The sequence below is a fragment of the Rana temporaria genome, chromosome 2 (assembly GCF_905171775.1).
Source record: "Rana temporaria chromosome 2, aRanTem1.1, whole genome shotgun sequence".
NCBI lineage: Eukaryota > Metazoa > Chordata > Amphibia > Anura > Ranidae > Rana > Rana temporaria.
In genome coordinates this window covers 348,466,602-348,538,690 of record NC_053490.1, presented here as the reverse complement: position 1 = coordinate 348,538,690, position 72,089 = coordinate 348,466,602, and the positions used below count along the sequence as shown (strand labels likewise).

Genomic DNA, 72,089 nt, shown 5'->3' with positions numbered 1-72,089 from the left:
GTGCAGCTCATTGACGTGTTACCCAGTACTCGGATGCCTGCGTGGGCATCCCCTGACATAATACTGAAGCCCTATAAACAGGTCGGCTGCACTTGGGAAATTGGCTCTGGGCATTTTCTATTATAAAAATGCATCTGGAAGAGATTTTGTACCTGTCACTCCTGGCAACAGATGACAGAGATTTCTGCTATCAGGAATTAAGTGAATACACTAGTGAGCAGTTATTGGAATGTATCCGTATGGCTCATGTTTTTGTTGATCATGGCAGTTTTTTGTTTGAGGATGTGCAGCCATTGATTCGGATCTGCACAGAGTTAGCTCAGTCTGATGCTGCTAGTGGACGTGATGATTATACACCTCCTTTTAGTGCAGCTCAGGTAGAGTCTTTGGTGTGGCTGTTGGAAGATGATTCAGTCTTTTTTCATGAGCAGTACTCAGCTTGTCCTCAACAGGTGCTTGCAGCATGCATTAATTCTGTGCAGTCTCTGGTCAGACTAGCCGTGTGCAAATCTGATTTTGTGCAACCATTATTACACGCTTGGTCCAGTTTGTTGTACTCAGCCCCTGTCAGCTTCAGTGGCGTCACTAGGGTTGGTGTCACCTGGTGTGGTAAAATATGGTGTCACCCCCCCCCCCAATAACATTTTTCAAATATTTTTTACCCTACTGTTTACTCTCAGTTCTCCTTTCTTCCCCTTTTCTCTCTCTCCCTATCCATCTTTCTTGTTCGTTTTTTTTCTCCAGAACCGGAATTCACATCTCAGGAGCCAATAGGCCAGGGGCGTACCTAGAGCATTTGGCACCCGGAGTGGATCCAATATCTGGCACACCCCCCCACGTTAAAATTTAAAAACACCCCACTGTGCCCCCTGCATACCTCTGCATCCTTCAATATCGTTTTGTTACTACTGTGTACCCCTCTCCACAACTGCACCTCTGGACCACTTTATATTGCACAGCACCCTGCACCTCTGGACCACTTTACATTGCACAGCACCCTGCACCTCTGGACCCCTTTACATTGCACAGCACCCTGCATCACTGGACCCCTTTACATTACACAGCCCCCTGCATCACTGGACCCCTTTAAAATGACACAGCACCCTGTATCACTGGACCCCTTTACATCTCACAGCCCCCTTCACCTCTGGACCCTTTTACATTACACAGCACCCTGCACCTCTGGGCCCCTTTACATTACACAGCACCCTGCACCTCTGGACCTCTTTACATTACACAGCCCCCTGCACCACTGGACCCCTTTACATCACATAGCCCCCTGCACCTCTGGACCCCTTTACATTACACAGCCCCATGCACCTCTGGACCTCTTTACATTACACAGCCCCCTGCATCACTGGACCCCTTTAAAATTACACAGTATCCTGCATCACTGCACCCCTTTACATTACACAGCACCCTGCATCACTGGACCCCTTTACATCTCATAGCCCCCTGCACCTCTGGACCCTTTTACATTACACAGCCCCCTGCACCACTGGACCCCTTTACATCACATAGCCCCCTGCACCTCTTGACCCCTTTACATTACACAGCACCCTGCATCACTGGACCCCTTTATATTACACAGCACCCTGCATCACTGGACCCCTTTACATTACACAGCACCCTGCACCTTTGGACCTCTTTACATTACACAGCCCCCTGCATCACTGGACCCCTTTAAAATTACACAGTACCCTGCATCACTGGACCCCTTTAAAATCACACAGCACCCTGCATTACTTGACCCCTTTACATCTCACAGCCCCCTTCATCTCTGGATCCTTTTACATTACACAGCACCCTGCACCTCCGGGCCCCTTTACATTACACAGCACCCTGCACCTCTTTACATTAGACAGCCCCTGCACCACTGGACCCCTTTACATCACATAGCCCCCTGCACCTCTGGACCCCTTTACATTACACAGCACCCTGCACCTCTGGACCCCTTTACATTACACAGCACCCTGCATCACTGGACCCATTTACATCTCATAGCACCCTGCATCTCTGGACCCTTCTACATTACACAGCACCCTGCATCACTGCACCCCTTTTACATTATACAGCCGCCTGCACCTCTGCACCCCTTTACATCACATAGCCCCCTGCACCTCTGGACCCTTTTACACTACACAGCCCTCTGCACCCCTTTACATTACATAGCCCCCTGCACCCCTTTACATCACATAGCCCCCTGCACCTCTGGACCCCTTTACATTAACGGCACTCTGCACCTCTTTACATTACACAGCCCCCTGCATCACTGGACCCCTTTACATTACACAGCACCCTGCATCACTGGACCCCTTTACATCTCATAGCACCCTGCATCTCTGGACCCTTTTACATTACACAGCACCCTGCATCACTGCACCCCTTTTACATTACACAGCCGCCTGCACCTCTGCACCCCTTTACATCACATAGCCCCCTGCACCTCTGGACCATTTTGGACTACACAGCCCTCTGCGCCCCTTAACATTACACAGCACCCTGCATCACTGGATCCCTTTACATTACACAGCACCCTGCATCACTGGCCCCCTTTACATCTCATAGCCCCCTGCACCTCTGGACCCTTTTACATTACACAGCACCCTGCATCACTGCACCCCTTTTACATTACACAGCCACCTGCACCTCTGGACCCCTGCATGTTACACAGAACCCCTTCAGTGCAGACACCCCCCCTCAGTGCAAACGCCCTCGGTGCAACCCCCAGTGCAAACCCCCCCCTTAGTACAAACCCCCCCCTCAGTGCAAACCCCCCTTAGTGAAAACCCCCTCAGTGCAAACACCCCCTTAGTACAACCCCCCCTCAGTGAAAACACCCCCCCTTCAGTGAAATCCCCCCAGGTGCAAACACCCCCCCTCCCCATTCAGTACCTCAGATCATCGCAGGCAGCACCACGGCACATGGACAGAAGGTCCCCTCGGCCCCTCCCCCTCTGTACACACAAACAGAGAGGAGGGGGCTGTGCCTGTGTGCCGAGCACTGCTAACAGCCTGTGGCTGTGAGAGGAGGGGATGGATGGTGCTGCGGTGTCACCCCGCAACCCCCCCTCCTCTTGTACCTCGGCGCTCCGATTCCACGGCGCTCATCGCTGCAATCGCGGAGGGGAGCCGGCCCCCCCCCACATGTCAGCTTTTTTTTTAAATCGGGATGGTGTCACCCCTCTAGCGGGTGTCACCGGACCGCACCCCCGCGCAACGCCTCTGCCGCCTCTGCTACAGGCTCTGCAGGAGGTAATTGAAACAGGCACCTTACCAGATAGTATGCAGGAAGCGATAATTATAGTATTGTTAAAGCCGGGGAAGGATAAACTTTTGCTGGACTCTTATCGCCCGATCTCTTTGCTAAATGCAGACGTTAAGCTTCTGGCCAGAATCCTGGCCACGAGGTTATCACGGGTGATAGGTAAGTTGGTCCATAGGGACCAGTCTGGTTTCATACCATCTCGCTCTACGGCAGATAATATCCGGCGACTCTATATGAATCTACAGATACCAGTGGATAATCCGGATAATCCGGAATGTAGGGCCATTCTGTCACTGGACGCCGCAAAGGCGTTTGATAGTGTGGAGTGGCCCTACCTCCTGGAGATTTTGGCAAGATTTGGACTGGGGAATACGTTTATAGCATGGGTGAAGGTGCTTTATTCTAAACTCAGAGCTAGACTTTGTATTGATAATAATCTCTCCCATACGTTTGAGCTATACAGAGGTACCCGGCAGGGGTGCCCTTCGTCCCCACTGCTGTTTGCATTAGTGGTTGAGCCCCTGGCCATTCTGATTCGCAATGCCACAGAGGTGGTGGGTTTCGTAGGGGCAAGAGGGAAGATAAAATATCATTGTATGCGGACGATGCGCTTATTTATCTAGGTGACTCGTCCGCTTCGCTGCAGGCAGTGATGGGGATAATAGGGAATTTTGGAAGCCTCTTGGGTTTTGCCATTATTGGTGTAAGTCAATTCTGATGCCCATCAAACTGGAGGAACCACTGCCACCTGGGGCAGAGCAGATTGTTATAAGTAATAGCTTTAAATATCTAGGAGTGGTGGTATCTCCAGACCCGGCTGAGTATCTTCGAATGAATCTAGGCCCGTTACTGGCCAGACAGAAAGAGAAATGTAATAGCTGGTGTAAGCTTCCATTGTCGGTGGTAGGACGGGCAAACCTAATAAAAATGGTATGGGCACCACAGCTCCTATATGTTTTTCACAATTCCCCCATGTGGATTACGAATAACTGGTTCAAACAAATTGACACACTAATGAGGAACCTGATATGGAAGAAGGCAGCCAGGATTAGTTTAGTTACCCTTCAGTGTAGAAAGGATAGAGCACCCTAAAATGTATTTTCTGGCCTCTCAGCTTCAGCAGCTAGCGGGATGGGGCGGGAAATGAGTGAGGACCCTGTATGTAACCTGGTGACTATATGTGCCCCTACACTGGAGGCGGCATCCCATTTGGAAATGGATCTCCCTAGTATACCATACTCTGCGCCGACACGTACCCTTCTTAAAAGGGTATGGGGGAAACCCGGAATGCTTTGGGAAAAATAGGCCCGATGCCCTTTACGCCAATATGGCATAACCCAAGATACCCGGAAAGAGAAAGGGATACATTTCTTTGCGCAGTTGTATGAGGGGGAGGTATTAAAAACGTATGAACAGTTGTGTCGGCAATTTCAGTTAAATCCAAGGGGGTTCTCCCAATACCTCCAACTTCGACATGCGTTGCAGGTACAACAAAAAACACATTCTCTAGTAATAACGGTTGTTATAATATTAATATATATGTAGGTATGTATGGCACAATATATTGTATTGCATTACCATATTGACCAGGAATTCTAACATATCAAAGGGACAGCTGAAGACCCTTTGATGTGTTAATTTTATGCAAGACTACCTAGGAATAGGGATGAGCTGAACACCCCCCTGTTCGGTTCGCACCAGAACTTGCAAACACACCAAATGTTCGTGTGAACTTTAGAACCCCGTTAAAGTCTATGGGACTCGAACATTTGAAATCTAAAGTGCTAATTTTAAAGGCTAATATGCAAGTTATTGTCCTAAAAAGTGTTTGGGGACCTGGGTCCTGCCCCAGGGGACATGTATCAATGCAAAAAAAAGTTTTAAAAACGGAAGTTTTTCCGGGAGCAGTGAATTTAATAATGCTAAAAGTGAAACAATAAAAGTGAAATATTCCTTTAAATTTCGTACCTGGGGAGGGGGGGGGGTGTAAAGTTAGCATGTGAAATAGCGCATGTTTCCAGTATTTATGCCGCGTACATGCGGTCGTTTTTTGTGATGGAAAAAACCTTTTTTTATCATGAAAAAAAACGAAGTTTTTCAAACTTAATTTAAAAAAACGACGTTGCCTACACACTATCATTTTTTCAAAATGCTCTAGCAAAGCGTGGTTACGTCCAGCACGTACGACGGAACTATGAAGGGCCATTTCCATGCGGAAGACGGCCTCTTTTGCTGATATCGTGTTGCTGCGTGTTAGTAAAAGTTTGGTGAGAGACGATTTGCGCTTTTCAGTCTTCGTGCTTTAAATTTCGTTTTCTGTTGCACAGTTTGTGCTTTTGGGTTCGTATCTGTCTTACAGTGCTTGTATTCAGGTCATATTTGTTTTGGCAGTGCGTTCTTGTCTGCACGTTCCTGTTTTGCAGGTCGTTCTTCAGAGGCCTTTCTGTTCTTCAGGGCGTTTTTTTTAGTCCGATCTGATTTGACGAACGTTTTCTAGCCATGTTGCGGGTACGTTCTCGTCGCCGAGATCGTGCTGTGCTTGCTGTTGGGATTTGTGCTGTATCCCGGCTCCGGTCCATGAACAGGGTGAGGAGGAGTTTGTGGGCCAATAACTGGTTTCTTCGCAGGGACCAGTTCTCTCATATGCCTCTGCTGCGGGAGATCCAAGAAAACAACCCTGATGATTTCAGGAATTTTCTGAGGATGTTTGACCCCGTATTTCAGCAGCTTTTGGCTTCGGTGTCGCCATATATCACCAGGCAGGACACTGTTATGCGGGAAGCCATCACTGCTGAGCAGCGGCTAGTTGCTACGTTGCGCTACCTTGCAACAGGGAGAAGTCTGCAGGACTTGAAGTTCTCGACGGGCATCTCCCCCCAGGCTCTGGGCGTCATAATCCCGGATACCTGTTCTGCCATAATTTGGGTTCTGCAGGAGGACTATGTTAAGGTAAGTGGTGTCCTTAAATTTCTCAAACTATGTATTGATTGCATGCTTTAATATTTTTTTGCTTCCAACAGTCCCTAATTAACCTGTTTGTAATATGCTGTGAATGTTCCCTTTGTCCCCATGCATGCTGTATTTTTTTTTTTGGGGCCTACATGCATATTTGCAATAGCCAACCTCTCCAGCATTCTATTTTGTGGCCAAACACACCTAGCCTAGTCCCTATATCCCCCAAAAAATGGTATCCACTGAAATATGTGATTGGGAGAATTCTCTCTTTCTACAATCAGCTGTAGAAAATAAATTGGCTTTGAGTACAATCAGAGGTCAAGTTTCAGCCCCATCAGTATTCTTCTAAAGGCCTTTAGCCTCCCATCAAGGCTATTGCTCGGGTACATCCCAGGCGGTAATGAATATTAGCCTGACTCCGTGTCCCATGATGTACTCAAAGAAAAGGATTTTACAGGCAACCACAACTATGTACAAAAAAAATACCTGCTGGATCTGGCCAGAAATCCAGTGTCCTTTTACTGTCCTGTGCACTTAACTAAAATATCCAGCAATGTTACCAGCTCTGCCAGCTACAGACCCCTCACCCTATATGTAGAAAATGGGAAAAAAACTGCCCTAAAAACGAACTGCAAAACCAAGTCACAGCTATTCAATTGGGAGCTGCGATTATCATGCAAATTAAAAAGGTACAAGAGAAAACGTGGAAAGAAAAGTAAATCGCCCTAACCATGTGGTATAAAATGATGAAAATTTTAGCAAAACAAACCACCAAAAAAAATATATATATACCCAAAACAGGCTAGTGATAAATACAATAAATAACATCAACTCATATCAATAATATGTAGCGAGTTATTTATCTTAATTCAAACGTGAATGATCCCGTGAGAAAAAAAAAGGTTATAAATAATAAAAAAAATAGAATTTTTGTATGCACCGTAAAATCCATTTCTCTGAGTTCATGGACGGACACAGCAGCATTGACCTTAGGTTATATATCATTCCTTTCAGGAGAGACTTAGGCAGAAAAAACAGCACTTCAAGTGTTAAACTTCTCAGTACAGCACCTCCCAGGGGGCGGGTCCCCCGGGTACATCCCACTCTCTGCATCATGCAGCCCCAGTTCGTATACAAACAAGCAGTACAAACAAAAGAGGGGTGGGTGCTGTGTCCATCCATGAAGTCCAAAAATCCTATTTTCTCTTCCGTTCATGGACGGACACAGAGGCATTGACCTTAGGGACGTCCCCAAGCAGTGTCAATTTTTTCGAAGGGTGGGAAAAACCAAGCTTCACCCCAAACAAACCACAGTTCCTCAACGGAGGAAGTTCAACCTTAAACTGCCGTCTGTAAAACCTTGCGGCCAAAGGAGGCATCCGAAGATGCACCCACATCCACCTTGTAAAACTTTAAAAAGGTGTGGATTGGCGACCAGGTTGCTGCCTTACACACCTGTAAAACAAACGCTTGATGGTGGAAAGCCCAAGAGGCACCAATCGCCCTTGTCGAATGCGCCGTAACCTGAAAGGGAGGCGCCCGCCCCTTTAGGGCATAAGCCTGGAGCACAACCTGTCTGATCCACCTAGAAATAGTGGCTGACGAGACCGCCAGACCTTTCTTAGGATCAGTCACCGACACAAACAGTGAGTCCGACTTCCGAAATGGAGCCGTAGAAGACAAGTACACCCGTAGGGCCCGAACCACGTCCAAGGAATGCAAAGTGGCCTCCTTCGGGTTTTTCGGCCGAGGACATAAGGATGGCAAAATGTCCTCATTAATGTGAAAAGCCGAAACTTCCTTTGGAAGGAATGACGGCTGCGGCCGCAGCACCACCTTATCCTTATAGATGACCAAGTAAGGAGCCTTGCAAGACAAGGCCGCCAGTTCAGATACCCGTCTGACCGAGGTAATTGCTACCAGAAAGACCACCTTCTGGGACAGAGTCAACAAGGGAATCTTCCAAATGTCCTCAAACGGAGCCTCTTGAAGCAACGAAAGGACTAAATTCAAGTCCCATGCAGGCAGTGGAGGGCGCACAGGAGGGGCTACATGCCGAACCCCCTGCACAAAAGTACGCACTAGGGAGTGCGCCGCCAAGGGTCGCTGGAAGTAGACAGCCAGAGCCGAAATCTGACTCTTAACCGTACTTAAGGCGAGATCCTGATCCACTCTACGCTGTAAGAACAGCAGAATCCGGGACATTACGTATGTACGGGGGTGCCATTTCATCTCTTCACACATGGAATAGTACCACTGGATTGGCGCAGGGCCAATGTGGTGCCCATATTTAAAAAGGGAACAAAGTCTTTACCAAGTAACTATAGACCTGTTAGTTTAACTTCTATAGTTGGGAAGATACTGGAACGTTTAATAAAAGACCACATGGATGAGTTCTTGCTGGAAAAAAACTATTTAAGCAGCAGTCAACATGGATTCATGAAAGACAGAAGTTGTCAGACAAACCTGATTTCCTTTTATGAAGAGGTAAGTAAAACCCTGGACAGAGGCGTGGCTGTGGACGTGATATATTTGGATTTTGCAAAAGCGTTCGATACAGTTCCGCACACACAGCTCATGTGTAAGGTAAGGTCTACAGGATTGGATATATCAGTTTGTAAATGGATAGAAAACTGGCTGAAAGCCAGAATTCAGAGAGTCGTGGTTAATGATTCTTACTCTGAATGGTCCAATGTTATCAGTGGTGTACCCCAAGGTTCAGTGCTGGGACCCTTACTTTTCAATATATTTATAAATGATATTGGGTCTGAGATCAAAAGTAACATTTCTGTCTTTGCAGATGACACCAAGCTATGCAGTGGAATAACGTCCTTACAGGATGTCTCCAATTTACAAGCCGACCTCAATGCTCTGTCTGATTGGGCGACTAAGTGGCAGATGAGGTTTAATGTAGATAAATGTAAAGTTATGCACTTGGGGGCTAAGAATATGCATGCATCATACATACTAGGGGGAGTACAACTGGGGGGGTCTGTAGTGGAGAAAGATCTGGGGGTTTTAGTTGATCATAAGCTCAATAATGGCATGCAATGCCAAGCTGCGGTTTCCAAAGCGAGCAAAGTCCTTTCTTGTATTAAGAGAGGTATGGACTCCAGAGACAGAGATATAATTTTGCCCCTGTACAAATCATTAGTAAGACCTCATCTGGAATATGCAGTTCAGTTTTGGGCACCAGTTCTCAAAAAGGATATAGGAGAACTGGAGAAGAGCAACCAAACTGATAAGAGGCATGGAGGAGCTCAGCTATGAGGAAAGATTAGAAGAACTAAATCTATTCACTCTTGAGAAGAGGAGAATTAGGGGGGATATGATCAACATGTACAAATATATAGGAGGTCCATACAGTGAACTTGGTGTTGAGTTATTCACTTTACGGTCATCACTGAGGACAAGGGGGCACTCTTTACGTCTAGAGGAAAAGAGATTTCACCTCCAAATACGGAAAGGTTTTTTCACAGTAAGAGCTGTGAAAATGTGGAACAGACTCCCTCCAGAGGTGGTTCTGGCCAGATCAGTAGATTGCTTTAAGAAAGGTCTGGATTCTTTCCTAAAGGTACAGAATATAGCTGAGTACTAAGATTTGTAGGTAAAGTTGATCCAGGGTAAATCCGATTGCCTCTCGGGGGATCAGGAAGGAATTTTTTCCCCTGCTGTAGCAAATTGGATCATGCTCCGCTGGGGTTTTTTGCCTTCCTCTGGATCAACTGTGGGTATGAAGTTGGGTGTATAGGATTTTACTGTGTTTTTTTATTTTGTTTTTTGTGGTTGAACTGGATGGACTTGTGTCTTTTTTCAACCTGACTAACTATGTAACTATGTAACATGGAGATGTAGGCCTTCCATGTACGATGGTAAATCTTCCGTGAAGTAGACTTCTGTGCCCGTAGCATGGTAGAGACCACCAAGCCCGACAGGCCTCGATCCTTCAGCACCTGGCTTTCAACAGCCACGCCGTTAAAGCCAGCGACTGTAAAGCAGGGTGAAAGATAGCACCCTGCGACAGAAGATCTTCTCTTAGGGATAGACGCCCAGGGACGTCTGCCACCAGACGCACCAGGTCCGCGTATCAGGGACGGCGCGGCCAATCCGGAGCAATCAGGATTGTTGGTATCCCCTCAAGTTCCACTCTGCGCAGCAGGCGAGGAAGAAGCTTCAGAGGAGGGAAGGCGTAGATTAGGCGATAGTGACCCCATGGTGCTACCAACGCGTCCGCCCACAAATCCCTTGACCTGGCCACGAACCGTTACACCTTCCAATTGAGACGGGACGCCAGAAGGTCCACGTCTGGAGTGCCCCATCTTTGGCACAGACTCTGAAACACCTCCGGGTGTATCAACCATTCTCCTTGGTCTAGCGTTTGGCGACTTAGGTAGTCGGCTTGCCAGTTCAGCAGCCCCGGAATGTACACGGCCAACAGAGCCGGAACGTACCTTTCGGCCCACCGGAGGATGTGCGCGACTTCTGTCGCTGCAGCCAAGCTCCGTGTGCCCCCCTGATGATTGACGTACGCCACGGCCGTGGCGTTGTCGGACTGGGTCCTGTAGACCCAGAGACCACTTGGAGAGACACAACCTGATCGCTCGGAGCTTCAGTACATTGGTAGGCGGGACTCCTCCTGAGTGCAGCGCCCCTGGGCTGACTGGACACCCCAGACACCCCCCCCCAGCCGGAGAGGCTGGCATCCGTCGTGACCACTGTCCAATGGCACGGCAGAAACGATTTTCCGGCCCAAAGTACTGGAGCTGTCAGCCACCACACTAGGGAGGACTTGACCAGTCGACTTACCCGAATCTGGTAATCCAGAGACGAAAGAAGCTTGTCCCAACGTGACAGGATCTCTTTTTGCAACACTAGAGTGTGAAATTGGGCATACGGCACTGCCTCGAAAGAGGCCACCATCAGACCCAGCACTCTCATGAAAAAGCAAAGCGACGCCCATTTCTGGGTTATCAACCGCTGCACCGCAGAGTCTGTAGTTTTTCCGTTGGGAGGAAAACTCTCGCCTCTGAGGAGTCCAGGACTAACCCCAGGTATTCCAGCCGCTGAGACGGTACCAGTACTGACTTCTGGGTATTCAATAGCCAACCGAATTCTCAGAGGGCCTGGCAGGTGATAGACACGTCCTCTTATAATTCTGAGCTCTCAGAAGAAGGTTGTCCAGGTATCCTATGATAGCGATCCCACGCTGCCTCAGCAGGGCCAGAATCGGAGCGAACACCTTGGTGAAAACCCGTGGCGCCGAGGCCAGGCCGAATGGGAGGGCCAAAAATTGAAAATGGTCCTCTCCGACCACAAAACGCAGAAATCTCTGGTGTTTTACGCATATGGGGACATGCAGGTACGCGTCCTTGATATCCAAGGATGCTAGGAAGTCCCCCTGATGGAGCGCTGCTACTACTGAGCGAATCGATTCCATCCTGAATTTTTGCACCTTGACAAAACAATTGAGGGGCTTGAGGTCCAGAATTGGATGGACCCCTTCTTTCTTGGGGACTACAAACAGATTGGAGTAAAACCCCTGAAACCGTTCCGTTGAGGGAACTGGTACAACCACTCCCCTGACCAGCAGATCCTGGACAGCCCCTGACAGATCCTTCCGGCAATCCGGAGGAAGCCGTAGGTTGGAGGGGAAAAATCTGTTTGGTGGGCAAGAGAGAAAATCTATCTTGTACCCCGAGGAAACTACTTCGCAGACCCAACGGTCGGAAAGAAGAGACCTCCTACGAGCCGCAAATTCAGCCCCTCACCCGAGATGCGGGCGGGGGTAGGCCTTCATGCAGAGGCAGGCTTGTTGGGCTTGCGGTACCAGAGGCGCTTTTGCCCTTCAGCGGGGCGCCTTAGCACCCTGAAAGCGTTTTCCTGCCGCATTTGGCATGCAGAAAAAAAAACGCTTGGGGGTAGTAAAGGAGGGCCCTTGCTTACGGCGAGGCTCCTTACCCTTTCCAGATTGTGGGAGCCTGTGGCATCCTTTATGATGTCATCCAGGGACGCCCCAAAAAGTCGTTCACCCTTAAAGGGTAAATCCACCAAGGCCTTCTTAGAAGACTGGTCCGCAGACCAACACTTCAGCCACATAAGGCGGCATAGTTACATAGTTACATAGTTAGTCAGGTTGAAAAAAGACACAAGTCCATCCAGTTCAACCACAAAAAACAAAATAAAAAAACACAGTAAAATCCTATACACCCAACTTCATACCCACAGTTGATCCATAGTATAGCATAGTACCACCGTGTAGGCGGAGACCCTGGAGAGCAAGGGAAGCGTATCCAGGGCCGACTCACAGACAAACTTTAGGCCCTGCACCAACTGGTCGGCCAGGTCCACACAGGTCTCAGAAGCATTCTGCGCCTCCAGCTCCTGCAGCAAAGATTTTGCCCGTTCGGTAAGTGTCTGCGACACCAGTGCCCCGGCGAAAACCGGTCACACCACTGTGAACATGGAGCGGGCCACAGCCTCAGCTGTCCTATTTGCAGGGTCCTTAAATGCGGGAGCCCCTTTCACAGGTAACGTAGTAGCCTTGTTCAGTCTGGACACAGGGGGGTCCACTGACGGAGGAGAAACCCACTTTTTTAGGAAATCTCCTCAAAAGGATAACGGACCGCAAAGTATTTTGGAACAGCAAAAACTTTCTGCTGCCGATCCCATTCCTTGTACAACAATTTGTCCAGATATGGAACACAAGGAACCACTTTCGCGGTGCAGAGTGTCTTGCGGAACCCAAAAGGGACCGGCATGTCCGATGCCTCCCCCCAAATCCTCAAGTTTCTGAGTATCCCACACCGCAGTGATAACAGCTCCAACAAATTCCTTATCATGCGCTGACCCTGAAGCAGTGTCATCCTCACTGTCCGTGTGGTCTAAGCCTGCATCATCTGACATGACAGAACCAGGGCCAGACGCAGAAGCGGGCCTGATTCCGTGTCAGAGACATTCCCAGAAGGCAGAGGGAGGGGGCGCTTTTTACCCCCCTTCTGGCCACTCGCCGATTCAATCCTGGCAACAAACGCCTCAAGGACTGACGTCATAGCATCCACTGAGGCCGCAGGAACAGGGGCACTAAGGGTTAACTCTGGCATGCTTGGGGTAGAAGCCTCCGGTTCGGACGCCATGCTGACCCACCGTATATGTCACCCTTGTACTGCAAGGCAGGACCCACAGGTCACCCTCCTGGCCGCAACAGAGAGCAGGGGACCCCCCCAGAGGACTCACCACCCGACCAGGTTGTAGTGCTGCTGAGAACGCTGCCCGTGCTGTGCCGTCCCTCAGGAAGTGTGCTGAGAGCGTTTGGCGCCGTTATTCTGGTCACTAGAGGCAAAAACATTTCCAAGATGGCCGCCGACATGCAGAAAAAACAGCATGTGGGCTACAAGAAAATGGCCACCGAGTCAATAGAGGCGCGTCACCGGCAAAATGGCGGCCATACACGGGTTTTAAAAACACAGCAAAGCACTGCAGGCCCCCCCCCCCCAGCACACACGGCATCATACAGGACAGAAAAAAAACAGCACCCCACAGCAGTGCAGCCCCCCGGTAGTAACGGAGCCCCCAAGGGACCCCCCACCTCATGGCCGCCACCCAGAAAGCGTGGAAGGAGGGAGAGAGGAAAGCAGGGCGGACCCTCGATCGACCTCCCAGGAATGCACCAGCCGAACCACCGTGCCAAGGCAAGGGTACCCGTCCTGCGACCACCGGCTGGAGGCATTCCAGACAGAACCAACGTCCGCTAACGGCATGGCTGTCGGCCCAACACACTGTGACTGAGTCATAGAGACCAGTCATATGTGTGCCCTGTAGCATATAGCTCACCGGCCACCCCTGGAGCAATGGGGAATGTCGTGGATGGCCCAGCGCGTAGCTAAAGGCCGGCACACGCTCGATGGCCAAACATGGGGGGACTACAAGGATCGCAGATCCAGCCTGCCACCCAGTTGGCAGTTGATTGTAGATTCCAGGATCCAAAATTGCAGGAAAAAATCGCCTAAAAACCTCCAGAGCACATGGGCCCAGGAGGAGCCATGTCTTCTCCTAACGTTAGGCAGAAAAAAACTGGGGCTGCATGATGCAGAGTGGGATGTACCCGGGGGACCCGCCCCCTGGGAGGTGCTGTACTGAAAGAAGTGTTTTAACACTTGAAGTGCTGTTTTTTCTGACTAAGTATATAGGATATATAACCTAAGGTCAATGCTGCTGTGCCCGTCCATGAACGGAAGAGAAATATATATATTTTTTTTATTATTTAGAACCTGTTTATTCCTCATAGGATCATTCACGTTTGCATTAAGATAATTAACTCACTACATATTATTGATATGAGTTGATGTTATTTATTGTAGTTATCACTAGCCTATTTTTTTATTTATTTTTTTGATTGGTGATTTATTTTGCTAAATTTTTCATCATTTTATACCACATGGTTAGGGGGTCAGCGCAATTTACTTTTCTTTCCCCTCACTCTATATAACAAAGATGAGGCAAGGAAATGTGTTTGTAGTTGAAATCAGAAGAGCAGCCTAGGATGACAATGCTACTCCTCCATACATACAGTACCGTGTTGTCACCCTAGGACAGAAAGTGGGTTACTGGCAGGATTATCAGGTAACTTATGTAGCTTAGGTAATTTATAGATGTGAGGCTGCAATATGTTTTCCATATGTATCATAGACTAGTAAGCTTCAATGTTACATTTTTAGGTTTAGATGCACTTCAACACAAATATGGCTCTGATAAGCTTTTGTTAAGAATTTATATTACTTTTAGTAGACATCATTATGAAAAATGAGTAGCAACTACAGATTTTCATCGCTTTCGTATAGCCACAGGTATTTGCATTGCAAACAACTTAAATACGTTTTAACTCTTTCTTTTGGACAGTAGTAGTCAAAGTGCAGGAATTAGTCATACACAAATTTGTACTGCCTAAGAGAAAAGTCTTTCACAACCAAAAATGTGTCCAAATACTAAATGACAATAAATAACATTAAATCTAAATGAAGCAAATATAATTTATACATTTATTAAAGTTCAAGGTTAAAAGGAAAATCTTTGTGGTGAGACCATTACTCAGCAAACTAAAAGGCAGGCATGGCATCTGTATTAGAAATACTCGCAGAACTTTGCATACTGCAATTATGTAACTCTAACTCTGCGGCAATTCTATAGCAAAATCAAAAAATTTCAGGGGAGTATCCAAAACCCTTCCAGGCATCAGTATCTACACCCTGTAACTACATTATCAGTGTTTTTTAACAAAGAAAATTCTTCTAAGAATTGAGGCATGCGTTACGTTGCATGTTAATGTGCTTTGTACATACATAATAGGGCTGCCTTACACACCAAAAAAGGTGAATGTACTATATACAGTAATACCTCGGATTGCGAGTGACGCAGTTAATGAGTTATACTTTTTAAATCCTGACTCTGTTTGCGAGAAATGTCTTGCAAAATGAGCAGGATTCAAGCCTCTGCGCATTTGGCCAGAGGCGGTGATATTCGGAGCCACTCAGAAACACTCCGCTCCTGTTTCCAAGTGCATCCAAATATTTTCCCTCACCCCCTACCTATGGCCACACGCGGTACTGCATTGCAAAGAAGTCACTGTGGAACAAATTATCTGAGTTTCCATTGACTTCTAGAGGGAAACTTGTTTTGATATACCAGTGCTTTGGGTTACATGCATTTTTCTGGAACAAATTATGCTCGTAATCCAAGGTTTCACTGTATTTGTAACACAGCATGCCACAATGCATGGTAATGTGCTACCATGCATTGTGATGCAATGCATGACTTTGGCATGGCGCTTTGGGTTGCTATCAATTTAAATTTGCATTGCGGTGCAACAATGTGCAAATGTGCATGAACCAAACCCAAAAGCAAACCTTTATTATATTGCAGCTTACCAATTCTTAAATGTGATAACTGCATTTGATTTCTCTTTCAGGCTTTCTTTCTTCTATTTTTATCTGGCCATCCAACCAGTAAGTCTGTTTTAAAAAAAAAAAAAAAACAAGCTCTCTTCCAGATGTCAGACAGGGGTACTTACAATGAGCTTTTATGTTATTGTAAAACCTTTATCTCAAAAAAGAAAAACAGTTTGCTGTACCTGCTTATAAAGTGTTGGCTTCAATCTGCTAGTACAGCTAACACTCCCCCTAGACCAGTGTTTCAACTCCAGTCCTCAAGGCACCCCAACAGGTCATGTTTTCAGGCTTACCATTATTTTGCACAGGTGATTTGATTATTTTTACTACCTTAGTAATTACCACAGCCTTTTCCTCGGAGGGGAAAATCCTGAAAACCTGACCTGTTGGGGCGCCTTGAGGGCTGGAGTTTAGAAACACTACCCTAGACTGACAATGCTGCTATTGAAATGTGCCCTCTGTGTTTCTTTACCCAAAGTGGGAGCACTCTCATACAGGACACGTGTTCCTGGCCAAAGCACCAGGTAAAAAACAGAGGGAGAAAAAGTAAAAAAAAAAAGTGCAACAAAATGCAGCCATCTAATGATCGATAAGCTGTAAAATTTAATTTTTGGTTTTGTTAGTTAACACGACTGCCTAATAAGCCTACGATGCAGCAGCTTTTAGTGACAATTTCTTGCAAATCTGTTGCAACACACTGATGCCTGAAGACTCTCAATCTAACAAATCTGTAAGTACCCAGTTAATTTTTTTTGTATTAATGTGCATAACGAAGCCAAGGAAAGATGGAAAAAATCTCCAAAAATGCATCAAATTACAGATTAGAAATTCTTATATGTCAAAAAAAGTTAGATTTTATTTCCATCATTTACACTTTTAAAATTACAGAAAACAAAAAAATGGTGTCTGCAAAAGTTTGGGCACCCTGCAGAATTAATATCTTGTACTGTCCCCTTTGACAAGTAGCACAGCTTGTAAACGCTTTTTGTAGCCAGCCAAGAGTCTTTCAATTCTTGTTTGAGGTATCTTTGCCCATTCTTCCTTACAAAAGTCTTCCAGTTCTTTAAATTTCTGGGCTGTCTGTCACGCACTGCTCTTTTAAGGTCTATCCATAGATTTTCAATTATGTTGAGGTAAGGAGATTGTGAAGGCCATGGCAAAACCTTCAGTTTACGCATCTTGATGTAATCCCCCGTGGATTTTGAGGTGTGTTTAGGATCATTATCCATTTGTAGAAGCCATCCTCTTTAACTTCAGCTTTTTCACAGATGGCATCAAGTTACCATCCAAAATTTGCTGAAATTTTATTGAATCCATTTTTCCTTCTACTCGTGAAATGTTCCCTATGCCACTGGCTGCAATACAACCCCAAAGCATGATTGATCGATCCACCCCCATGCTTAACAGTTGGACAGAGGTTCTTTTCATTAAATTCTGTGCCCTTTCTTCTCCAAACGTACCTTTGCTCATTCCGGCCAAAAAGTTATATTTTAAACTCATCGGTCCACAGAACTTGTTTCCAAAATGCATCAGGCTTGTCTATATGTTCATTTGCAAAGTTCAAACGCTGATTTTTGTGGTGAGGACGTAGAAGAGGTTTTCTTCTGATGACTCTTCCATGAAGACCATATTTGTACAAGTATCTCTTTATAGTGGAATAGTGTACCACAACTCCAATATCTGCCAGATCTTTCTGGAGGGATCGTGCAGTGAAACGTGGGTTTTGAATTGCTTTTCTTACAATCCTGCGACCTGTTCTGGCTGATATTTTTCTTGGTCTTCCAGATCTTGCTTTAACTTCCACTGTTCCTGATGACTGCCATTTCTTAATTACATTCCGAACAGAGGATATTGACATCTGAAAATGCTTTGCTATCTTCTTATAGCCTTCTCCAGCTTTGTGAAAGTCAACTATTTTCAGTTTTCTAGACAACTGCTTAGAACAGTGGTCTCAAAGTACCGGCCCGCGGGCCATTTGCGGCCCGCGGACCAGTTACAAATGGCCCGCAGGCAGGGCAGAAGTGGCGCTATTTGGTGGTGAGCCGTTTGTATTACAAGTTATTACCACCAGATGTGAGCTGGCGCCATCTGGTGGTGGACGTTGGTATTACAAGTTAAACAGCAATTCTAATGTCATTTTACACTATTTTCACTGCCATCTTCTTCCCTCTAATTAGAACCCCCAAACATTATATATATTTTTTATCCTAACACCTTAGAGAATAAAATGGTGATTGCTGTAATACTTTCTGTTATGCCGTATTTGCGCAGCGGTCTTACAAGCGTACTTTTTTTGGAAAAAATTACACTTTTTTTAATTAAAAAAATAAGACAACAGTAAAGTTATCCCCATTTTTTTAAATATTATGAAAGATAATGTTACGCCGAGTAAATTGATACCCAACATGTCACGCTTCAAAATTGCGTCCGCTCGTGGAATGCCGACAAACTTTTTTACCCTTTAAAATCTTCATAGGCGACGTTTTAAAAAATCTACAGGTTGCATGTTTTAAGTTACAAAGGAGGTCTAGTGCTAGAGAATTATTGCTCTCGCTCTACCAATCGCGGCGATACCTCACATGTGTGGTTTGAACACCGTTTACATATGCGGGCGCTGCTCGCGTATGTGTTCGCTTCTGCGCGCAAGCACGTCGGAACGGGGTGCGTTTTCTGGCTCCTAACTTGTTTAGCTGGCTCCTAGATTCCAAGCAAATTTGTCAAACCCTGACTTACACCAGTGCTGGTGGTAATAATGCGCTCGCTGACACCAGTGCTGGGGGTTAATAATGTGTTCGCTGACACCAGTACTGTTGTTTTTGAAGTTTGAAAGTTTGCATGCGGCCCCCCATGGCATATGAAAACTTGTCTTGTGGCCCTCAGGTAATTTGAGTTCGAGACCCCTCGGCTTAGAAGAACCCATGGTGCTGATTGTTGGGGCAAGGTCAGGTAAGTCTGGGCATTTAAAACCTTTGAGATTAACATCACCTGGTCTTCCCAAACGATGATTGAGAACAATTCATGACACTGACAGGTCTCAGCTTTGCGAAGGGGGCAGTGCATGCTATAAATTCTGCAGGGTGCACAAACTTTTGCAGACGCCATTTTTTTGATTTCTGTAATTTTGAAAGTGTAAATGATGGAAATAAAATCTAACTTTTTTGACATATTATAAGAATGTCTAATCTGTAATTTGAAGCCAGCAGGGATTTTGCAAGTACCAAATAACTTCCTGCCTTTAGTGAGCTGAATATCAGATGGGGGCAGGGTCCCTTTAACTTTAAACGCTAAAGGGCTTACAGGAACATATAAGATGTTCTGTTCCTGGTAATTTTAATAAAGCCTGCAATGTACAGAAATTTAACAGTTTGGTCCTTTTCTCACAGGCAGATCCGCTTGCTCAGCAGGGGGATCTGTCCACTTATTCCTGCTCAACAGGCAGATGACCTGTCCAACTGAAAAACGGACAAGTAGACCGGATCAGTCTGCCCGAGTAAAAGGGGCCTTAAAGTGTACGTCCAGTCAAAACAGTTGTTTTACTTTACGATAAGTTAGAACCCATGTCAGCGTTCTGTGTCCAAATTGAAATTTTCTCACTGTCTGATGATTTTCACACCGAGGCAGTTTTCAGGCGTTTTAGCTCTAGAAATGGTGCCGGTAAAAGTGCCTGAAAACCGCCTCCCATTCATTTAATTGTGACTTTGCACCCTCGGGCGGTGCACTTGCAGGACGTTATGAAAAGTCCTGCAAGCAGCATCTTTGGGAGCGATGTATACAGCGCTCCCAAACCACCCTGCCCAGTGAAATGAATGAGCAGCACTTCAGAAGAACCGCAACATGGGCACTTTTAACCCCTTCTTCTGCCACTAGCAGGGGTTAAATGCACCCCACTAGCGGCCAAAACTAGCAGCGCTTTACCATCAGCGCTCAGTGTGAAAGGGGTCTTAGACAGGAAGGTAGAGTGATAGATGGGAGCAGTTTGTGAGAAAAACAATGCAGATGAACCAATTAAAAAAAATATACTATATGGCCAAACAATTTGTAGACTATGTTAGCAACTGGTACACAAATTAAAGTCAGGTAAGTGAACAGCATTACCCAATATGCTACTTTTTAGTGCAATAAGAAAAGGTTAAAACCAGTCAGAATTTTTTATTTTACTCCCCTCACTTCTTTTGTCTAGTGAAACCATTGTCAGTTCAGATGGTGAAGGTAAATCCACACTGTGCCCTGTATAGAGATGTAAAAACCTTTCAAATGTTATCTAAAAACAAAAGGTTTTGGCTTGAACTATACTTTAAGGTTAGCATGTTCTAGTTTGGAGGGCCACTCAGCCTTTTGCATTGGGCTTCAAGTTTATTGCATCTACTAAGCTAAGGCAAACCATAGATGAATCAGATTTTCAGTCCTTCGCAGCTGGGAGAATAAAATTACTGCTAGTGGCTATAGCATGCAGAAAAATGCGACAAGTTGGTAGTAGCCTAGTCAAATTGACTTGGGTGCTGGCATCCTGCCCATTAATGGATCGAATTTTAATCATGTATGGCAGGCATAAATGCTTCAAAAGGCATTCTCTGTGAGTGTTACATTACAGACAACATGAAGGGTTCATTATGGATAAAAAGTAATATCAAACAAAATCCAATTCAAGGTAAATTGACAATTAGCAAATATAATGCTCCACTTTCTGGACATCGGATGACCACTTCCATAAAATACATAAGTAGATAATTTTGTAAAAAAATTAAGGAAATTCTGCAGTCTGAGGCTTAAAACTCTGGTGGGACTAGCTCCCCCACTGTCCTTGTATTCTCTCCCATGCCCTTTGTCTGTGATCAGGTGTCAAGCAATGTCCAATAACAAATTCTGTTTCCTTTATACGACGCTGAAAACGGCAGCGGTCCCGGGCTAGCTCCTCCCAATGACCTTTGCGTTCTTCATTGCACACATAGTAGATCGTGACTTTTTCATGGAAAGTAACCTATTAAAAAGGAAAACACAAAACATACATGATTGATGAAAGGCATGTAGAGCAAAGTAACCTATACAGTAAGAGCCAAGACTACCGTTGCAGTACTTCCCACCCTTAACCTGTGGATTAAAGGTCCCCTGCACAGAGGCTTGTGCCGAGGATGCTTTAATTTACATCATCTCTGACAGCTACCAGCCATCACTTTGTATGGTTGCTATCCTTTACATCTGGCTATCACTTACAGCTTCAGTCCCACTTAAGCTCCATTCACACTTGGGTGTTGATCTACAAAAGTCAAATTCACTTTGCACTACAAGTGCACTTAGAGGTGCAGTCGCTGTAGATCTGAGGGGAAGCTCTGCTGATTTCTATCATCCAATCATGTACAAGCAAAAATGCTGTTTTATTTTCCCTAGCATGTCCCCCTCAGATCTACAGCGACTGAACTTTCAAGTGCACTTGTAGTGCAAAGTGGATTTTCCTTTAGTAAATCAACTCATTGGTGTTTTGGAATCGTGGCAGAATTGCTGCTATTCTCCCTGCGATCTCAAAAAGCACTACAATAACACGACAAAAGGTTCAGGTGCCATTACTTTCAATGGCACCTAAAATGCAGTGCGGTTTTGCTGCAATTGTCCTGCGGCAAATTGCATTGTGTGAAGTTGCTTTTTTCTTTTTTTTAACAAAAAATATTTATTAGAAGTTGTCAGATACATAAACAAGGTACATAAGCTTTCATTTATCCAAAGAAGAGGTACAGAATTGACATGTTCAATAGCAATAAATATGAGACCTGGAGATAAATTAGGACTCTATACATGGCTGCCATAAAACATAGGAAGAGAGAGAGTTGGGAAACATTCAGGTAGGCACAACAAAAAAAAAAAAAGGGAGGAGGGAAGAGGGCACATTCCACACCAAGCAAGAGTGCTTAAGATAAGGAACAAACACAAACGCAGCACCGCATCAAGGCTGCAGCTGGAGGTCCACTGTCATACCCCATGAGTCTATCCATGCAGCCCAAATTTTGTCAAAATATCTTAGGATGGTTAATGTAAGCAAGCTTATATAGGGACAGAACTCTATCCAGAGTAGAGCACCAGTAAGTAACAGTAGGGGGCTAAGCAGATTTCCAACATAAACTTTGTTATACATCCTATGAATGTAGTCAGATACTTTTAACATATCTACTCATATGGGGTAGAACTGCATGACTCTGGCCAAAATGAGTCACAATTTTTTTGTTCTTAAAAAGAAGATCACGATTCTCGTGGCATATCATCGTTTACATAATACAAAAAACTGGGCTAACTTTATGGTTTAGTTTATCAATTCATTAAAGTGTTTTTTCAATAACAATTGCACTTGAAAGATTGCTGTGCAAATACAGTGCGACATAAAATATTGCAACAGCCATTTTAGACCCCTTTCACACTGAGGCGATGCACTTACAGGAGAGAAAAAAAAATCTCCTGCCAGCAGTATCTTTAGAGCGGCGTGTACAGGTGGTTCTCAAAAAATTAGCATATTGTGCTAAAGTTCATTATTTTCTGTAATGTACTGATAAACATTAGACTTTCATATATTTTAGATTCATTACACACAACTGAAGTAGTTCAAGCCTTTTTATTGTTTTAATATTGATGATTTTGGCATACAGCTCATGAAAACCCAAAATTCCTATCTCAAAAAATTAGCATATTTCATCCGACCAATAAAAGAAAAGTGTTAATAAAAAAAAAAAAAGTCAACCTTCAAATAATTATGTTCAGTTATGCACTCAATACTTGGTCGGGAATCCTTTTGCAGAAATGACTGCTTCAATGCGGCGTGGCATGGAGGCAATCAGCCTGTGAGGTGTTATGGAGGCCCAGGATGCTTTGGTAGCGGCCTTAAGCTCATCCAGAGTGTTGGGTCTTGCTTCTCTCAACTTTCTCCTCCCAATATCCCACATATTCTCTATGGGGTTCATCTCAGGAGGGTTGGCAGGCCAATTGAGCACAGTAATACCATGGTCAGTAAACCATTAACCAGAGGTTTTGGCACTGTGAGCAGGTGCCAGGTCGTGATGAAAAATGAAATCTTTATCTCCATAAAGCTTTTCAGCAGATGGAAGCATGAAGTGCTCCAAAATCTCCTGATAGCTAGCTGCATTCACCCTGTGCTTGATAAAACACAGTGGACCAACACCAGCAGCTGACATGGCACCCCAGACCATCACTGACTGTGGGTACTTGACACTGGACTTCAGGCATTTTGGCATTTCCCTCTCCCCAGTCTTCCTCCAGACTCTGGCACCTTGATTACCGAATGACATGCAAAATTTGCTTTCATCCAAAAAAAAAGTACTTTGGACCACTGAGCAACAGTCCAGTGTTGCTTCTCTGTAGCCCAGGTCAGGCGCTTCTGCCGCTGTTTCTGGTTCAAAAGTGGCTTGACCTGGGGAATGCGGCACCTGTAGCCCATTTCCTGCACACGCCTGTACATGGTGGCTCTGGATGTTTCTACTCCAAACTCAGTCCACTGCTTCCGCAGGTCCCCCAAGGTCTGGAATCTGTCCTTCTCCACAATCTTCCTCAGGGTCCGGTCACCTCTTCTCGTTGTGCAGCGTTTTCTGCCACACTTTTTCCTTCCCACAGAGGTGCCTTGATACAGCACTCTGGGAACAGCCTATTCGTTCAGAAATTTATTTCTGTCTTACCCTCTTGCTTGAGGGTGTCAATGATGGCCTTCTGGACAGCAGTCAGGTCGGCAGTCTTACCCATGATTGCGGTTTGGAGTAATGAACCAGGCTGGGAGTTTTTAAAAGCCTCAGGAATCTTTTGCAGGTGTTTAGAGTTATTTAGTTGATTCAGATGATTAGGTTAAGAGCTCGTTTAGAGAACCTTTTCATGATATGCTAATTTTTTGAGATAGGAATTTTGGGTTTTCATGAGCTGTATGCCAAAATCATCAATATTAAAACAATACAAAGGCTTGAACTACTTCAGTTGTGTGTAATGAATCTAAAATATATGAAAGTCTAATGTTTATCAGTACATTACAGAAAATAATGAACTTTATCACAATATGCTAATTTTTTGAGAACCACCTGTATACGGCTCTTTCCCATTTAAAACAATGGGAAACCACGGTAATACCTTTATCGGGCCGCTAGTGGGGGGTTAATACCACACCGCTAGCGGCCGAATCCTGTAGCAATTCCGACGGTATACGGCCACCGCGCCTCCCGCCCCAGTGTTAAAGGGGCCTTACCGGTAACTCCTTTTCTGAGAGTCTTCCAGGAAAGCCAATGAGACCTAGGGCTCCTCCTAGCAAAACAGGACACACGTTACCCCCACCAGATAAAAGGGCGGTCCTCCAGGCCCCACGTCAGTCTTCTCATGAGCCATAGGACATCCCTGAAAAACATATGCACAATACACAACTGGGTGGGAATCCGGCTGTCCTGGAAGACTCAGAAAAAAGAGTTACTGGTAAGTCTAACTCAGATTTTCTCTTACGCGTCTTCCAGGACAGCCCATGAGCCAGAACTTACCAGTCTAGGGAGGGACAACTGCCTGAAGGACCTTTACGACCAAATGCTTGTCCCTGTACAGATAGGCGATGTTTAATGAAGGTCGAATAACTGGACCATGTGGCAGCCCTGCAAAATTTGTTACCAAATAGAAGAACGAAAACTGGATAGCCGCACTCCAAAATCACTTAAAAATAAGTTGTCTTTATTTTTCAACCGTACACACAGTCACTGTAACCAACAAAAACAGTATGGCCGACGCGTTTCGCACTTACATTTAGTGCTTAGTCATGACTAAGCACTAAATGTAAGTGCGAAACGCGTCGGCCATACTGTTTTTTGTTGGTTACAGTGACTGTGTGTACGGTTGAAAAATAAAGACAACTTATTTTTAAGTGATTTTGGAGTGCGGCTATCCAGTTTTCGTTCTATTTGCTTTCATCAGCATTGCCAGCACCTTGGTGGTTCAACAGCCCTTGATTGCCTACGGGGCTCACCTGGAGCGGTGAGAAATTTGTCTGTTTGCAAAATTTGTTACGGTGAGGCACCAGCCCTCTCAGCCTAAGACGCAGACAAGGCTCTTGTTGAATGCGCAGTGACAAAAGGTGGAGGAACTTCCCTAATTTTGTAAGTTTCAGAGATGGCTTGCTTTATCCATCCAGCCAATTTGGCTTTAGGATGCACTCTTACCCCTGTGCGTTCCAAAAAAAAAAAAGGCATCTGTCTTCCTAAAAGTCTTGGTGACTTCAAGATAAACAAGGAGAATTCTTCTCGCATAAAAAACAAAAAAAACTTTCTTTCGTGGTCGCCTTGTGGTAAACTACAAAAGATTGGCAGTACAATTTCCTTAGATCTGTGGAATGCACTGGCCACCTTAGGCAAAAACCCTGGATTAGTTCTCAAAACAACTCGATCCTCAAAAATAAAAGGAAAAGGATGAAATGAAAGGCTCCCTCGCTGATAGGGCCTGTAACTCGCTTACCCTACGAGTTGAGGTAATTGCTACAAGAATATTTTTTTTTACAAGTAAGTAACTTAACAGAAAAACATCCTCTAGGGGCTCAAATGGAAATTCTGATTGGCGGGAAGGCGTAACAGAGGCCGAATGGCCACAGATTCGCCAGAGCATTGATCGCCAATGATCGATCTGCTGGGTTCAGAGAAAAGAACTCCTCTGTCTTGCGGTTGTCCTAGTTTGCGAACAGATCGGCGTCGGGACAATCCAATTTGTCCGCAAAAATTGTCTCGATCCACCCTGTGGCGACTGAGGTAGTCTGCCAGTTTTGCGTCCCCTTCAGGTGCACTGCTGTGATTGAGGCTAGATACCTTTCTGCCCATAAGATCTCCTGTGCAATGGATTGAAGAATCTGACTCCTCGTACCTCCCTGCTTGTTGAGGTACGCAACCGTTGCGATATAGTCAGAGAGAATCTGGAGATTGTGACCCCTGATTTCCGACTGAAAAAAACTTACAAGGCTCTCTGAACAGCTAGAATCTCTCTGGTTTGATGAAGCTCTTGCCTCCTTCAAGGACCATTCTCCCTGTGTGACTTTTTTGCTGAGGTGGGCTCCCCATCCCCAGGAACTCGCTTCTGTAGTGATCCTCTGGATAGGAATGGACCATGGTAGACCTCTTGTTAGGTGAAGGTCTGTCATCCACCACCGCAAGCTTCTTTTCACCCTGGCAGGTAACGAAACTCTTGACTCCAGAGACGTTGTGTCTCCATCCCAGTTCCTCAAAAGAAATATCTGCAACGGTCTTTGATGGAATCTTGCCCATGGTACTGCAGGAAAGCATGAGGTCATCATACCTACTGTCCTTGAAACTTCTCTCAGCGAGGCCGACTTATTAGTCTGTAAGCCTGAAACTGCTTGCACCATCTTCGAGACCTTCTCCTGTGGGAGAAAAACAGTTTGGTCTACTGAGCAAAAATCGTACCTCAGATACTTCACCTTCTGGGCTGGATTTAAGGAAGACTTCTGTTTATCAACCAACCTAGGGATTGAAGAAAGTCTTGTACAGTCTGGAGATCTGATAATTTTTGTTAAGAGTCTGCCACTACTAAGAGGTCGTCCAGGTAAGGGATGATAGTTATCGCCTTCAATCTTAGCGGAGCCAGCGCCTCCAACACTTTTGTGAAAATGCGTGGGGCTGAGGACAGACCGAAGGGGAGGGCTTGAAATTGAAAGTGCTGAATCTCTGTTCCCATTTTGACTGCTATTCCCAAGAATCTTTGGAATGCTGGATGGATAGGGATGTGTAGATAAGCATCCCTTAAATCAAAAGTGGCCATTAAGCAGTTTGGGTAAAGCAGGTTTTTGATTGTGAACACCGTATCCATACGAAAGTGCTTGTTACCAGATCGATCGGGTTAGAGACCGAAGGTTCAGAATAAGCCGATACATTTTTGACAGCTTTCTGATGACACATATATGGGAATAAAACCCCTTGCCCTGATCTGAGCGGGGAACAGGGATTAGGACTTTTTTGATCTAACAAGTCTCCGATTTGGAGACCCAGAGCCCTCGCTTTTTCCCAATTTTGGGGAGGTGACCAATAGTCGCTCTGGTGGTTGGCAAGAAAATTTCAGCCTGTACCCATTGGTCACTAGGTCCAGGATGAACGACTTGAGGTGACTGCTGCCCACTGTGGGAGAAAAGCCCTCAATCTTCCTCCCACTGGGAGACCAGAGTCACTGTGGCCTGGCAGGTTGCTGAGGAGGGTTAAATAAGATGCCCCCCTCTACCTTTATGCCCTGTCCAATGTTTCTTGGGCCTATTGTCCCTTTCTCCAGTACCTTGCTGCCTACTTTGGCCATGAAAAAAAAATCTTTCTGGCTTCTTTTTCTCTGGAAACTCATTTTTTTTTCTATCGGCTGAGGGTTCCAGTGCCTCCTGCAGCCCTGGGCCAAACAGGTGATCACCTGTTAAGGGAAGCCCACATAAAACACAACTTTGAGGCACCTGACCAGATTTTCAGCCATTGGCTTCTTCTGGCCAAATTAACTAAGGTCGAAGTCCTGGATGACATTCTTACCGTCGCTGTGGAAGAATCAGCTATATAAAAAAAAAAAAAAACACCCTACCGCATGGAAGAGGAGAGGGAAAGATTTCAGGTTCTGCTCTCGAGGTACCTGTCAACAAATGTGTTTGTATCTGTGTCAGCCATACTTTCAAATTTCTGGCTACACAAGTGGAGGCAAAAGCTGGTTTAAGATTCCCAACAGCTGAATCCCAAGCTCTGTGAAGGAGGATATCCCCTCTTTTGTCCATCGGGTCCCTGAGCGTGCCCATATCATCAAACGCCAGGTCCGAGTTCTTTGAAACTTTTGAAAGGTGTGCGTCTAACTTAGGACTATTCCACAGCTGAGCTGTCTCTCATCAAACGGAAACCTTTTTAAGTTACCAGAAAATAAAGGTTTTCTCTCTGGATTTTCCCACTCCAGTTTGATAGTATCAAGGAGGGAACTATGCACTGGAAAAAAACCTCTAGATTTCTTCTTATGTAACCCCCCGTTGTGTCCTGGGAAACACTCGGCTCCCAGAACACAGCATGGCGACTTGCGCATGCCCCGTAGGGAACCGGGCAGTGAAGCCGGAGCGCTTCACTTCCTGGTTCTCTCACCGAGGATGGCGGGGGGGGGGGGCAGCAGAGTGATGAGCGATCGCTCGTCCTCTGCTGCGGACGGCACTGGACTCCAGGGCAAGTGTGCCGATATTAAAAAAGTCAGCAGCTGCTGGCTTTTAATATTTTTTTTTCAGCGGACATCTGCTTTAACATGCACTGCTAAACTGAATCAAATTGTCCTCCTCCTCCTGCAAGTAGAATAGATCCAAAGAACGCTCTCCTAATGTCCTCAGGTTGAAAGGAAAAAGAGACTGGAGATAATGTAATCTCTAATCCTTTTATTCGGCAATCCTTGGTAACAATCGATTAATCCATTCACATAAACGCATAGTAAAATCAGCATTCACTTTCTTTCAAAAGACGCTCTCAAACGTCCATGGCTCTCAAAGGAAGTGTATGTGTGTGCTGGTCTCGTCCACTATAACAAGCAACACACTACTTGCTCACACTGGAGCGCAACTGAAACGCACAACGCCGCTTCCTACTGCCTTAAAGGGCAAGCCCCAACGTTTTGTCCTTTCGACTTCCTGAGGGCGCCGCCTCACAGCACGGCATCGTAGAATATATAGCAGTCTAGGTGGCCAGCGCATTAACCCCTCATGTACCTGCCCTCACTTCCAAGACACCCTGGAGCCTATATGCAGTTACTTCACTGGGGACACGCTATCGCCTATCACCGCTGCTTAAATTGTACATTGTATACACTCCCTAATTACTATATGTAACATTTAGTTGTATAGATAGCCTTTAGCAAATCTACATCCTCTAAAGACAACTTGAATCGAGATCCTAGGGGACTCTCTATCCCTGGGCTCTATATCCAACCCCAATTCTTCCCGAGAACGGGTAGATCTGCCCTCCATCTCTTCACTCTCAACCCTGCTGTGGAGCGCTACCGACTAAAGTCCTAATAGGAGATGGATTCTCTGCGGGGACCTGAAGTTTGTCAATTAGAGTTCTAAATGAGCTAAAGGTGGATGTAAGCACATCTCTAACTTAAGTCAGCATTTTCTGACAAAAGGCTACCGGGTCATCTTTAACTAGGCTTTCTATATAGGTGCAGCTAACAGCTTTGCTCGACGAGGAGTTCAATTGGTTTCTGCAGACCACACATTTCCTTTTAGGTGGCTGTGTTTGGGCCTTGTCCCGAGTCTTGGCCTGTGAGGTGCTGGTGTTAGGGCCTGCTTCTGCAGGTGTTGCAGAGGAGTCCATCCTGCCCCTTTAGTGGTCCACAGCCTCTGCTAAGTTTCATCGTTTTAAACACCAGCTTCCCAGCGACCCTGTTCACGTCGTTTCTAGAGACAGGAACTTGTGTTTCCGGCGCACGCTAATGTCACGCACCCCGGAAGTGACTCCGCCGGGTACTTCCTGTGGGCCAGCTTGGAGCGCATAAGCTGCGCCCCCTCACGCGCAGCTTCTCCTTTTCCCCTGCATAATACAGCCTCGCTGTTTGCAGGGATAGACCAGCCAAATGCAGCCATGCAGCTTGCGGACCAGAACAGCGACATATGTCGCGGTACTGGAATGCCCCAGGCAGCGAGAAGCAGGGACAACCACAACAAACCTCTCCCCTGAAGAATGTGCCGCTCTGCATAGAGAAGGTAGGAAAACCTCAAAACGCCATCAGGAGCCATGCTCACGAGACCTAGGGGAACCAGTTTCAGGAAACATGTTATCCCCCTGTCCGGAGGAAACACTAATACTGACGTGGGCCCTTTTATCTGGTGGGTGTCTCATGGGCTGTCCTGGAAGACCCTTAAGAGAAAATTATAATGTTTGGGGGTTCCAAGCAATTTTCTAGCAAAAAATACTGATTAAACTTGTAGGAAACAAAATGTCAGAAAAAGGTTTAGTCTTTAACTGATTGCCAACCAGCTCACGCCGATATAAGTCTGCAAAATAGCACTCCTGCGCTAACTAACGTACCTGTACATCAGTCCGCAAAAGCAGGATATCGGGATAGTGCCCACAGGTCCCGCGGACTCTATTTCTGCCGCGGCCCGTGATCACGGCGAGGAGAGGCAGAAACGGAGAACTGCGCAGTAAACAAGGCATTTTCCTGTTCTGCCTAGTAACATGATAGAGATCTTCTGCTCCTTGTCATCAAGAACATCGATCTCTGTCATGTCAGTGGTAGCCCATCCCCCCTACAGTTAGAACATGCTGAGGGAACACACTTAACCCCCAGACCCCCACCTGCACTCTCCACTCCCCCTTCCCTGCAGGTGCTCCTATGGGGGTCTCCAGAAGAGGAGGTAAGAGACCAGATTTGTGCAATATAGTTGCACAGAGCAGGCAAGTAACTTTTCTAAGTTTAACCATTTCACGCAAATTGCTGTACCTGTATGTCAGTATTTTTTTTTTATTGCATTTTAGTGCTATTATGTTTTTTTTTCCTATTAAGGGATGTTTACATTCCTTGCACTAGGAATAAGTGACCACATTTTTTTTTCTAAATGACAGAAGCGAACGCATGTACAAGTCGTTCCTGCATATTAAAATGGTGTTCAACCCACACATGTGAGATATGGCATGACATTTGCCATGAGGGAAACCGTGTGGGCACACTCCCATGCTGGGCTGTGTGTTTTCAAAGACACACATACACAGCCTGGCATGGCCACACTGCCCACTCCCCTCACAGGATTTGACAGACCGCAACAGTAGCCAATGGCTCACTGTTCCCAATATCTCCTGTGAGATCAGGAAGAGAGAAGGAAGGGGACAACACTGGATCGAGAGAGGACTCCGGGAACAGGTGAGTGGAACAGGTATTGAAAGGTTTTCTTTACCCAAATGCAGAGAATGCATTAAAGTAGAACAACCTTTTGCATTTATAACCACTTTAATTGGCCCCTATAAATGATTGTAAGGGCTTGATTTTTTTTCCCTATAAAAATAACAAACACGTTATACTTAGCTGTTCTGTTGCAGTGGATTTGTACCCCCTCTTCTCTGATCCTGGCCCCGACCTTCTGTTAAATGCCCCCACAGCAAGCAGCTTGCTGTGGGGGGATCCGAGCAGAGTCACAGCTCCCTGTGTCTATTCAGAGACAGAGCCCTGACCTGGCCCCCTTTCTCCCAATTGGCTAGCCAACTTTGACAGCAGTGGGAGCCAATGGCCAATTGTGAGAGACACTCGTGGACAAATCGCTAGACAGAGCGGAACTTCCGGAGTTCCGGCCACAATTTCACTTTTTAAATATAAATACCCCTGTAATACACAAGCTTAAAGCGGTTGTAAACCGCATATATAATTTTTTATTTACCTGCAAGGCAAAATGCATAATCAGCTAGTATGCACCGCATAATAGCTGATTATGAAATACTTACCTCAAAACGAGGTGAACAACACTTACCTGGTTCACGCCGAGCGAGATGTCATCTTCCCCCGGCGTGTCTTCCGGGTATCGCCGCTCCAGCGCTGTGATTGGCTGGAGCGGCGCCGCTCCAGCGCTGTGATTGGCTGGAGCGGCGATGACGTCACTCCCGCGCGTGCGCGCGGGAGATGTAAAATCGGCAAGGTCCGGCGGCTGCCGGATCTTTCGCCGTGGATCCCCCCTGCGCATGTGCCGCCCGCATTGCGAGGGGAATATCTCCTAAACCGTACAGGTTTAGGAGATATTCTTTTTACCTACAGGTAAGCCTTGTTATAGGCTTACCTGTAGGTAAAAGTGAAAAATTAAGGTTTACAACCGCTTTAATGTATTCTAGTAAAGTTAGTCTGTAAACTAAGGTCCGTTTTGTTAGGTTGTTACAGCATTTAGACACTTTATAAAATAGAAATTGACTGGGGCCATCTTAAGTGTGTGCATCATGAAGCCAGACTGTATGACTTCCTGGATTTCAGCCTTGCAAATCTCGCACATGCTCAGTGCTGCACAAGCAGTGTCAGATCAGGTTTCAGCACCAAGTCACATGATTCTTTGAGACTGGGGAATGCACAGACTCCTGCAAAGTTACACCCACTACGATCCCAGGAGTCTGTGCGGTGCATTAAGCACCTGGGTGCAGGAAGTGGGAAGATTAACTATTCTGCCTAGCAACAACACTTTGAAGGCATCTAAAAAAAAAAAAAAAAATTCGTAAAGGACTAATGACATTTTTTAAAACTACTGATGTAATGTTATATTTATGGGTGGAACTCCACTTTCAGGTAAGTATTAGGGGGGGGGGGGGGGTGCTGCACACAGAAGGTATTTTATCTTATTGCATTATAAAAAATAAACCTTCTACCTTTACAATCTCTTTCAGCTGCAGCTTGCCTTTTTTCCAGTGTTATGTACTATTCTCCAAATATCCCATTCAAAATGTTTGAATTCAGGGCTGTGTGCTTGAAGCACCAGCTAGGTTATCCAAGCCACTGGATTTAAAAATGCAGAGTCACTGGGCTCAAAAAAGGCAGAGTCATGCTAGCCTAAACATGACCATATCTCTGCAGTGCATACAATGCTGACAAATAGCCACTTTTACGCTTAAATTTACCCAGACAGTCCTGTTTCAGAGATTATATATATATATTTTTTTTTTTCATTGCAGTAGCCTAAAACATATTTACTGTAAAGAAGGGTGTATGGTATATCAATATGCGAGTAACCGGGTATTTTATCAACTTAACTGTAAAACCTTTAACCAATTCGAGAAAAAAAAAAAAAAAAATATTTCACATGGTCTTCCTCTCATCCCTGAAAACTATTCGGATCCTGACAGCTTGGTATTGCCGAACGATGATCAAGAGTAACCTCCCGCTTCGTTCTTTTTTTAAATCAAATAGAATTTTATTGAGATAACAACAGATGAACATAAACAGTACAGTACACACATTGTTTGCACAAAGTAAATGTACACCTTCAAGGCAATGAAATATAGCCACGCACATTGTTACATTACCACATGGTAATGTACCCCACGAGGTACACCGAAAAGGGTACCACATAGACACGTAGGGGAAAATTAAAGTAACAGGAGTTGCAACCTGAACAAATAAAAAATGGAAACAATAAAACCTCCACTGAAAAAAATACCTCTATTTGGGGAAACTGCGCTAAGATGGTAATTATGTGGTGGACAAGCTTGACAAACCACAAGATTTACTGCGAGTAAAATAAAAAATTATGGAACGCAGCAAACCTTCTGCAAAACATACAGTGAACAAAATATAAGAAAGAAATATAGTTGCGCTAACCCCATAGTGGTTGCACAATTGAGTGCAAAACTAAAAATGATGTTATAAATAAATGTAGGTCATAAGAATATGAAAAACACTAGTCCAAACTGTGATAGCTGGCTGAAAATGAATCAAAAAAGTGAAAAGATAAAAAAAAAAAAAAATATATATATAAAAATAAAAACCACACAAAAATGAATCATTCAAATAAATGTTTCCTGAATCAAAAGTTCATAAATATTGAAAGATATAAAGTCCTTGCAGCCATGCAAAAAAAAGTTTTCTTGGTGAAATATATCAATGAATAAAACTCTTCAAAAGTCCAAGACGAAACTGTTGTGAAATCCACCAAGTTTGAATAAAATGGCTCCTTACCAGAGCTCCGTGACCCCCTGTAACAGAGGTTCCGGAGAAGCTTGGGTTAAAGCGGTGGTTCCCCCTTAAAAACAAAATTTTTTTATTCCACTGCCCCCCCACATTCCATCACGATTAATGCTCTTAATATTTTTTTCCTGCTGTACAAAACCTTAGTACAGCATCTTCACCCGTGCATCCGGGTTGCGAGTCCCGCGGGAGTGGGCGTTCCTCACAGGCTGTTGATTGACGTTTTCCCCAAAAACGAGCTCTCCCCCTGTCGCGTAAGCCGCGTCACGATTGGCGAAAGGAGCCGAACGGCGATGCGCATGCGCAGTATAGCGCCGACTCGCCGGTCGGCTCCTTTCGCCAACCGTGACGCGGCTTACGCGACGGGGGGAGAGCTCGTTTTTGGGGAAAACGTCAATCAACAGCCTGTGAGGAACGCCCACTCCCGCGGGACTCGCAACCCGGATGCACGGGTGAAGATGCTGTACTAAGGTATGTACAGCAGGAAAAAAATATTAAGAGCATTAATCGTGATGGAATGTGGGGGGGCAGTGGAATAAAAAAATGTTTTTAAGGGGGAACCACTGCTTTAAAAAGCACGGTCTGCTCCAAAGACACCCAAAATGGACAGCAATCTCAGTCAGCACACCTCCATAGTCGCTTCAGTGGATCACAAACTCGTGTGTATATACCATGCAACAAAACATACTGCCTCCATAGTGTAAAAAAGCTTTTAGACTTAATAAAAAAGTAGCATACATCCAATTAAACAGCGTTAAAACAAGCCTTAAGCCTGTTGTGCCGGCCGGCCACAAACAGGCAAACCCGTCCTTCTGGTTGTAAAATTGTGATGGGTGACAATGTCAGCGCACCGCAATAGAATTGCGTCTTCCAGGGGCCGCCAAGTATGGCGACTTGCAAGACAAGGCCGCGAATTCAGAAACACGTCAGACAGATGTAATGGCCACAAAAAAGGCCACCTTCTGAGATAGTGTCAAGAGGAATTTCTCTGATGTTTTCAAAGGGAGGTTCCTGAAGAACCGAGAGCACCAGATTCAAGTCCCATGGAGGAGAAGGTGGTTTAAGACGAAGTTAGAAGACTTCTGTGCCCTCAACATAGCTGAGATAACCGAGTCGGAAAGACCTCGGTCCCTCAGCACCTGGCTTTCAATAGCCATGCCGTTAAAGCCAGCGACTGTAAAGCAGGATGAAGTATGGGACCTTGAGACCGAAGGTCCTCCGGCATTGGCAGCCCCCAGGGTGCATCGGCCACCAGGCGCACAAGATTGGCGTACCAAGGACGCTGGGGCAAATCTGGAGCGATTAGAATCATTGGGATTTCCTCTGTGTCCACTCTGTGGAACAGACGAGGAAGTAACTTCAGTGGGGGAAAGGCATAAAATAACCGATACTGACCCCATGGGGCCAACAACGCGTCTGCCCAGGGATCTCTGGACCTGGCCACAAACCTCGTCACCTTGCGGTTGAGGCGAGAAGCCAGGAGATCCAGGTCCGGTGTGCCCCACCTCCTGCAAAGGAGTTGAAACACCCCCGGATGCAATGACCATTCCGCCTGGTCCATCTGGCGACTTAGGTAGTCCACCTGCCAGTTTTCTACGCCCGGAATGTAGACGGCCGACAGAGCCGGCACGTTTCTTTCCACCCACAGCAGGATGTGAGCAACCTCGGACGCTGCAGCCGAGCTCCGTGTTCCCCTCTGATGGTTGACATAAGCCACCGCCATGGTGTTGTCCGACTGGATTTTGATTGGGCAACCCTGCAACCTCCCTCGACCACGAGGAAAGTCACAGCCTGATCGCCCCGAAGTTCCAGGACATTGATGGGCAGACGGAATTCTTCCAGAATCCAGCGACTCTGGGCCGACTGGACCCCCCCAACCTGTGAGGCTGGCATCAGTCGTAATCACCGTCCACTGAAAGGGGAGAAACGACTTAGCGGACTGAAGCGCCGGGGATCTCAGCCACCAATTCAGAGAGATTCTGACTAGGTGACCTACCTGGATCTGGCGATCCAAAGACATTGGAGATTTGTTCCATTTGGACAGGATCTCCCTCTGCAATACACGAGTGTGGAATTGGACATACAGTATCGCCTCGAAGGAGGCTACCATGAGGCCCAGGACTCGCATGCAAAAACGGAGACACAAACATTTTCAGAATGCCAACAGCTTCACCGCAGACTGGAGAGTATGCAATTTCTCGAAGGGAAGGAAGACTCTCGCCTCCGGAGTCCAGAATCAACCCAGGTATTCCAAACGCTGAGCCGGTACCAGGACCGACTTTTGGATGTTTAACACCCAACAGAATTCTCGGAGGGTCTGGCTGGCTAGACACATCAACCTCCAATTCTGCTCTCAGAAGATCATCCAAGTAGTCCACAATGGCAATACCTCGCTGTCTCAGCAAAGCTAGAATTAGGGCGAGGACCTCAGTGAAAAATCATGGTGCCGATGCCAGGCCAAAGGGAAGAGCCACTAACTGATAATGGGCTTCGCCGATTGCAAATCGCAGAAACCTCTGGTGTCCTGCGCAACTTGGGACATGCAAGTATGCGTCCTTGATGTCCAAGGACGCCAGAAAGTCCCCCGGATGGAGCGCAGTCACCACCAAACGAGGGGACTCACCAACTCGGCATGGTTGAGATGACAGAGTCGGACAGACCCCGGTCTCTTAAAGTCTGGCTTCCAATAGCCATGTTGAGCAAGTCAGCGACTGTACAACAGGAGAAAGTATGGGACCTCGAGACAGAAGGACCTCCCGCCCTGGAAACCGCCAGGGTACCTCTGCTACCAGGCACCCGATATCGGCGTACCAAGGACGCCAAGGCCAATCTGGAGCGATTAGAATCATCAGGATCCCCTCAGCCTCCACTCTGTGGAGCAGCCGAGGAAGCAACTACGATGGAGGAATGGCATAAAGCCACCGATACAGACCCCACAGGGCCACCAGCGCGACAGACGCGCATGTACAAGTTTACTGGACCTGGCCACCAACTTCGACACCCTTGCGGTGGAGACGAGCAGCCAGAACATCCATGCCCTGTGAGACTCCCCTCCTGCAAGGGAGCCGAAACACCCCCAAGTACAAAGACCAGTCGCCCTGGTCCAGCAAAGACCTTCGCCACTGAGGAGTCCGGATCAACCCTAGGTACTCCAACGCTGATTTGGAACCAGGATCGACTCCAAATGTTTAACACCCACCCAAATTCTCGGAGGGTCTGAATGGCTACAGACACATCCATTAATTCTGAGTTAGAAAGTCGTCTAAGTAGCCCACGATGGCAAAGCCTCGCTGTCCCAACAAAGCTAGGATAAGTGCGAGCTCCCTGGTGAAAACCCATGGTGCTGAAGCCAGATTAAAAGGAAGGGCCACAAACTGACAGTTGGGCTCCCCAAATCGGGAAACACAGAAACCTCTGACTTGCGCAAAATGGGACAAGCCTGTATGCGTCCTTGATGTCCAAGGACGCCAGAAAGTCCCCCGGATGGAGCGCAGCTACCACTGAACGAATGGATTCCGTGCGGAACGACCTATCGTTCAAAGGCATCTTAGGCCCTTGAAGCCCAAAATGAGACAAACCCTGTCCATCTTTGGGACCGAGAACAGATTCGGATAGAATCCCTGAAACCTCTATTCCTGCAGGAAAGTTACCCCGCAGCTTAGCAAGTCCCACACTGCCCCAAGGCAGACCGATGAGCCGGGAGAGGGAGACACGAGGGAAGAAATCTGGTCGGTGGATAGGAAGGAACCCTATCTAGTACTCCGAAGAGACCACCTTGCAGACCCACTGGTCAGAGAGCAGGGAGGTTCACCGAGTTGTGAATAGAGGTCGACCGATATGTGTTTTTCTCTGGCCGATGCCTATATTTGGAAATCGGGGTGGCCGATATGTGTGGCCGATATTCTTTCTTTTTTTTTTTCCTTCATCTCAAAAAAACCTAGGGTGGAGAGGTGGGGAGGAGAGAATTGTTTAGGGTGGAGAGGTGGGGTGCAGCCTGTCAGTGACCACTGGTGCAGTCCATCAGTGCAGCCTATCAGTATCCATTAGTGCCCACCAGTGCAACCTCATCAGTACCCACCAGTGGAGCCTATCAGTGTCCAGAAGTTCCACGATAGTGCCCACCAGTACAGCCCATCAGTGCCACCTCATCAATGCCCACCAATGAACCAGTGCATCCCATCATTGCCCACCAGCGCATATCACCAGTGCCCACCACATCAGTGCCCACCAGTGCATTACCACATCAGTGCCCACCAGTGCAGCCTCACATCAGTGCCCACCAGTGCAGCCCAATGTCATTCACTGCCACCTCATCAATGCCCACCAGCGGAGCGCTCCATGCTCCGTTGCATCTTCTAGCCTAGCACAAGAAAGCTCCATTCGTCAAAACAGACAGTAAAACAAAGTAGCAACTATTGAAAGTCCCAAAGTCCAATATAATACTGCAGCAGCGCCATTTCCAAACAAACGTTTGAAAAACGAAACAAACTTCTATATTGATTATATAGAAGCTTGTTTCGTTTTTCAAACGTTTGTTTGGAAATAGCGCTGCTGCAGTATTATATTGGACTTTGGGACTTTCAATAGTTGCTACTTTGTTTTGATGTTTACATTTTTTTTTGCAGCTGCTGATCATTGTCTCATTTCTTGTGGCCAAATTTCTGTATTGCCTACTCCTGAGCGCTGAGCAGTGCTAAAACAGAAGGGCGGGCGATATTAGCACTCTATCCACAAAGCTCCATTCGTCCCTGTTGTGCTGCCTACAATCACCAGAATGCAGAGCGGACCGGTAACAACCAATCGGAGGCCGCCGCTGCCGTCATTCTCCACTCTGGAAAAAAACGTCCCCTGACGTGCTGCGCGCTCTGTCTACAAGCCCCAGAATGCAGCGCGGGCCGACAGTTACCGGCCCGTGCTGCATTCTGGAATTTGTAGGCAGAGCGCGCAGCACGTCAGGGGACATTTTTTTCCAGAGTGGAGAATGACGGCAGCGGCGGCCGCCGATTGGTTGTTACCGGCCCGTGCTGCATTCTGGAATTTGTAGGCAGAGGCAGGGCGCGCAGCACGTCAGGGGACATTTTTTTTTACAGTGGAGGAAGTCTGCAGCGGCGGCCGCCGATTGCCTGTTACCGGTCCGCTGGTTGGCTGCAGACTTCCTAAAACGGAAACAAATATAAAGTCAGCAGATAGCAGCGAGCGGGCGACGAGCGGGCGGGCAGGCAGGCGGAAGAATTCCACCCAGCACAGATCCTAGACAATCGGCCTAATTTACCCAATAATCGTCCGATGCCGATATCTTTAAAAACGCTAAATATCGGCCGATATATCGGTCGACCTCTAGTTGTGAACCTGCAACGCCGACCCCCCACCCCAGAGAGACGGGCAGGGGAAGCTGGCGTGATTGGCCTAAGCACCCAGGGACGTTTTAGTCCCCCAGCTGAGCCTTTGTCGGCCTGGAAGGGTTCGCCCGTGGACCCTGACTGACGAAAATACCACTTTGCCGTGGAAAAGGAAGGACCTGGCCGACGGCGGGGCTCCTTCCCCCCTGGAGGACCGAGGGAGGAGAGTGCTCTTCCCTCCAGTGACATCCTTGATAATGTCGTCCAGCGATGACCCAAAAGGTCTCCCACCCAAGAAGGGTAAATCCGTCCGGGCGTATGTTAGAGGCCTGGCCAGCAGACCAGCCTTGCAACCAGAGAAGGTGGTATAAAACCATCTCTGAAACAGAAGCCCTGGATATCAAGGGCACTGCATCCAGTGAAGCATCACAGACATATACAAGGCCCTGGACCAGCTGGCCCGCTAGCCTAATAACTTCGGGAGAGAGAGTCAGTGCTCCTCCACAGTCTGGTGCAAAACGCTCACTCAGTGAGTGACTGAGACCCCAGAGCAGTGGCCACAATAGGCCGCAAGGCAGACCCCAGCATGGTAAACATGGAATGGGTCAGTACTTCGGATCTCCTATCAGTCAGATCCATACAAGCGGGGTTCCCGCAATAGGGAGAGTGGATACCTATACACCCTGGCAACCGGGAGGGACAACCACCTGAGAAGAAGCCCACCTCTTAAAGAGGCTCTCCTCAAAGGGGCGCTGAACCGCCAGGCGGTGAGGGACTACAAAAGCCCTCTGCGGCTTTTCTCATTCCGCATCTTAGAAATTATCAAAAAGGGCACAGAAGGAAAAACCTACACAGAGCGGTCTGATTTGTGTGACCCAAAAAAGACCCGAACCCTCAGCGGAAGCCCAGCTGCACTATCCAGCTTAAGGGAGTCCCTTACAGCAGTGAGAAGCGCACCAACAAGTGCCTTATGCCGCATTTAAACAGAGAAAGCCTCCTAGGGCTAACAAATGAAAAGTGAGGGAAAGTACCCCAAGTACAATAAAACATAGGCCAGACACACCACAGTCCCCTCAGGAAGGCCCCCCGACAGTGGCAATGTTAGCAATGCAGCAGAGGGAAAAGGAGCAGGGAAGGGAGGATAAGAGGACCCCCGAACCGAGAGAGAGAGAGAGAGAGAGAGAGAGAGAGAGATCCGTGTCTGAAAGGATACACACTCTCTGGTTCCCCTATAGAGATCTGCTGGCTGAGGGGGCACTCAATAGGAGGGAGGGGCCAGGAGCAGCAAAGAGGAAAGCGAGAAGAGGCGGATCCAGACTTTACAATCACTTTAAAGTGGTTTTAACCACTTAAGCCCCGGACCAATATGCTGCCTAAAGACCCAAGGGGTTATTACAGTTCGGGACTGCGTCGCTTTAACAGACAATTGCGCGGTCGTGCGACGTGGCTCCCAAACAAAATTGGCGTCCTTTTTTCCCCCACAAATAGAGCTTTCTTTTGGTGGTATTTGATCACCTCTGTGGTTTTTATTTTTTGCGCTATAAACAAAAATAGGAGCGACAATTTTGAAAAAAATGCAATATTTTTTACTTTTTGCTATAATAAATATTCCCCAAAAACATATATAAAAAATTTGTTTCCTCAGTTTAGGCCGATACGCATTCTTCTACCTATTATTGGTAAAAAAAAAAAAAAAAAAAAAAAAATCGCAATAATCGTTTATCGGTTGGTTTGCGCAAAATGTATAGCGTTTACAAAATAGGGGATAGTTTTATTGCATTTTTATTTATTTTACTACTAATGGCGGCGATCAGCGATTTTTTTCGTGACTGCGACATTATGGCGGACACTTCGGACAATTTTGACACATTTTTGGGACCATTGTCATTTTCACAGCAAAAAATGCATTTAAATTGCATTCTTTATTGTGAAAATGACAGTTGCAGTTTGGGAGTTATACACAGGGGGCGCTGTAACATTTAGTGTTCACTTAGTGTGTGTTTACAACTGTAGGGGGGTGTGGCTGTAGGACTGACGTGATCGATCGAGTCTCCCTTATATAAGGGATCACTCGATCGATGCGCCGCCATAGTGAAGCACGGGGAAGCCATGTTTCCACACGGCTCTCCCCGTTCTTCAGCCTCAGGGAGCGATCGCGACGGGGCGGCTATAAACGAATAGCCGCGCCGTCGTCCCGGATCGCTCCCCGACCACCGCATGTAGCGGGGGGGGGGGGGGGTCCCAACCCACGTCAAGCAGAGGACGTACAGGTACGTACATGTGCCTGTCCGTGCCATTCTGCTGACGTATATCTACATGAGGAGGTCGGCAAGTGGTTAAAAGGCTTAATTTTTTTTTTACACCTTAATCCATTCTTTCGTTCAGACTTTGCCCTATGACTTCAATGAACAAGATTAAAAGGAGTTTTTTTCCTAAATAGCTTCCTTTACCTCAGTGCAGTCCTCCTTCACTTACCTCATCCTTCGATTTTGCTTTTAAAAGGTCTTTATTTCTTCTGAGAAATCATCACTTCCTGTTCTTCTGTCTAACTCCACACAGTAATGCGAGGCTTTCTTCCTGGTGTGGAGTGCCGTGCTTGCCCCCTCCCTTGGGCTACAGGAGAGTCAGGACGCTCTCTACGTTACAGATAAAAGCTGTGGGTTAGTGGGCGTCCTGACTCTCCTGTAGTCCTAGGGAGGGGGCGAGCACGACACTCCACACCAGGGAGAAAGCCTCACATTACTGTGTGGAGTTACAGACAGAAGAACAGGAAGTGAGGATTTCTCAGAAGAAATAGACATTTAAAAGCAAAATCGAAGGATGAGGTAAGTGAAGGAGGACTGCACTAAGGTAAAGGAAGCTATTTAGAAAAAAAAGAAAAAGAAAAAAAAAAATTCTACCTTTACAACCCCTTTAATATATATATATATATATATATATATATATATATATATATATATATATATATATATATATATATAATTTTTAATAATTCATGCATAAAATCAGGGTTTGACAAATTTGCTTGGAATCTAGGAGCCAGCTAAAAAAGTTAGGAGCCAGAAAACGCACCCCGTGCCGACGAGCTTCCCGCGCAGAAGCGAACACATACGTGAGCAGCGCCCGCATATGTAAACGGTGTTCAAACCACACATGTGAGGTATCGCCGCGATTGGTAGAGCGAGAGCAATAATTCTAGCTCTAGACCTTTAACTCAAAACATGCAACCTGTAGATTTTTTTAAACGTCGCCTATGAAGATTTTAAAGGGTAAAAGTTTGTCGGCATTCCACGAGCGGACGCAATTTTGAAGCGTGACATGTTGGGTATGAATTTACTCGGCGTAACATTATCTTTCATAATATAAAAAAAAAATGGGGATAACTTTACTGTTGTCTTATTTTTTAATTAAAAAAAAGTAATTTTTTCCCAAAAAAGTGCGCTTGTAAGACCACTGTGCAAATACCGCGTGACAGAAAGTATTGCAACGATCGCCATTTTATTCTCTAGGGTGTTGGGATAAAAAAAATATATAATGTTTGGGGGTTCTAATTAGAGGGAAGAAGAAAAAAAAAATTTGTCGAGCCCTGCATAAAATCATTAATTAATGCATTAAAAAGATAAAAAGCCAGTGTGAAAGGGGTCTTGTAAGCGTCTTATCTGGGCACAGCACCTCAGACAAATTTCATCTGAAAGGTCAGTTTGTGTACGGATTATGCCCCAATCAAATCCTAGTAAGGAGAACATTGTGAGGGTGAGCATAATCTTACATATTGTAGCTGCCACTGTATTTAAAGCGGTATGAAACCCTAAACCACACATGTAATATTTTGCAGCTTACCAATCATATGTAGTAGCTGCATTAGTTTTCTTTTTCCTCCCTCTGTTTTTCCCTAGAGATTTGGCCAGTAACACCCTTGGACAGCAGGGAACAGACGGATTTTGATCCACATGTAGCTACTGCAGTCTATCAATAGACTTAGGCTGCATTCACACCTAGGCGACAAGTAACGCCGTGTATGCGGCGTATTTTGCCGCAATTCGTTTAACTTTTTTTTTTTTTTTTTTTAACAAATCATTTCCATTGCTGTCTATGGCCGACTGCCAATGCCGCCTGAAAAAAAAAGGGTCCGGGACTTGTTTTCAGGCGGCAGGCGTTCGGCGTGAGAAGTGAACCATCTCATATACAGCAATAGAAATTCGCCCCTCCAGCGTATCGAGTGTCGGGCGTTTTGTCGCCAAGGTGTGAATGGAGCCTTAGGCTCAACCACCCTGTTGGATAAAAGCTGGGTGTGGCCAGTTGTCCAATAAACAGGGCAATACTGGACAACTTTTTTAGCTGTAATTCAATCTCCAACAGGTATAGCTGTGATGGCATGGCACAAGTGTACCTATGGCACAGCGAGCATCGAGCTAAAAAGTATATTAAATAGAATAAAGGAAAATGGGCACGTTTCATAAAACGCAGGATCGCCACATGAAAAAAAAATATAGCCAAAAATAAATAAACTAGTGCAGCCGAATATAAGAATTAGTAAACTGCACTATAATAAAGGTTTGCGTATGGGTTTAACACTGCTTTAATTGCCTACCAGCAATTCATATTCTCCCAAGAAGAAACCTATTGAATTTACCATAAAACTTGTTAAATAAAAATAAAAAAACCTATGATAAAATGTTTTTCTTTTCAAAATACAAAAATTGTCTATATGCCTCATGATTTTATTCATATTGTATTTCCTACTGCCTATTGTGTTGCGTGTTGGTTCCCAGTAGACAACTTTGTCTGTCCAACAGTTACATCATCTTGATCTTGTTGCAGGTTTTACATTTCAGTCCTTTGCATCAGTCTCATTATCTCTCGGGAAGTCATTACCTGGAATGCTTTCATATTGCTTTCAAAGTTACAGTAACAACGTATATATCTATCTACTTACAAGTATGTTGACTATTGAAGACAAGACAAATCGACCATCACAAAAATGTATCTTCAATTTCAAAATCTGTGACGTGCACAATGTTTTAGCCTTGCTTCACACCATATGTCTTAAATACAGCAATAAACAGTGGCAGGCTGGCATTTTTGGATGAAACGCAGTACGTTTTCCTTTAGTTATGCCTTGCCATTCTTATCCACCATGGCCCCATACTATGCCTAAATGAGATCCACGTGTGACATCAGCAGCAGGGGGGAAAAAAGAAAAGAAAAAAGGGGGATACTGGTAAAGGACCATTGAAGCTAGATTTGAACTGCACATTGGCAAAGTCAGGAAATCACCCTGTATTCACTGAAAAAATACAAGGACCTCTATGAATGGCAGCAGAGTGCCAAGAGAACCCCATGAAGTTAGTGTGCAGAAAAGAAGCCACTTGCACAGAATACTAGCAGAGTTGGGAAAATTGTGGCTTTAGGCTTCATGTACACAGGACGTTTTTACAACCTCTCCCTGAACTACTTAACTTGACAGATAGTAACCCAGGTTCAAAAATGTCTGTTTTGCTGCGTTTACATGCCGCGTAAAATAAATAAATATGAAAAACGCATGTAAACAAAATGCAGCTAAAAGGCAAGTTACTGCGTTTACAAGCGTTTGGTGCTTGAAATGTCTCTAAACTCAGCTTCTGAACCCATTTTTTTGCATTACAAAAAAAAAAAAAGCCTTTTAAACTCGACCGTCTAGATTAGAAACTACCCTGTGTACATGTACTATTAGGCCCCATGTACACTGCTGCTGCTAAACGGACGCTCAGAGGCAGTTGGACACTTTTTCAACGTGGGTTACTATCTCATGTTCAATCGCTCAGGAGCAGTTGTAAAAACGTCCTGTGTACATGAAGCTTTATGTACACGGGATGATGTTCAACCTCTCCTGAATGATTTAACTTGACAGCTAGAAACCGGCGTCTAAAAATGTCCGTTTAGCCACGTTTAAATGCTGCGTTTGCATCTAGAAGCATTTAAAATATATATTTTTGGGTTAAAATGAAAAACGTCTGTAAACATACACTGCTAAACGCGAGTTACTGTGTTTAGCTGCTTGAAATGCCTCTAAACGCATTTTCTGGGGCCTCTTAACGCAACTGCCTTGAAACGACTATAAATGGCCCTGTGTACATGTACTGATGAGATAGGAGAGTTCAGGAGCAGTTGAAAAAAAATGCCCAAGTGCTCCTAAGGCCCCATGCACACGAGACGCTGCTAAACTCGAGTTCAGAGGCATTTGGGCATTTTTTTCAACTGCCCCTGAACACATTTAATGTTATCCTATGTGTCCATGCACACGATCACGTTTTTTGGCGTTTCAAAGCAGTTGGGTTTAGGGCCGTTTTTCCAAACCCAAAATTTTGGGTTCAGAAGCTTTCAGCTTTTGCGTTTTAGACGCAAATCGCGGCAAAACGCGGCACAAATAGTTTGATTCTGAGCTTGGGGAGGGTCTACAGTGTTTTGGAGATAAACGCTGACAGCCGCAAATCGCGGTAAAACGCCGCAAAACGCCGCGCAATTCGAGGCAAAAACGGGCGTTTTAAACGCCGGTTTTTGCCTTTGAAAAGCTGAGATTAGAGGCGTTTGTAATAGCGTCTCGTGTGCATGGGGCCTAAACGTCCGTTTACCAGCAACAATGTACATGAGGCCTTAGACAGCTCTAGGTTATTGGGGGGGGGGGGGGGGGGACGCAACACAAAACATACAGGCTTATCCCACGTCCTTCAATGTTTTTAGCAAAAGAAGTGTCTAGGTCAGGGGTGTCCAAACTTTTTTCAAAGAGGGCCAGATTTGATGAAGTGAACATGTGTAAGGGCCGACCATTTTGCCTGACATTCTTTAAACCATTAAAATTTGGTCTAAGTGTGTTTTCCCGAGCACTAATACAGGGTTTGACAAATTTGCTTTGAATCTAGGAGGCAGAAAACTCGCCCCGTCAAGCTCGCGCGCAGAAGCAAACAGATACCCGAGTAGCGCCCGCATATGTAAACGGTATTCAAACCACACATGTGAGGTGTCTCCGCGATCGTCAGAGTAAGAGCAATAATTCTAGCCCTAGACCTCCTCTGTAACTCAAAACATGCAACCTGTAGAATTTTTTAAACGTCGCCTATGGAGATTTTAAAGGGTAAAAGTTTGTCGGCATTCCACGAGCGGACGCAATTTTGAAGCGTGACATGTTGGGTATCAATTTACTTGGCGTAACATTATCTTTCACAATATAAAAAAAAATTGGGATAACTTTACTATTGTCTTATTTTTTAATTAAAAAGGGTATTTTTTCCCCAAAAATGTGCGCTTTTAAGACCGCTGCGCAAATACGGTGTGACAGAAAGTATTGCAACGATCGCCATTTTATTCTCTAGGGTGTTAATAAAAAAATATATATAATGTTTGGGGGTTCTAATTAGAGGGAAGGAGATGGCAGTGAAAACACACTTTAAGAACTGCTGTTTTACTTGTAATGCCAACGGCCACCACCAGATGGCACCAGGTCACAGAAGGAAGCTTGGGCCTTCACAAAGCTGCAAAGCCGCGGCCTCAATTACCGCACTGCGGGGGAGGTGGGGGCGCACGGAGACACAGGTTCCTGTGCCTCCGTGCATCTCCCCGGCCGCGCGATTGCGGCGGGCCCGCGACGGTCGGAAATTGTGGCCGCGGCTTTGCGGCGCTCAATTACCCGGCGGGCGCCAGGTCACAATTTCGACCGGGCGCCCGGATACCTTTGTGGCTGTGTGTGGTGAAGAGATGAGCTTGGGCGCGTTATTTGGGCAGCACAGGAGACAGGACTTCCTATTACATATGCCGCCGATTAAACAGGAGATTCTCCTGTATGTAATTTGACAGCAAACCCCCCCCCCCCCCCCCCCCCCGAGTAGAGCTGCATGATTAATCGCGATCTCGACTCGATTTCCCCCCCCCCCCCCCCGCCGATCTCCAGGCCGGATGACCCGCGATTTTCGTGTGTGGCCATAGGAAAGTCCCCGGCTTCGGCCTAGCTCCGGAGCGCGGCCATCTTGGTACACCCGGCGGCGGCTGTCTCGTCAGGAGGTGACGTTTCAGGGCACCGATTTGGGTCCACCCCACACTCCTGTACAGTAATGTTAGTTAGAAGGGGGGCAAGCGGACATCTTGTTACACCCAACAAGCTTGCTAATGTGACAGAATACCTCCTTTAGTTAAATGTGAAAATCAGAGTTGTTCTTTCACATTAGCAAGCTTGTGAGGTTTGCTGCTTTTAAAATTTAACATGGAAACAGTCTGTCAGATTAACATATACTTTATTGAAGCATATAAGCTCAGTTTTGTGTTGAAAATAACTTTAAAGTGGTAGTATACTCTGTACTACCACTTTTACCTACAGGTAAGCCTATAATAAGGCTTACCTGTAGGTATAAATAATATCTCCTAAACCTGAACGGTTTAGGAGATATTCCCCTCGCAATGCGCTGCTGACTGCAGCAATGCATGCGCAGCTGGGATCCTCGGCTAAAGGCCCGGCAGCCGCCAGACCTTGCGGGCAAGAAGTCTCCCGCGCGTGACGACATCGACACTCCAGCTACTCACAGCTCTGGAGCGGCGATACCCGGAAGATACACAGAGGCAAGATGACATCTCCCTCGGCGTGGACCAGGTAAGTTCCCTACGACTCGTTCCAAGCAGGGCTGTGGAGTCGGAGTCCAGGAGTCGGAGTCGGGGGAAATTTTGGGTACCTGGAGTCGGAGTCGGCAAACAATGCACCGACTCCGACTCCTACTAAATTTAGATTGGAATAAAAAAAAAAAAAGCAAGTTTAAATGTCCCAATTCACAAAAAGTTATAATTAATGACTTCTCTACTGTAAGAATAAAGACCAATGCATGCAGTGCCTCACGTAACCGCAAAACGAACACGTTAAGTGACCGTGAAGAAGCATGCTTTTCATGTGCTTCACTATATGGCACGCAACGCACAATTAAGAGCTGCAATACTTATACTTTCCATAGTGTTGTGTTCTGCTTTTACAGGGAACGCAGCGTCCATGTGTAACCTAGCCTCTCACTGATAAGGGATTAAATAAATATGTTTTTTGCAGGACTAGAGAGCGAGACACTTGTATAAGTGGAGGAAATGGAGGGCCAATAGTTCAAGACTGAAGCTGTAAACCATTGGAAAAACTGCTGTCATTTAGCTAAGGCTATAAAAACTTGTAAACTCCGATTGTTAGCTTAAAGCGGAGGTTCACCCATACCTTACACATTTTCCCCTTCGCTTTATGCTCGTTTTGTCTAGGGGAATCGGCTATTTGTATTAAAATATGATCCGTACTTACCCGTTTTCGAGATGCATCTTCTTCCGCCACTTCCGGGTATGGGCTGCGGGAATGGGCGTTCCTTCTTGATCGAGAGGCTTCCGACGGTCGCTTCTTCCGTCGCTTCCGGGAATGGACCCGGAAGCGACGGAAGAAGATGCATCTCGAAAACGGGTAAGTACGGATCATATTTTAATACAAATAGCCGATTCCCCTAGACCGAACGAGCAGGAAGCTAAGGGAAAAAAAAAAAAACAACCTGTGCTGTTTCATGTGAACTGTACCCTGATGTGCCATGTGCCCTGTCCTGATGTGCTGTGCCCTGATGTGCCATGTCCTGTACCCTGATGTGCCATGTGCCCTGTCCTGATGTGCTGTGCCCTGATGTGCTCTCATGTGCCCCATGTTCCCTGGTGTGCCCCATGTTCCCTGATTGTGCCCTGATATGCTCTCATGTGCCCCATGTGCCCTGGTGTGCTCGTATGTGCCCTGATGTGCTCTGATTGTGCCCCATGTACCCTGATGTGGCCCATGTACCCTGATGTGCCATGTGCCCCATGTACCCTGATGTGCCCCATGTACTGGGCTTTGTACCCTGATGTGCTGTTTCATGTGCCCTGTACCCTGATGTGCCATGTGCCCTGTCCTGATGTGCTGTGCCCTGATGTGCCATGTCCTGCACTGTGCCATGTGCCCTGTCCTGATATGCCCTGCCCTGATGTGCCGTGCACCCTGATGTGGCCTGTTGTGCTGTACCCCTATGTGCTGTGCTCTGATGTGCCCTGTACCCTGATGTGCTGGGCTTTGTACCCCGATGTGCGCTGTGCACTCATGTGTGCTGTGCCCTGATGTGCTGTACCCTGATGGTGAGTGGTCAGTGTGTAGTGGTCAGTGTGCAGTGTAGTGGTCAGGGTTAATAATGCGTTCGCTGATACCAGTACTGTTTTTGAAGTTTGAAAGTTTGCATGCGGCCCCCCATGGGATATGGAAACTTGTCTTGTGGCCCTCAGGTAATTTGAGTTTGAGACCCCTGCAGTAGACTGTTGGCTTCCCAGCCAGTAGTCCTGTGGTAGGTTGTGTTTCTTTCCCTCAAGGAATGTATAAAATACATTCGCATATTAATACAGAGGAGTCGGAGGCGGGGAGTTGGAGTCGGAAGTACATAAAACTGAGGAGTCGGAACATTTATCTACCGACTGCAGAGCCCTGGTTCCAAGGTAAGCATTTCATAATAAACTAGTATGCGGTGCATACTAGCTCATTATGGCTTTCAGGTAGGTTTAAAAAAAAAAAAAAAAAAAAAAAAAAAAAAGAACGGGGTTTACTACCACTTTAAATTTTTTTTTTGGAGAATCGTGATCTTCATTTTATGCAAAAGAATCGCGATTCTCATTTTTCCCAGAATCGTGCAGCTCTACCTCCGAGGCAGCGCCGATAAATACAGTATATATCCAAATTACCAGGGGGGCCACATTAAACTGGAATGGGGGCCGCAATTGGCCCCCGGGCAGGAATTTGGACATGCCTGGTCTAGGTCTTATGATTGACTTTTCCTATAACAGGAGTGGGCAGATTAATGACCAACTCAACAGCTGCAATAAGGCTAGGTTCACATATCTCTGGTCCCACTATTTCTGACCCACAAAGAAATGCACTTTAGCAGAGGCGCAGGGATGCCATTAATTCCAAATGACACCTCTATGCATTGGCAAATGCAGTGTGTTCTCTGTGCATGCCAAATTGCATGGTGCACCGCAATTAAGGAAAAAAAAAAAAAAAAAAGGGAGGGGTCCATTTCTTTTTTCCCCTCGTTTCTGCGAGTAGGGCAGCCCAGTGAAATTCACAGCCGCATAGATCTGAATGAAGAAGGGCTTGTGTGAATATATTACAGTATATGTCGGTCCATTAAAGCGTGATAGCAGGCGCGCTCTGCATCGCAGGGGTGCCGATGCTAGTGACCGGTGGTCGTGGGCACGAGAGGCAAAACAGGGATGTGTAAACACACACATCCCTGTTCTGTGAGGAAAGAAATCGTGAGTTCCTAATAACTAGGAAACACGATCTGTAATTAGCTCTAGGTCAGTCCCCTCCCCCTACAGTTAGGAACACACTAGGGGACACAATTGACCCCTTGATCGCCCCCTAGTGTTAACCCCTTTCCTTGCCAGTGAGATTTTTACAGTTATCAGTACATTTTAATAGCACCGATCGCTGTATAAATGCCAGTGGTCCCAAAAACGTGTCAAAAGTGTCCGATGTGTATGTATGTATGTATGTATGTATGCAGGGCTTGACCACTTTGCTTAGAATCTAGGAGCCAACTGAAAAAGTTCGAAGCTTTTTTTTTTTTTTTTAAATCAGCTGCCCACCACCCAGAACTGCATGTCTGGGCCGTTGGGCAATAAGAATTGCTCACTCCTGATCGTAAGCGTAAAAAGACAGAATATTTAAAAAGACAAAACTTAGACTTAGCTAATAAGTTATTTTTCTCCTTCACTTATGTGCGCTGATAGGCTGCGCTGATGAGGTGGCACTGACAGGCAGCACTGAGATGGCAGTAAAAGGCAGCGGTGGTAAGGATCGGGCAACCAATCAAGCCCGCAACCTCAACTCCAGCTGCAGGGCTGGACTGGAACAACAATTTGGCCCTGGACTTCATCCAAACTGGCCCACTTTGACAGGTCTCTCCCATGCCGGCCGGCCGGACAATAAACCCCCCCCTTCACTAGCCATTCTACATTACTTCTCTTATAGGCAGTACCAGTGGGGAAGCTAGACATTTCACCCAGGGCAAAGAATCAGTTTAACCCCCCCCCCGTAATGGGACAAGATTGGGCAGGAAAGTGAGAAACTACCAGGCCATAGCTGTTGAGTCAGCTGTCTGTCCCCTCCCCCATGCTCCTTCTGGTCCCCCATATGATCCTTTCTGTCCTCCCCTGCTTCTCTATGCCCCCCCCCATACTGCTCTGGTCCCCCCCAGGATTCTCTGGTCCCCCCATATGCTCATCTCCCCCCAGGCTTCTCTGGTCCCCCATATGCTCACCCTCCCCCCCCAGGTTTCTCTGGTACCCCATATGCTCACCCTCACCCCCCCCCCAGGTTTCTCTGGTCCCCCCATATGCTCATCTCCCCCCCAGGCTTCTCTGGTCCCCCATATGCTCACCCTCACATCTCTCTGGTCCCCCATATGCTCACCCCCACGTCTCTCTGGTCCCCCATATGCTCACCCCCCCCCCCCCAGGCTTCTCCTGTGACCCATTTTGAGCAGACAGTGGGCTATAGCAAGCTGACAACACAGAGCCATTCCAGTGATCGGTGTATGATCACTTGGTTCTCAGTCTTAGAGCCGGCAAAGGACAGATGCCTCATCCAGCTAGGCAAGTATGATTCCAAAACAAAGACAAAAACTATAAATTGGAAGCGTGCAAGCAATTTTAGGGCTGATACACCAGCAGCAGTGGTGCTTTTGTGGCCACTGGGAGAAAAAAAACTGTTAAAATGAAATTCCATTTTTAACACAAGCCTAAATCTACTCTCATTCTAAGACTATTCTATCAAGCAATAAAAGAAAAGAGGTGTACACTTTCTTATACTGAAGCAGCTCTAATCTGGTCACATGGCCGGGGGGGGGGGCACAAAGTTTATAAGACAATCTTCTGTAAAAACGCTCCAACTCTGAAAAAAGCTGAAAACAGCTTACACTATTCAGCGTTTATCAGCTTTTTTAGAGCCATAACGTTTTATTGGAGTATTAGTTTTGCTAAAAAAGTAAAACAAAAAAATGCTACAGCTAAAAACCGCTACTACAAAAAAAAAAGAAAACTTCTACAGCTAATTTTCTGGCTTTTTTTTTTTTATACTGTCCAATATGCTTAAGGCCTAAAGGTTTTTTTATCTTATTGCATTCTCATTGGCTCCCGCTACTGTCAAGGTCAGTTAGCCAACAAAGATAGAAAGGGATACCGCCGGGATTGCCGCGGGAATCAGCCGCTAGTGGTGCGGTATTAACCCCTGCTAGCGGCCGATAAAGGGTCAATACCGCCCGCAATGTGCCTCTATAGAGGCGCATTGCGGGCGGTATTGCCGCGGTTTCCCATTGCTTTCAATGGGAAGGAGCGGTATACATGCCGCTCCAAAGATGCTGCTGACAGATTTTTTTGTCTCCTGACAAGCGCATCGCCTCAGTGTGAAAGCCCTCGGGCTTTCACATTGAGTCTGCAGTGTAGGAGTTTTTCCAAGCAGGATAGCAGCCCTATTTTTTTTAGCGCTGTACCGCCTGAAAAACTCCTCAATGTGAAAGGGGCCTTAGGATGTAGTGGTTTTTGCCACAACCCGCTGCAAAAAATAAAATTACTGCATGCTTTACTTTTTACAGCATACACCATTGCAATGCTGTGGTGTAAACTGACACTTGTCTTTATGTTGAGACTGTAAAGGGCAACACTGCACACCAAAATGGTATGAATGGGCCCAAGCAAATAGGGCCAGTTATACTAGAAACAAAAATGCTAAAATATTTTTAGCCCTAGCATATTTCCCTCCCCCAGTCTGTGGAAAATATTTTTTCCATGAAACCGGGCCCTGGTGCCAAAAAGGTTGGGGACTGCTATTGAAAATAATAATGCACCGTTCATAACAAAGCTTTGGAGGAACACACAATATTTACACACACATCATTTTGCTTATAGGCAAACATATACCTTTTTATGTCCAAGATTGGCATTATCTTCCACACTGTACGTTTCTTTAAACTGCAGTTGCTGGAGGTCATAAGCTTGATGTGTAACCAAGGTTACCTTTTCATTTTGAAGGGGTCTACAAACCATCTCTGAATTTGTGTTGGCAATTTCACTACTCTGTCTTGTTTCTGATGTTTGCACAGGGGCTGTAAAGTAAAGGGGGTTGTAAGGATCATCTGATTTTAAAAATGCATTCCAAAGTCTTAGATTTTCCTGTTCATCAGCACTACAGTCACTCTCACTGTCTGACTCTGCATTACTATCACACCACGATTCTTCATCAGACTGAGGCTGATCCAGTGTTTCCAAAGAAAGAGAGTTTTCTCCAGGTGTAACACCAGTTTGTAATGAGGCTGTGAAATTCTGAAGGCTGTAAGGATCAGCAGAACAAAACAAATCATACAGGACATCTTCAGGGACAGAAGTTTCACTGGCAGTGGAGGATATTGATCCTTCACTGTCAAATCCATCATCATCATCCTCTTCCTTGTCCCATTCATCGCTGCTTGATGGACTTGAATCATCATCATCGCTTACAACTGTTCCCAAAATGAAGCCAATATGTTTATTTGTGCAAACAGTAACAGAAGAAATAGGAATTTCATTGTGCAGTTCATTGTTTTGGTCATCTGGACAAGCTGACAGCCCCGTTGGCAAAGCAAATAATACAGACTCCCTGTCTAACTCACAGGGTTCAGGTGTGACTGTGGTAAGACTTTGTGGAACAGGTGTACACTGCCAGTATTCCAGACTGTGATATCCTTGGTCCTTATCAGGACTGGAAGGACATAAATGCTGGCGGTTGTTTGACTCGTCCACTTCCTGAAATGCAACTGGTTGCTGGTCACAGGAACTATACTTTTCATACATCTCAATCATTTCTGGAGACTCCAGAACATCTCCCTGTGTCAAGCTAAAATCTGGCAGCCACTCACACAGGTCCTGTATTTTTGTACTTTGAGCCTCAAGACATTCAGACACAGGCAAATCTAAATTTAAATTAGAAACATCCTGGTCGGGTAATGACAAGTGCATAGGATCAGGGAGTTTGGACACTATAGTTTGACTCTGTTCCATCTCACTAGCTTTTTGCTTGACACCAGAAGTGAGAACCTCCGGAGTCTTGTTCTGCTGCAGAAAGCGCAGTCTCTTGTTCCGGATATGCTGAATCTCAAACGGACTATGACTAGAGTCGTCTACAATGACATCTACATCTTCGCCATCTTTCCATTGAAGGCCAGCCTGTACCCCACCACTCCCAACATTTAAGATATATGTTAGTATACCAAGGGAGGAACACTGTGGCTGGGCTCCACTTATCTCGTGGGTTACTTTGTAGGGTTTGTGTTCATTAGTAAGGGTCTGGTCAGCAGAAGAGAAAGTATGACTGGCAGAGGATGTTTTATGGCACTCTTCTTGGTTTGGCTCTGCAGTATCGTTCCAAGCTAATCCTTGCTCCCAGAACACCTGCATGTTACTATGAACCTTTTGCCAGGTGTTCAGTTCCTCGAACGTGGAGTCCTCATCTTTACCAGAAGAGACACCTTGCCACGATTTCAGAAGGTCCAGATCAACTCCAACCTCAGGGGGAAGGAACTCTTTCCACGGACCCAGCTCGTCTAAGCATTCTCCCAGCTCCTCCCAGGACCCTGAGCGTAAGCCCAGAGCTTCAAGCACCTCGGGTAACTCACCAGACCGCACCGACCTGTGAATCAACCAGCCGGAAGGGAGGAAGGACGACGCTTCCCAGGGTCCCATTACATAAGACCAAGCAGCTCCAACCCGCTGAAAAAGACGGTACGGGTGCAAGCCGCGCAGAAAGCGGCCTAGCAAGGCCCGGAGTCCCGGGGAGGACCTGTCGTTCTTGTCAGCAAACATCAGGCCGTGCCAACAAAGCTCCAGGCTGTTTCCAAAAGGCGAGCGGTAGCCATGAGGGTCGCTTAACGACTAAACGACCGCAGGACCAACCGGCCAGAAAGCGCACACCGGTACTACTCCAACAGCTGGAAAAGCTTCCAAGGAAGGAACGAACGTCTAAGGGGCGGAGTGATATGACGCAAGGCTGTCAAGGCAAGTGATGGTGTTTCGTCAGAATTTGTAACGGAAGTGACGTTTCGTCACCGCCATCTTGCTACACCTCGCAATCCTCCACAGTAAGTAATATACAGTAAGAAGGCGGTGTTTTGTCAGATAGGTAGCCGAATGTGACGAGACAGCGATGTCTTGTCACATTCGGCTCCCCATCACAGATTGCTCCAGAAGTGACTTTTTCTCCTCGCCATCTTGCTACACCCCTGCACAGTAATGATTGAGTCAGAAGGGGAGCAAGCGGACATCTTGTTACACCCACCGGAGTTTTAGATTTCACAGTTATTTTCAACACAAAACGGAGCTTATATGCTTAAAGCGGAGAGAGAGTGAACAGTGGTGGGACTGTAACGGTGCAAAAATATAGCAATATGACAATAGATTATATTTAATAATTTATTTTAAAAAATAGTACATCAGGTTACACAGCATACTGTGAAACCCAATGATTTAATAGATACATATATGGTCAGATATACATTTACAGAATTGATAAAATGTCCTGTTTCTTATAGCAGGTTATATAAAGGAAGATCACAACACAGTTGGTACAGCCCAATATATTTCGCCTTGTTTTGGCTTCCTCAGGGGTATGGTTGAGATCAGAATTCCAACTCTATTAATAGAGAATTACATATTACAAACAAATATACAAAAATAGTAACATGATTAATAAACAGGGGTCAAGTCCTGGGGAAAAAAGTGTGGGAACTCCCACCCAAGATCCACTCCCCCACCAAAAAAAAAAAAAGAAATGATACGCTCATATGCAATTACTAAACCGCATGTTTTTTCGATCCACTGTACCTTAGTAATCCTTTATGTTACTGGCCGCTTCCTGTATATGGATTCATCGGGTCGTGTGTGGGTATTCCGTCACTTCCTCGATGCTGCAATGTCTGACACTACCCGATGAATCCATATACATGAAGCGGCCAGTAACATAAAGGGTTACTAAGGTTCGCCTGCCCCTGACAGTGACTCGAGCTGGGCAACGCCAATTAGTTAAGGATTTGCTCGGGAGGCTCGGCTGCTCTCGGCTGCTCTAGTCCTGCAAAGGGAACTGCGTTCCTGCTGTGAAAATAGTGCAGGAACTCCGTTCCCACGCGTTCCCGCAGGACTGGAGCCCTGAATAAAGTATCATTCTGCCAGTGTGTGCAGAAAATTTGCTGACCTGCTAGTCCAGGACTGGGGGGGGGGGGGGGGAATTAAGGAGAAATTGAAGGAGGAGACACACGCTCCCCAAACCAGCCAAGTAGGACGGACAGGGCCGGATTAACAAGGGGGCTGATGGAGCTGCAGCTCCAGGCCCCTTTCTCAAGATAGGCCCATTTGCCCCCAAAAAAAAAAATTCTGAAAAATAAAATAAAAAAAGAGATCGACTTTAGGGGGTTGTAGCTCGACGACCAGAGGTCACATAAACCCCACATTTGGGGGGTAGGCATGTGAAGACCTACCCAACAAATGGTCAAAATATGGGATGGCTATCATTTATGGTTCCGGAGATACGGGCCTGCTTGCACAGCCTGTCAGAAGCTACATTCAGAGCGGCCAATATAAATACAAGCTGACACACTGCAGCAGACTGATAGGATCACAGTGCTTATAATAATTATTTGTATATTACTCATGGTAATTGACCCCTTGCCACCCAGGCCAATTCTGACACTTCTCTACTACATGTAAAAATCATTTGTTTTTTGCTAGAAAATTACTCCATGGTGGTCTTTGCACTTTTTATGTTGCACGGTATAGAGCTGCACGATTCTGGCTAAAATGAGAATTGCAATTTTTTTGCTTAGAAGATAGATCACGATTCTCTCACGATTCTTGCGGCGTAACATCATCTTTCACATTAAAACAAAACAAAAAAAAAAAAATGGGCTAACTTCACTGTTTTGTTTTTATGGTTTTTATTATTCATTGAAATGGGCAAATGCAGTGTGACATAAAATATTGCAGCAATAGCCATTTTATTCCCTAGAGTCTCTGCTAAAATATATATAATGTTTGGCGGTTCCAAGTAATTTTCTAGCAAATAATATTGCTTTTTAACTTAAAGCGGAGGTTCACCCAAAAATCAACTTTCTGCCATTAGATCCAGCATACTGCTGACATCTGCAGTATGCTGTTTTTTTTTGTTGTACTTATCGTTTTATTAGCCGTTGTTACCCGGCTCCGAGCGGGGATTTCTGCGGGGAATAGGCGTTCCTAAGCCAAGCGGATTTGATTGACGGACTGCTAAAGTGCGTCACGCCTTCCGAAAATTCACGAAGTGACACTTGGGAGATTAAGGCGCCTGCGCAGTCAGCTCTACACGGCAGGCGCCGTATAGCCCCGTCAACACTCGAGTGTCACTTCGGGTATTTTCGGAAGGCGTGACGCGCTTTAGCAGCCCGTCAATCAAATCCGCTTGGCTTAGGAATGCCTATTCCCCGCAGAAATCCCCGCTCGGCTGATAAAACGATAAGTACAAAAAAAAAACAGCATACTGCAGATGTCAGCAATATGCTGGATCTAATGGCAGAAAGTTGATTTTTGGGTGAACCTCCGCTTTAAGAAACAAGTGTTGGACTTTAAGTGGTTAAATTTACTTACAATGTTAGTTAGTTACAATGTTTCATTTTGTTTACAAACTTGGCAGACTGCCCAGATTTTTTCTTTACACACAGAAGTGTATCCCTTTGATATAAGAAGGAAGCGTTAGTTACAATGTTTCCTGTTAAAAACTTGTCAGACTGCCCAGATATTTTCTTTTGATAGCTGAAAGTCTCTCCACTTGTTATATGAAAGAATCAGCAAACTCTGCATTGGAGATCGTCAGGGGGGTTGAATCGAGATCACAATTTTTTTAACGATTAATTGTGCAGCTCTAGCACGGTATTTGTGCAGCAATTTTTCAAACATGTTTCATTCATTAAAAAAAACACTAGTTACCGGTAGTTAAGTTAGCACGATTTTTTTTGGTATCCTAAGCGATGCTTTAATTTTTTTTTAGGTTACATGTTTAGAGTTACAGAGGAGGTCTAGTACTAGAATTATTGTTCTTGCTCTAACGATCGTGGCGTATGTAACCTGTGTGTATCTGGCTCTGATACTACCAGTGCCTACTCAGCCACTGACTAGTATCTCTCCCCAGCCTGTCCCCACACACCCTCTCACCTGCTGACCTGTGGATGGCGGAATCACTCTTGCAGTGTTATTGTGTTCTGCCAGTGAATACAATGATCAGTGTTGCTAACTATAGCTGGCAGCACTGATTGTTTTGGGAAAAACCTAACAGGCTGGTTGTACTCAAGTCGATTAATAGATTGACTTGTGTAAAACCAGCTAGCCCATACATAGATTGACTATGGCTGGTCTCTGCATAATTGGCGTAATTTCAATCCATGTATGACCAGCTTAACCACTACACAGTCCCTAAATATCCTTCCACTCCTGTACATAGTGCTTACTGTCATACTCTCCACACTCCTCTCCTGTACATAGTGCCCACTGTCATACCCTCCACACTCCTCTCCTATACAGAGCGCCCACTGTCATACCCTTCACACTCCTCTCCTGTACATAGTGCCTGCTGTCATACACTTCTCTCCTGTACATAGTGCCCACTGTCGCACCCTCCACACTCCTCTCCCGTACATACTGCTCACTGTCATACCCTCCACACTCCTCTCCTATACATAGTGCCCACTGTCATTCCCTCCACACTCCTCTCCTATACATAGTGTTCACTGTCATACCCTCCACACTCCTCTCCTATACATAGTGCCCACTATCATACCGTCTACATTCCTCTCCTGTACATACTGCCCACTGTCATACCCTCCACACTCCTCTCCTGTACATACTACCCCATCATACCCTCCACACTTCTCTCTGGTACGTACTACCCTCTGTCATACCCCCACACTCTTCCTGTACATACTGCCCATTGTCATACCCTTCACACTCCCTTCCTGTACATAGTGCCTTTTGCCGTACCCTTTGCACTCCTCTCCTGTACATAGTGCCCACTGTTAGACCCTCCACATTCCTCTCCCTTACCTGCACATACTTCCCACTTATATACCGTCCATACTCCTCCCCTATGTCGCTTACCCACAAAAACAGTTCTATACTATACTATACTATACTATACTATACTGAATATCCTCAATGTTACCAGCTCTAGAATGGACTCACTTTTGTTAGTTCAATAAAGGAAATCTCAGTTCTCATATTTGTTCTGCCCCATTATTAGTACTCATTTAATTTTGTGATTACTACTATGATGTATAGAGGAACATCGGGGATCTCAGCTACTCTAAATATAGCACTTATATAAAAAAGTGTCCCTGAAAATATTTTTTAAATGTTGGCAACTGTGCACTTAGGCACTGCCCAAGGGCCACTGGGTCAGTAGGGGGCCCCATGAGAGGCTCCTGGGATCCTGTGATAATAAAGCGGTAGTAAACTTTTCTGACATTACTACTTTTTAGAGGCCCTGAGGTAGGTTATGCCACAATGTACAAGTATGCACAGCATATTAGCACATTAGTGTACACTTAAATTTTCAGACTGAGCCCTCCAGTGCTACACTGTGATGAATCAGGCGGGGCCCAGGCACTTCCATCTTCACCCGGTCTTCCTTCTGGGTTCTGTGTCTTTGGTCACTTGCCTTGGCCGGGCTGCGTTCATGTCATTCCCACGCATTTATTTATTATTTATAAAAGGCCCCACCAAAATCCTCAGCACCAGGCCCATGATGTTCTTAATCTGGCCCTGTGGCCTCTGCATAAACTCGCAGCCAAACGGGAGAGAGTGATGCAGAACCTCAGACCGATCCATGCTGCATGTAGAGGTCAAAATACCCATCCATAGGAGGGGAGTGGAAAGGGAGGACCAGCTAGAAAGAGTATATAAAATTCCAAGAATATAATATTTAAACAAAATAAATAGACATTTTAACACGCATACGAGTGGCTATTGGATAATAAATAAGGATCCACTTGCAGTGTTCAGAGAGATGCACGAGGCATCTGTGGAGAAGAACACACACAGCCCATATGCTAGACTCAGCACAGGTCCTAAATGAAACCAATTGAGAAAGAGGATTTTAAATAATGGAAAAGAAAAAGAAAACCACGGAACAGAAAACACTATTCCATTAAATCACTCTGGACTCATCGGTAGGTTGGGGTGGAGTCATCTAACATGGCGCCGTAGGAGAGCGGCGTGCTCTGTGCTTTTACTACTCCCCCCGATGAGACTAAGAAGACCGGACGAATGAAGCTCTGAATGAGCTGGATGATGCACTAACCTGGGCATAACGAATAGTTCTGCAGTGCGGTGTCCGTGCGGTCTCTGCTGGTGTGCTGTTTCTGGAGCACTGGGGATCCCGTGTGCGGCTTGTCTGATCCTGCCTGATCCTGGTTGGGCTGGCCGTGTCCTGCACTCGGTGCCGGCGTGGATGGAGTGAGCCTGCCTGTGGCGGCGGACTGGACCCCCGAGCTGTATTTCTGCGCGGAGGTGTTCTTACCTGTACCCGGCCGTGCCCGGCATCTGGCCCCAGCTGGAGTGGGGGGTCGGTTTTCCCGTGCTGTGGCGAACTGTGAAGCGGTGCATAGCGGGGATCATCGGAAGTGGAAGCTGCCGAGCGGCCGGTGGAGAGCGGAGAGAAGGGACCCTCAGGTGCAGATGTCCCCGGGTTGAGCCGTGGAGCGTGGTGAGCTGCGGAGGGGTGCCTGGGACCAACAAGTGCCACCAGGAAGGACTGTATAGGAGATGAAAAATTTACCCAGCGGTGACACCTGAAGGAACTCACCAGCAATAGCAGCAGCCACAAAAATACAGTAAGAGAGGTGAACAGCAGAGAAGCTGGTAAGACTGTTACAATTTATTTATCTCTGTCCTCTCATGTATGCTGTATGCTGTGGGCCGCTATATTAAGTACAGTGAAGTAACCGTGTGCAGAGCAAGCAGAATTTTTTTTTGCTGTATTTAGCAAACACAGAAGAGAAAAGTTGAGGACATTGGCTACTGGGCCCCCTATTGATTTACCCCCTATTGTCTTGTGTAAGGGACTGCCCATATTAAGGGGGGGCAGTACATAAGGGAGGTGTACTCCGAGTACTCTAGGAGTACTCTAGGAAGCTCCCCGGGTATTGTCTATACCCTGTATACCCCAATCTACCTGAATCAACTGACTGTTACCTGACGGTATTAAATTGCTTAAACTGCCTTAACAATAAAGTAAAGGAGAATGGTGAAGAAGGCTGCTAAAGGCAACACAATAACATCCTATCTAGTGGCTGAAGGCTCTGGTCAGGGGGCAGAGAGCCCAAGGAAAAAAGGGACTCCAACCTCCCCAGTAAAAAATACTATTGACCCAGAAGTACACCACGCTTTAGAAGGGACTCCGGGAATGAATAAGGATAAGGGAAAAAAGGGTACAACACCTGGAGGTAAAGGGGCAAGCAAGGACCAAAAATCCCCAGAGAAACAGCAACAACCTGACTGCCCCCCTGAAGGGTCACAAGCCCCTACTAAGCAAGATATGACAGATATGATGGAGATGATACTAAGTTTAGAACGGACAGTAAAAGGGGAGATGGGAGCAACAAGGAAAGACATACATAGTGTGTTACAGAGGGTAGAAGGAATAGAAGAGCAACTGGAAGAGCACAAAAATGCAATTAATGAACTGAGAGGCCGTGCAGATAATGATTGGATAGAGATAAGAAACACACGATATAGATTGGAAGACCAAGAGAACCGCAGCAGGAGGAAGAACTTGTGGGTAAGGGGCCTATCGGAAGAGGTAAAGGATGGAGAACTTGGCAATACATTGCGAGAGATATTTAACAAAGCACTTAAACGAGAGCCAACTGCCTAGATGCATTTTGTAAGGGTTCATAGAATACAAAGGTCATATAATGCCCAGAGGGACTCACCAAGGGACACCATTGTAAGATTTCAGGACTTTGATCAGAAAGAGCTAGTGTCCCAAAGTACAAGAAACTCAGTTTCATTGGACTATAAAGGTTCATCGCTGCTTATATTCTCAGACTTATCCCCAGAAACCTTGGCACGCAAAAGGGCGCTGAAACCGGTGACGAACCATCTCCGGGAAAAAAATATTATCTATAGATGGGGGTTTCCTGCTTGCCTGTCGGCTAAAAATCAGTGTGTCTCGGCGTATATTCGGTTTCCTGAGGATGTAGAGGAATTCTGCAGTAAACTAAGTACACAGCACATTAAGGCGGATAACTGGGAAAGAAGACCCCCTGGGTGGAAGGACCAAGATTGGAACAGAGCGTAGCGCTCAGAATATAGGGCATGAACTATAAGAAACTAAAGAATCCGAGAGACTATCCCCCCCTTTTTTTGGGGGGGGGGGGGGGTGCCCTTCTTGCTGACTCTTCCTTTTTCTCTTTTTTTTCTTTTTTTCTATGTTTTGGTTGATGTAAGCTTCCATGCTTCTATGCTTTTTTCGTGCCTTGGGTTTTTTTCTCCCTCCTCTGCTCCTCTCCTCCCCCCCCTCTTGAGGGGGGGGGGGGGGACCAGCGGGGGGTGAGGAGGGAATGTGCTTATGATTAGGTGTTAAATGGGTCCGGTCAGGTCCATGGGGGGGGGAGGCACGGAGTAAATATGTTCCACCCCTCGGTCCGGGGGATACCCCTAATTAGGGGGACGGAAACCGGTTGAGGGGGGGACATATCATAGGCCCCTAGAAAGGCCCGCTCGGCAAGCCGCCTGGATGGTTGCAGATCGAGGGAGTCTAAACATTGTTGTACAATGTGCTTGGGGGATGGGAGGGGAGGAGGGAGGGGGGTATATGTGGTACATGTGGTCTCCAAAAGGTATGTTTTATAGTTTTTTTGGGTTATGTTGGTTAATATCGGTGGCCTTAGAACGGATCGGGAGTCTCTCCTATGTTATGCAGAAGAAAAGATAGAAAATGGCACAGGGTCTGAACAACCCAAATAAGCGATACCAGATACTGCAGGAAATGAGGAGACTCTCGATCAATATAGTGTTTCTACAAGAAACCCATTTAAAAATAACATCTAAGATAAGATTGAAATCAAAAGATTTCCCTACTTGGTATCACAGTTACTCCCCGAATAAAAAATCAAAAGGTACCGCAATCGGGTTTGATAGAAATACACACTTTATCCCAGAAGCGGTAGAAATGGACCCTGAGGGTAGATATTTATTCATAAAAGGTTCTATGCTTAATTTGAAATATACATTAGCAAATGTGTACTGCCCTAATGTGAGATCGGCAGTATTTCTGAAGAAAATCCTGAACAAATTAAAAAGATTTAGAGAAGGCAATGTGATCCTTACAGGAGATTTCAATTTTGTCTTTGATCCATTTTTGGATACCCAACCGGTATCACTGAGATCAGAGGGAACATATCTTAGGGCAATCAAACAAAAACTTTACCAAATGCAATTAGTAGAAGCCTGGAGAATTCTACATCCAAGGGAGAAAGATTTTACATATTTTTCACCGGTCCATAGGTCATACTCAAGAATTGACCATATCATTCTAGATCATCGGTTATTAGAAGGATTGAGAAGTGTAGACATAAAATCTATAACGTTGTCAGATCATGCCCCAGTGGTGATGTCTCTAGATGTTGGGGAGGTCCCGCTGGAGCAGAAAATATGGAAATTAGATGAATCTCTCCTAAATAACATCAAGATAGCCGATGATCTGGAAAGGGATATGTGTCTATTCTTTCAGGAAAATGACATAGAAAATGTTGCCCCCTCAACGTTATGGGAAAGACACAAGGTATTCATGAGAGGGAGGCTGATCGCTGAAAAAGTTAAAAGAAAGAAAATTAGGCAGGCACAGAAGCAAAGGTTACTAGAGGAAATTTGGAGTTTAGAACAGCTACATAAAAGATCACAGGTAGAAGAGGTCTATAAATCACTGAGCAGGAAGAGAGAGGACCTATGTAACCTGTTAGAATTGGAAACAAAATGGGTATTTAATAAAATGAACAATAAATTCTACGCTTTGGGGAATAAACCAGGGAGATTCTTGGCAAGGACTATTAAACCACGAAACTCACAACATTTTATTCTAAAAATAAAAGATAAAAAGGGAGAACTGAGACACTCTACGAAGGAAATAATCAGAATATTTCAGGAGTATTATCAAAATTTATATAAGGTCAATCAAGAACAGGGCATAATAGAAACCCAGAATAAGAGAATGAAGATCAAACAATATCTAGAAAAGGTGATGATCCTGGGCCTATCGGAGGAAGTAATCAGTAGGTTAGAGGGGGAAATTACAAAAGATGAAATAAGCCAAACAATAAAGAACATTAAGATGGGAAAAAGTCCTGGCCCAGATGGGTACACTTCAGCCTACTATAAAAGATTTGGAGAGATTCTAGGGCCCTTCTTCCAGAAGTATATGAATTCCATCGGGGGAGGTATGAGAATACGGGAGGAGGCCCTGGGGGCTCACATAACCCTGATTGGAAAGGAAGATAAGGACCCCTCACTATGTGCAAGTTATAGGCCCATATCCCTGATCAATGTGGATATAAAAATCTATTCAAAAATCCTGGCGGAGAGAATAAGACCACTCTTGCCCGAATTGATAGAGAATGACCAGGCGGGATTTGTACCGGGGAGGGAAACGAGGGACAACATTTTGAGAGCCCTGTTCTTGATACAAAAGGCCAGAAAAAGTAAGAAATCAATATTGTTTCTGTCATTGGATGCCAAAAAGGTGTTTGACAGGGTGGACTGGGAATTCTTGCTAGCCACCCTGTCACATGTCGGACTTGGCCCAAATATGCTTAGGTGGATAGGGGCATTATATTCTAGCCCCTCGGCCCAGGTGAGGGTAAATGGCACCTTGCCAGATAGATTCCCACTTTACAACGGGACCCGCCAGGGATGCCCGCTTTCTCCCCTCCTGTTTGTTCTGACATTGGAGCCGCTAATGGAGACAATAAGAAGGAATCAGGAAATAGAGGGGATAGAAGTGGGCGGGAAGGAGCATAAGATCTCTGCGTTCGCGGATGACATGCTGTTGTATGTATCTAACCCGAGGGAAACACTTCCAAGGATAATAGCCGAATTTGAGAGATACGGGGAGATCTCAAATCTAAGAATCAACCAAGAGAAAACAGATATTTTGAGTATTTCGGTGGGTCATGGAGAACGCAGAGATCTGGAAGCTCTATATCCATTTAAGTGGAAGCAGAGGAGAATAAGATATCTGGGGGTACTCCTATCTACTACTGATAGGTACATATATGAATATAATTATATACTCCTATTAAATAAATTAAGATCAGAGTTAAAAGGTTATAGCATTAGTAGAGTGTCTTGGTTAGGAAGGGTAAACACAATAAAGATGATGATATTACCTAAAGCTTTATATATTTTCCAAACCCTCCCGATAGGAATCCCAGAAGCTTTTTTTAGAATTCTAGGAAGGATAATTGGGGGATTCATATGGAGGGGTAGGAAATCCCGTATAGCAGTAGAAACTTTGAACAGACCCAGACAGGAAGGAGGACTCCTACTGCCCAACTTTAAACGGTATTATGAGGCCTCGGTACTGAGGAGGATGACGGATTGGTTCCTGAGTGAGGGAAGGGAGAAAAAGAAATGGGTAGAAGTAGTAGAAGAAAGTCTATGTGCTAATAAACTAGGAGGAAGAATATGGGTACCGAAACAGTATAGGGGACTGCCCCAAGATATCCCAATAATCACAAAAGAAACATATAAAATCTATGATAGAATATGTAAAAGGGAAGAATGGCCATACAATAGTCCACTGATGCCTCTTGCGGGTACAGATTACTTTAAGCCAGGTAGAGAAGGAGGCATATATCTGAGGTGGGGAACTTCAGAAACATTAAAATTGATGGACTTGATGAAAGGTGAGGGTCTATGTTCCCTTCTAGAATTACGAGAAAGATACGGAGTATTCCCAGGGGACACTTGGAGATATAGGCAAATCAAACATTTTATAAACACTCTGCCGAAACCATTACGAGCCCCAAATGACTTAAATCAATGGGAAAAATGTACTCTCCGGGGAGGAATGGGAAAGCAGGGACTCCCTAATATCTATAAGATCCTGACACCTAATGGTAAGCTGGAGGCATTTAAAATAGTTGAAAACTGGGAAGCAGAATTGAACCAAACAATTTGTATAAAAAAAAAAAGGAAGATACTTGAATATGTCCATTCTACGTCAATGGACGCTAAGGTTAAGGAAATGAATTATAAGCTTCTCTGTAAATGGTACTTTGTTCCAACGAAAATGCACAAGGTAGATAGAGGGATATCACCCCTATGCTGGAGAGAGTGCGGGATGGAAGGATCCCACGCTCACATATGGTGGCAATGCCCCCTGATTCAGGAATATTGGAAGGAGGTATTGGCACAGATAAAGGAGATCAGTGGATATGAGGTGAAACAAGACCCATGGGAATGCCTATTTCATAACTCGGAAATGACTAGGAAAAAGTATAGAGGGTCTATGGTCCCGCATCTACTAAACGGAGCTAAGATACTTATGTGAAGGATGTCAGTGTAAATCTCCCTGCTTGGTTAAATTGTGGGTTAGATGGATTCATGTGTCACAAGCTATTGACATGTTAATGACCCTTCCTCAGCCAGCTCCCTAGTTCAAATGGTAATTGATTTATTGTGTGTGGGAAGGAGACCGGCCTTACTGTTTACAATGATTAGAAGTGGCTCATGTTAATTATTCTGATTGCTTCATTGTGGTCAGGCTGTTACACCTAGTAATTAACTCCGCTGATGTCTTTATCTAAAGAAACGTGTCTGCATGGTCGGCTCCGACTTGTCTCCTATAATCTGTATGGGAAACCCCACTGTGTGAGGGGGGGCGTTCCTAACAGGCTGTAACCACATATAAGCTGAGTTTTTGTGTCAATAAAGTGTCTTGTTCTAGCAGTAAGCTTGTCTCATGTGTGGCTTTCTGGGCGATTCCAGGGATATCCCTCCTCGTGGAATATTGGGGTGATTGTCGTTATGGGAAGAAGGGAACGATATCATACCGATACCGTCACAATTGGTTGGTAGCAGCGGGATCTTCCCTTCTATTCCCCTTCACACCCGGATTCCAAGCAGACACTGGAAGAACTACTGGAAGTTCGTGGAAGGATCGCTAGCAACAAAACCAAGCGGGTCATCATAGCAGAATTAATGGAGCTAGACCAGGAGGACGGGATTGCAGCAACGCCAGCAGTACAAGAGATGGAGACACCAGTGATTCAGGAGGAGTCACCAACCAACAAGCTAATGAGAGAGAAGCTAGCGTGGTTCGGCCCGAACCCAACGCCGGATGTGGTTCTGAAAGTGATGGACCTGTTAGCGGAGGAGGCTAAACAAATAAGGGACGCAGAACTACAGAAGGATAAACAAATAAGGGACGCAGAACTACAGGAGGCTAAACAAATAAGGGACGCAGAGCTACAGAAGGCTAAAGAAATAAGGGACGCAGAACTCCAGAAGGCTAAAGAAATAAGGGACGCAGAGCTACAGGAGGCTAAACAAATAAGGGACGCAGAGCTACAGAAGGATAAACAAATAAGGGACGCAGAGCTACAGTTAAAACTGGCAGCAGTCCAACAAGCAGCCGCACCTTCTACGAACAGTGAGTACAGCACAGCAGACGCAAGGAAGATTCCGTTTAGCGCTTTTAAAGCTTTTGATGAAAAGGACTGTGAGATTGATAACTACCTGGCGGATTTTGAGCGACAATGTAACCTGCACCGAATTGCTAGAAGAGAGTGGGTTGCAATATTGTCAGGCAAACTGTCAGGCAAAGCTTCTGATGCTTTCCGGACCGTGCCAGATCAGGATATCCATAGCTACGCCCGGGTTAAAGAAGCGCTCCTGGCTCGTTATGCAGTAACCCCAGAGTCCCACCGACAGAAGTTCAGGGACTCACGCAAAACCACGAAAGACTCTTACGCAGAATGGGCATGCCAGCTGTCCCTGTCGGCCTCTAACTGGGTTAACAGCAGCCAGGCCACCACCGCAGAGGACATTTTGCAACTAATGCTCCTGGAGCAATTTTACAATCACATCCAGACGGATGTCAAAGATTGGGTGAGAGATCGCAGGCCCATGACTCTACCAGAGGCCGCGAAGTTGGCGGATGAATATGCGGATACTCGCAAGACAAACCAGGTCACACCACGGGTACAACCTCCACAACCAACGGCGCCCTCACACCCACCAGCCGCTAGATACCAACCGCCTAACAGACCGATGACATCTAGCCCTCGCTACCCACGCCAGGAGGACAACGAACAACGCTGCTTCCGGTGCAAACAGTTGGGTCACTTCAAGCAGAATTGCCCCATGAACAACAACACCAGGTCAAATTGGTCTCAACCGGGGTACCGCCCACCAGCAGCAGCCCATTGTGTAGACTCGGCTTGGGATCCCCAGGAGCTGGGTCAGGAAGAACCATTGGGCACCCCTTACGAAGCCCTCATGGTACAATCTGTTATTACGGACAACAGGGAACACCATTGTCAGCTGGTCATGGGCGACCGCCATGAGCCGGAGGGGCCTTGGAGGGAGCTGGGCAGAAAGAGGCACCGCCAGCTACCGTCCAAGAAGAAGAGGTCCTGGAAGTCATATAACCAGCGGACCTGGGAGGAGAAGAAGCGACTGGAGGAGATGGAATCGCAGCGGGCGCCCCAGATGCGGGCCGAGATGTTCGCCAAGGGCCCACCGGTGGCCCCTTACACCACCACCCAGTTCCTGATGATGAAGGACCACGTGGAGAGCCTGCAGGACATGAGCAAGCAGGATCTGATCCGTGAGTACATAGAGCTGGAGGAGTGCATAAGCCGCATGGAGGAGGAGAACAACCACCTGAGGTCACAGCGGGCTGACCCCCCCAGGCTCCATGAACTGGAGATGGAGCTGGAGAAGCTCAAAGAGGAGAACCGGCGGCTGCGGAGGGAGCAGGGGGTGGCTGACCTTATGGGGCTCTGAGTCCCCTCTCCCCCCCCCCGGACTCTGAGCACCAGTGCTACAGCATTTCAACAAATATAACTTTTTCTTTTTATGAATCTCCTGTGATTGTCACTTCAGAGCCATAACCTGCCCCCTCCCATAGCGGGACACCTAGACGGCGGCGGACAGACCCATTCGCTGTCTTCACACTGACTTCTGGTGACTTTGCAGATCGCACAAAGACTTGGGGACTGACCGGCGTGTGATCTGACGACCCGGTGGCATACCTGAGTCGGAAGCAGTTACCAATGGAGGTCAGTCACGCCAAACGGAGTTAACCTCGGACTAAAAGCTCTGAACCCGTCAACCCTACTGGACCAGGGAAGGTCCAACCGGGTTTGCCGGAGCAGGGAGAAAAAGGGGGGCCATTGTGAAGGATGTCAGTGTAAATCTCCCTGCTTGGTTAAATTGTGGGTTAGATGGATTCATGTGTCACAAGCTATTGACATGTTAATGACCCTTCCTCAGCCAGCTCCCTAGTTCAAATGGTAATTGATTTATTGTGTGTGGGAAGGAGACCGGCCTTACTGTTTACAATGATTAGAAGTGGCTCATGTTAATTATTCTGATTGCTTCATTGTGGTCAGGCTGTTACACCTAGTAATTAACTCCGCTGATGTCTTTATCTAAAGAAACGTGTCTGCATGGTCGGCTCCGACTTGTCTCCTATAATCTGTATGGGAAACCCCACTGTGTGAGGGGGGGCGTTCCTAACAGGCTGTAACCACATATAAGCTGAGTTTTTGTGTCAATAAAGTGTCTTGTTCTAGCAGTAAGCTTGTCTCATGTGTGGCTTTCTGGGCGATTCCAGGGATATCCCTCCTCGTGGAATATTGGGGTGATTGTCGTTATGGGAAGAAGGGAACGTTGACGGGGATATCATACCGATACCGTCACAACTTATTCCTAGGAACTGGAAGAAAAAAGAGGCATGGTTCCGTGAAATAGACAGAATCAGAAGGATGGAGGAACTGTGGGCATTCCATGGCAACTCCAGGAGGGGACAGGAGGAGGTGTGGGAGGGATGGAGGAGGTTTAGGGAGGGAGGAGGTGTGGGTGTAGATGTGGGGGATTCCCCCTAATTACCCTCCCCCTTCCCCATTTATCCTGATTTTTTTTATTTTATTTTTTATTATCACTAGGGTCGGAGGTAAGGGGTAGGCGCTGCCCCCCCCCAGAGTTAAGAAGGTTTTGCACACATATATATATATACATTGGGAAGGTTTGATTGCTTCCCTCTGCAGTATGCGGTGGAGGATTTTTTTTTTTTTTAATCACTAAGGGATGAGGTAGGGTGTAGGTGTACTTTCACTAGAGTTAAGAGGATTAAGCACCTATATATATAATGGGAAGGTGAGAATGCTTCCCCTGAGGGTTTGCAGTGTTACCCCCCATTTTTTTTTTTTAAATTTTTAAATTTATTTTCTTAGATCACTAGGGTTGGAGGTAAGGGGCAGGCGCAGCCCCCTTAGAGTTATGAAGGTTTAGCACATATATATACACATGATGGGAAGGTTTGACTGCTTCCCTCGGCGGTTTGAAGTGGTGGTCAATTTTTCCTTTCCTTGTGGGGTTTTTTTTTTTTTTTTTCTTCTCTTTCCTTTTCTTTCCTCTTTTAAGGGGGCTCCTCTACTTCCCTCCCATAGGGGATAGGGATGGCAGAAGCCCCCCCCTAAAGTCACAATGCAATAGAACCCTTCAATTTTAAAATAGGAAGGTCATTATAGAATTTTTTTTTAATTAAACTGGATGCACATAAAGGTGCGCCCCCTTTTTTTTTTTTTTTCGGTCCTCTCCTTTACCCCACGATCTCTTCTCAATTGGAGAGAGAGGAGTGGGAGGATGAGGTCTATTAAATTCACTTTTTTTTTGGTAGGTAGTCATCACTTAGAAATATAAATTATAATTTTAATAAGTAGTGCACTCGGGTGCCCTTGATTAAGGGGATGATTTAGTCACAATTAGAAATGGGGTGGGTTTTTTTTCTCTTTCTTTCTTTCTTCTCTCTCTCCCCCCCTTCCCCTTCCTACATATATACACCCTATAAGTACCTGTATCAGGAACCTAGCCGCACCTATTTGTACATATCCCAGAGAGGTTTTCTTCCCCTCTCTAGGTGAATTGGGGAGAATGACATAAAGAGGGGTACAAGGAGCGGTAGAGGATGAAGTATCTTGCTTTCTTTTAAAAAAAAATAAGGGTCACCATAGAATAACTTACATAAGGGATTATAAGGAGACCATGTATGTGTTGTTATATGTATGTCAATATATAAATGTAAGAATGAGTATGTTGATGTCAAGTCTATGTCAAAAAAATATTTAATAAAATTTTATTGGAAAAAAAAAAATCACTCTGGACCTGAGACATACAGCAGGTCCATATTAACATTGAATGAATTTGGGCAGATTTGTTTGTTTATGTTGTTGTAACCAATTCAGTCTCCAATCCAGAGCATAAGATCAAGTGTTTAAAGAAAACAACATTGTATCAAAGAATAAAGCAAAATAGAAGATACCTGATATAATAGGCTATGGATCATCCCACAGAGACGTGCAGCACATACAAAATCATAGCACAAATGCTGCCTCCTTAAATATCCACAGCCCGGGGGGCGTGGCCTGGACATGGCTGAGTGAAGCTGCTTCTTTCTTGAGCTCCCGGCCTTGTCCTCCCCTATACCGGCCAAAACAACACTAAATTCGGCATGTAATCGGCCAAAAAGCGTAGCATCAAAGCTACCACCCGGGTGACCAGATCTAACACACCGTCCGGTGATTTGCACCG

The 72,089-nt window shown here is 45.9% G+C and overlaps 1 protein-coding gene across 1 annotated transcript; it reads right to left on the bottom strand.

Moving 5' to 3' along the window:
- Nucleotides 1-20,298: 20,298 nt before the first annotated feature.
- Nucleotides 20,299-55,245, bottom strand: PPP1R15B (protein phosphatase 1 regulatory subunit 15B). The gene is made up of 2 exons (XM_040337592.1): nt 53,142-55,245; nt 20,299-21,142 (listed from the first exon to the last, which is right to left on the bottom strand). The coding sequence occupies exons 1-2, from the start codon at nt 55,056-55,058 to the stop codon at nt 20,948-20,950; spliced, it is 2,112 nt and encodes a 703-aa protein (XP_040193526.1). The 5' UTR covers nt 55,059-55,245; the 3' UTR covers nt 20,299-20,947.
- Nucleotides 55,246-72,089: the final 16,844 nt, after the last annotated feature.

What these genes read in the sequence shown, in the direction of transcription:
- PPP1R15B (XM_040337592.1), bottom strand. Translation starts at nt 55,058, where the DNA reads ATGTTTGCTGACAAGAACGACAGGTCCTCCCCGGGACTCCGGGCCTTG. An exon ending in CCAATCTTGGACATAAAAAG is followed by an intron (nt 21,143 to 53,141) that starts GTATATGTTTGC and finishes CCTTTTTAATAG; the next exon opens with GTTACTTTCCATGAAAAAGT.